Raw genomic sequence first — 72,089 nt, forward strand, 5'->3', positions numbered from 1 at the left:
CTTTTTTGCAAAACTGTCTTCTATGAAGATGCCATATCTTTACTAGAAATATTTATTGAAATTGAGAATCCTCACACAGGACACCAAAATATTCCAGTTTAAATATATTAATACAATACTCAGACTCACCTATTGTTATCTTATATACCAAAACAGGTAATTACTTCTCCCTTTTGTCCTTTGGCCAGTAGCAACCCCAGATTTAAGTAGTCTAATTCACTCACCTGATATCATCCATCTTATAATATCTGTCCTTTATATGAGTCTTAATCTATGCCTTCCTGAAGGTTGTCTTATAAAATTGTCATTGTGCCTGTCAATGTATTTGTCCTTATCAAGGTCTTAATTCTGTCATTTTATTGAAGAAAACAAGGAACATCAGAACAAGGAGCATCAAAAGGGAAAGGTTTGGGGGATACTGTCTTGAAGTCTTTAAATAATTTCACAAGGACTTGTCAATGAACCCCCTTGACACTAACAATAACAGACAGTACTACAAACACCATTGCATATCAGGTTTTATCTCTCTACTGTATTTAGCATTTATTATCAAGGAGGTTAATTTAAATCTCATGTATGCATTAGCTTAGGTTACAAAAATAATTTAATGATGTGGAAAATTCAAAGAAAGTAAAGTTGGTTTTTACAATGTTCTCATAAAAAGACAGAATAATCACAGAGTTCACAGTAGGCAAAGGAGAGGACTTTCTGGCAAAGATCCTTAGACCATAGCATTTAAGACCAAGTAGTGACAAATAAGACTTCATAAAATTAAATGCTATTCATAGATAGCAGATTACTAACTTTCAAAAAAAGAGACTGTGTTAATATTAGGAAAACAACATTACAAGCTAAACGTCTGATATTGATTGTAGAACATACCTAGAACTATATGGTTAGATTAGGAAAACAACATTACAAGCTAAACGTCTGATATTGATTGTAGAACATACCTAGAACTCTATGGTTTTACACCAAAAAAGAGAGAGAATCAAAGAAGCAAACAAAAACAAAAATGGCACCAGCATTAAAACTAGGCATAAACCTAAACAGAAATCTCAAAAAAATTATAAATCTGTTTGAGAGGTATTTTCTAAAGTTCAACATGTGTAGCAATCAGAGAAATGTAAATTAACTATCCTTTGAAATTTCTTCCACATATCAGAATGACTAAGAAAAATGACAATATTAATAAAGGATAACAAATATTGATGTATATCTCAAGAAAAGATAATGATTTATTCATATATTTAAGAGTTCATCTTTTGGTGACGCAGAATGAAATAAATGTGGAATTGCCTCAAAAAGCTAAAAGTGTTATATCAATCACTTTTTGCTAAATTTTATGTGGCTTAGGTATTAAGCTACATGTTCTCATGAAAAGAATGTCACATTGTTCCTTCTGCTTCTAGTTTGTACAATTTTTTGAGGAGAATTCATGTTTGTTCTAGAAGAATTACCAAAAGTTAGAAAGTGCCACTTGCTACTATTATTCTGCTACAAGCTTAAGGTTTAAAATTATTCCTCATTTCCTATCTTTTACCACCAACTACTGCATCGCTAAGCCTCCATCACAGAAATTACCTGCATGTTTACTGCTAAAAGAGAGACCCACCTGCAGTCATAGTTCAGACAATAAGAAGATGTTCAGCTTTAAGTGTCCTTTAATATCATCCCCTCCTGCAATTCCAAGGATAGTTCAGAACAGAATTATGAGAGATGTAAAGAGTCAAAGGTGATGTAAGACTATAAAGAAGCACTGTTTTCAGCACACACCGGGAAATGTGTACTTAGAAACTCAGTGATTCATGAGAACTGAGCAAGGGCAAGACAGATCAAAATTCCAGGCTTCTTTCCAACTAGCTCTCATAAGTTTAATTAATCCATGTATTTTTATGATATGTTCTAAAACCTACCACACATCCAGATTCCTATATCTCTGGTGGCAACATGCCTGCCTCAATTCCTCCTCCTGCTTCCACTATCTCCCTGCAAGTCCTGCTAATATCTCCTACTTAGCTTTTGTCCATTTACTTCCTATTATGTCAATCACAGTAATACATGTACACAGTATATACATATCGCAGGTAAAAATATACTTCTTTGTTATGACATATTTATATTGTTACTATTATCTACAGAACAGCTCACATTAATGGTATCGTGCCTTTAAGTATAAACTATCAAAACAAAGAGATGAAAAATGTCTAAAATATTTAACATTTTATTGCAAAGAAGGAAAATATGTGAAGTTCAGATGAGCAGTTATTTATATAAATAACAAATAGTACAGGAAAATAATGTTTATATAGAATATAATCACATTACCTAAACAACCATATTCCAAGATCTAAAATATGCATCAAAATCTGGAATAGTGTGATTTTGGCTGGTTCTTTAACACATTACCTTGATATACAGTCAAGGAATGTTATTGCTTAATTCATTCCTACTAGAGATATTTACTTATTGATAATATTTTATACTTGAATGGTTACATCTCCCAAAATAGTGCATAATTAATTAATTTTATTATGAATGTTTCATGATTACAATATTTAAACCTGGACACAATGTTTTTAAATTTATTAGAACTGTAGTGCCAGATAATTACTGACTAAGCTTGGAAAGTAATTTAAGGATTTGAGTCTGTGAAGTAATTTGTTCAGTATATAAAGACAGGTAAACCGTATTACTGTGAGTTAAACTAAGAAGTTTTAAGAAGTGTGCCCATTACATGAATTTTCTGATGCCTACTAAGACTTGAGAATGTAGTAAGGGACTTGCCACATTCCTGACATGTGTAAAGTTTCTCACTTATATGAATCCTGCGGTGAGCTTGAAGATTTGCATGACGAGTAAAGGACTTGCCACATTCTTGACATCTGTAAGGTTTCTCACCAGTATGAAGTCTGTGATGTCTGTGAAGTGTTGAGACTTGGGTAAAGGACTTGACACATTCTTGACATCTGTAAGGTTTCTCACCAGTATGGATTCTATGGTGAGTTTGAAGATTTGCATGACAAGTAAAGGACTTGCCACATTCTTGACATCTGTAAGGTTTCTCACCAGTATGGATTCTGTGGTGAGTTTGAAGATATGCATGACAAGTAAAGGACTTGCCACATTCTTGACATCTGTATGGTTTCTCACCGGTATGGATTCTGTGATGTCTGTAAAGATTTGACACATGGTTAAAGGACTTGCCACATTCTTGACATCTGTAAGGTTTCTCACCAGTATGAAGTCTGTGGTGTCTGTGAAGTGTTGAGACATGGGTAAAGGACTTGCCACATTCTTGACATATGTAAGGTTTCTCACCAGTATGTATTCTTTGGTGATATTGAAGATTTGCACGACAAGTAAAGGACTTGCCACATTCTTGACATCTGTAAGGTTTCTCACCAGTATGGATTCTGTGGTGAGTTTGAAGATTTGCATGACAAGTAAAGGACTTGCCACATTCTTGACATCTATAAGGTTTCTCACCAGTATGGATTCTGTGATGTTGTTTCAGTGTTGAGAAACAGGTAAAAGAATTCCCACATTCTTTACATCTGTAAGGTTTCTCACCAAGAGGGATTCTTTGGAGAGCTTGAGGACTTGCATAATAGGAAAATGATTTATCAGTGTTGTTAAATTTATATGACTTCTCTTTGGAATTAATTCTCTTCTGACTAGTGAGGCAGGAATATCTGTGGAAGCTTTTCCCACACTTTTTATAGTTGCATTGTCTCTCTTCATTTTGATTGTTTATATAAGGCTTCACTTGTTTCTGGTCATACTGGAACAAAAAATGGTGTGTGTTATAATAAAAAGTCTCTGTACACTTCTCAGGAATAATACCCTTCTACTATGTATTTAAATACTGAGAAAATATGTACTGTGAAATAGTGTTTTTGGCATTTTTTTTTTGGTCAACTGAGGGTTCTGGTACCTATTCTTCCTAAAACTCTTTGAAAACAGCTTAATAGCATCAGTACCTGTGTAAGTATTTTTCCAAATTAAAACAGCTATCTATGATATTAGAAAACAGTTTAATAGCATCAGTACCTGTGTAAGAATTTTCCCAACTAAAACAGCTATCTATGATGTATTTTCAGTCTGATTTGTTTGAGAAAAACCTTCTCATGTGGATCTAAATTGCTTACTATGTCACAACTGGAATTAATATTTGTGGGAAAGCTAGAGAATGCTTGATATAACACGTATAATTCAGTTTTCAGATTTTTAAACTTTCTTTGCAGATAAAAATATACATTAGGGCTTTAAGTGTATTTGTTTAGAAAAGAAACTTCTGTAAATGTATGAGATCTAATGTGACAACATCCACAATAAGGTAGAGATTCTTGACCTATTTTGGCAAATTTATCTAGGATGGCTGGTGAGTAAAAATTATTTCATGTATAACATAAACATTTCTTTTTACTCTCATCACCAAATTTTTAAAATATTCTTAAGTACAAGGTTTCTAGGTTAAAACTTACCGATATTCCAGATACCAGCTTCAGGACTGAATCCTGTGTATTCTCCTGTGCAAAAAGGTCTTGTGTTTGATGGGAATATAGAGCTGGAAAATTGGAAATATTTAATTATACTATGTGGCATAAAAATCTTATGATTATTATTTATTCTTATGAAACAATATTCTCAAGGCAAGTGATATAACATCTTTCATAACATACACTAAAGAATAAATAAAGTGGCAGGATATATTACCTTGAGCCTGTTTGGATGGTCACCTTCCTAGACCTGGATGGAAGGGGAAGGACCTTGGACTTCCCACAGGGCAGGGAACCCTGACTGCTCTTTGGACTGAAGAGGGAAGGGGAGAGGAGTGGGGGGAGGAGGAAGGAAATGGGAGGTAGGGAGGAGGCAGAAATTTTTAATAAAAAATAAAAAAATAATAAAATAATAAAGGACATATTAAATGGTTGGATTTAAATTATATTACGTCTAGTTTTTCAAACATAATTTTCAGAATAATAAATAAAACTATACTGGTTTGAGTAAAATGATCCCATATATTCAGACATCTGAATACATGGCCTGAAGATGGTATATATTTATGGGGAGGATTAAGAGGTATCAACTTAATAGAAAGTCTACATTCCTAGAGTCTTATTTTGAGATCTCTGAAGCCTTCGGCTGCCACTAATATGGTGTCTGATTCATTTGGTGCTTCTATATGGGACCTCACACTGCTGTTCCAGCTCCCTGTAAACTACTCCTTCTGGTTCATCATCATTGATCTTCCTTCTGTGCATTGTCTTTATTGTGGTGTTTATCACAGCAATTGGAAAGTAACTATTACAAAGCCCAAGTATAAAAAATAATATTTGTTATGAAATTGTATTTGTATAGAAAAATCTCATCTCTTCAAACACTTGACGTGAGCAAACAGAATAATATTTATAGAAGACAGATTATTAATAAATAAAGAAAGAAGACATGAACAGCAGGAAACAGTTATTACTAATTTGTTCCCAGACAACCATGTATACCATTTGAAGGGATTAATAACTTTTCAGACATCAGAAATTCTTAAAAATGATCATATCATTGTAATCATATTTTTCTCTTTTTCTTACACATATTAAAGTCTAGTTTCTTGAGTTCTTTATATATTTTGGAGATCATACCTATGTCTGTTGCAGGGTTGGTGAAGTTCTTCTCCCAATCAGTAGGTTGCCTTTTTGTCTTGATGACAGTGTCCTTTGCTTTACAGAAGCTTCTCAGTTTTAGGAGGTCCCATTTATTCAATGTTTCCATTATTGTCTGTCCTACTGGGGTTATACGTAGGAAGTGGTCTCCTGTACCCATGTGTTGTAGACTACTTCCTACTTTCTCTTCTATCAGGTTCAGTGTGTTCAAATTAATATTGAGGTCTTAAATCCATTTGGACTTGAATTTTCTGCATGGTGAATGATATGGATCTATTTTCATTCATCTACAGGTTGACATCCAGTTATGCCAGCACCATTCGTTGAAGATGCTTTCTTTCTTCCATTGTATACTTTTAGCTCCATTGTCAAAAATCAGGTGTTCATAAGTTGTAGGTTAATATCTGGGTTTTCTGTTCGATTCCATTGGTCAACTTCTCTGCTTTTATGCCCGTACCAAGCTGTTTTCATTACTGTAGCTCTATAATAGAGTTTGAAGTCAGGGACGGTAATGCCTCCAGAAGTTCCTTTATTGTATAAGATTGTTTTGGCTATCCTGGGTTTCTTGTTTTTCTATATAAAGTTGATTATTGTCCTCTCCAGATCTGTGAAGAATTTTGATGGGGTTTTGATGGGGATTGCATTGAATTTATAGATTGCCTTTGGCAGAATTGCCATTTTTACTAAGCTGATCCTACCCATCCAAGAGCATGGGAGATCCTTCCATTATCTGATTTCCTCTTCTATTTCTTTCTCAATGCCTTAAAGTTCTTGTCAAATAGATCGTTCACTTCCTTTGTTAGAGTTATCCCCAGACACTTTGTGCTGTTTGTGGCTATCGTAAAAGGTGATGTTTCTCTGATTTCCCTCTCTGCTTTCCTATCCTTTGTGTATAGGAGGGCTACTGGTTTTTTTTTGAGTTGATCTTGTAACCTGTCACATCACTGAAGGTGTTTATCAGCTGAAAGAGTTCTTTTGTAGAGTTTTTGGGGTCACTAATGTACACTATCATATCATCTGTAAATAATGAAAGTTTGACTGCTTCCTTTCTGATTCAAATCCCCTCGATCTCCTTATGTTGTCTTATATCTGTTATTTTATTTTAAACTGCCTTGTTACGGGAGGTCCTCCCACTCCTCCAGCCTATCGCTGCTGAGATACCAGCCCCTTGGGGCGTGGTCTCTCTCCCTTTAAAAAAGCGGCCACTTCCCTCTCCTCTCTCTCTTCACTTCCTGCTCCGCCGGTGACTTGACTTCCTTCCTGGTTACGCAGAGGGCTGACAGTGATCTGTAAGTTTTTTTCCCCTTTAAATAAATACCACCCTATTAATCATAATTTCAAACTGGTGTGGCATTGTTTATGACTTACGTCTTCAATTGGCACCCAACGTTTGGTTTTAGAACCTCTCCTTTCCCCGCTCGGCTGCCGGCCGCGGCTTGGCGGGAGCCCTCTCTTCCTCAGCCGCCACCTGTGCCTTGCGGCTGTGGCCTTGGCCTCCCCACGTGGGATTTAAACTCCACAGGCCCGCGTAGTCTCTGCCCGCCTGGTTTGCTCTTTTCTGAGTCGTTTTTAAATCTCCCTTGCAAGCACAGCTCTTAAGTGGCGCGAACCAGAGCACGCGGTTGCTGAAAGCTGCAACCCCTCAGGGTGACTCTGTCACGTGGAGGCATAAGCGGCTTCCAGGTTGCTCTTCCCTACCCCTGGATTCTGGTTTCTGGTTCCATCTCTGGAATTGATTTAATTACATTTACTTTGTTGAGCAACTTACATTTTCCAGTTTTTAACAAATACTAGGCAGACTCTGAAACAGGACCGTGTCTTCGTCGAGACTTGGCAACAGCGCCACCTGCTGGATAATAGGTAATATGGCAGTTCTCGTTTCCAACGCGAATTTTACTGTTCTGGTTACCAATACAATGGGTTATATCATGCAAGGTTTATATGACTATGGGGATAACTTAATTTACTGGTTACTAGGTTTCAGTATTCTTTTGCATATTCTATCATTTAGGAAGATCATGGCACTCCTAAGAACCATACAATCTTTACTAGAAACTCATGCAGGTCAGGAGATTAAGGATTCAAAAGAGACAATAATAAAAAGACTTGAAATGATTGAAGAAATGATTGGAGCTGGTGAACAGATTAATAAGGCACAAGGACAGGATACAATGCCAACACCAGCTATTAGAACTGGCTTACCAAAGGTTTTAGCAGCATACCCTATACTTAATTCTGACAAAGCGTCAACTTCTAAAGGCTCAAAGGGAGTCAGAGAAGCTAGATGGACGCCAATAGCAATGAATGATCTAAAAGAAATTAAGCAAGCTATTGTTAATTTTGGCTTGCACTCTGCATACGTAAAGGAAATGATAAGGACTTGGGCTTCTAATGCTAGAGCTACCCCCCATGATTTCCATCAGTTAGTGTCTGCAGTTTTAGATAATGGACCTTCCTTGATGTTTGGAATTTATTTCAGAAAAGAATCCAAGCATATGGAACAGCAAGGAAGAGCAAAAGGTATTGAGGTTTCCCAAGATCAAATTCTTGGTGCAGGAGAATATGCTGATCCACAGGTCCAAGCTCTTTATGATGATGAAGAACTGTGTCTATGTCACCAAGCAGCTTTAAATGCTTGGAATAGGATACAAGATCCAGTAAAAAGGGTTGAATCATATACCAGAATTAGGCAGGGACAGAGAGAACCCTTTATTGACTTTTTGCAAAGATTAATTAAGGCTCTGGACATAGGGGTAACAGACCCAGAAGCTAGACGAATACTTCTTGAATCTCTAGCTTTTGAGAATGCAAACATGGAATGCAAAAAGATAATTGGGCCTTTAAAGTCTAGATCAGCACCTATGGATGAATGGATTCAGCATAAGATGAATGTTGAGACATTTAGCTATAACGATGAATCTTGGGTAGGAGAAGTGATTTCCACAGCAATGAGAAGACATCAAACTGCCAGGTGTTTTAATTGTGGTAAATTAGGACATCTGAAAAGGGATTGCAGGCACAGAATTTCTAGGAATATTATCTCCTCGGGGAATGACAAAAATAGGAGACCTAGGCCTTCAGGTATATGTAGGAGATGCGGTAAAGGCCGACATTGGTCCAATGAATGCAGGTCAACAACAGACAAACAAGGCAACCCGATACCGTCGGGAAACTCCTTGAGGGGCCTCTCGCAGGCCCCCAAGCCAACAGTGGCCCAGTCATTCCCAGTCACAGTGGAGAACGTGCCTCACCAAGAAAATTAAAAGCTCCAATTTCTGCTGTAAAAAGTAATACTGGTCTAAATGATGAATTACGTGTGGAGGATGAGTCAAAAAACCCAGTTGGACAGAGTAAACGTATATTTTGGCAGACTTCTATTAATGATCAAAGACCAAAGCTAAGAGTCTGTATAAATGGCACTTTTATTGAAGGCTTATTAGACACAGGTGCGGATGTAAGTATCATTACCCCAGAATCTTGGCATCCGAATTGGCCTCTTCAAGAGGTAGATGTTCAGTTCCTGGGAATTGGAACCCTATCTCGTGTAAAACAAAGCACAAGATGGGTTGAATGCATAGGGCCCGAAGGGCAAATAGGAAGGCTAAGGCCATATATAGCCAATATTGCCATAAATTTATGGGGCCGTGACCTGCTACAGCAATGGAATACCCAGATTAACATTCCTGTAGTTCCAGGAACTCATAATTCTGGGAAGTATATGATGAGGTATTATGGAAAAAGGTCACCAGCCATTCAGGCTGTACAAGAACATACAGCAAATACCAAACCTTTAGAGGTACCAACAGCCCTACCTTTAAAATGGCTAACTGAGAAGCCAATATGGATCAAACAGTGGCCTCTAGCTGAAGATAAACTACAGGCATTGGAACAGCTGGTGCAGGAGCAACTAGATGCTCACCACATTGAAGAATCAACCAGCCCTTGGAATTCTCCTGTGTTTGTTGTAAAAAAGAAATCTGGTAAATGGAGAATGGTGACAGATCTAAGAGCTGTCAACAAAGTAATTCAACCTATGGGCTCACTACAATCTGGAATTCCTTTGCCTTCTCTGTTACCAAAAGGATGGCCTCTTATAGTTATTGATTTGAAAGATTGTTTTTTCACTATACCGTTACAAGAAAAGGATAGAGAAAAATTTGCCTTCACAGTGCCTACTTATAATAATTCTCAGCCCAATAGGAGATATCAATGGACTATCCTCCCACAGGGTATGCTCAATAGTCCTACACTGTGCCAATATTTTGTAAGTAAGCCATTGGAAATAATTCGTAAACAATTCCCCAAGTCCATTATTTATCATTACATGGATGACATCTTGTTATCTGATTCAAATAAAGATACTTTAGAAAGGATGTTTGAAGAAGTAAAGAAAGTCTTGCCTAGGTGGAGATTACAAATTGCCCCTGAAAAGATTCAAAGAGGAAATTCTATTAATTACCTAGGTTACAGAATAGGGTTAGAGAAAATTAAAACGCAAAAGGCACAAATTAGGAGAGACCGGTTAAAGACTCTTAATGACTTCCAAAGATTGTTAGGAGACATTTCCAGTCTACGACCAGCTGTTGGGATAACACCTGATCTAATAGTCCATTTAAACAAAACCTTAGATGGTGATAAAGATTTGAATAGTCCAAGAGAACTGACAGCTGAAGCAGAAAAGGAACTGACAATGATTGAGGAAAAATTACAGGAGGCACATGTGGATAGGGTGAACCCAAATCTTAGCTGCATCCTAGTCATATTGCCTTCCAGAATTTCTCCTACAGGGATTCTAATGCAGAGGGAAGATATTATTTTAGAGTGGATATTTATACCTAATAAACCAAGTAAAAAATTAAAAACTTATGTGGAAAAAGTCTCTGAATTAATTATAAAAGGTAAGCTGAGACTTCGTCAACTAGCAGGTATAGACCCAGCAGAAATTATAGTGCATTTTACTACTGAAGAAATAAAAAAGTTATGGGAAGACAATGAACCGTGGCAAAGAGCTTGTGCTAATTTTTTGGGAGAAATTAATAGCAACTATCCCAAAAGTGGTAGACTTAACCTCATAAAAAGAACTTCTTGGATTCTTCCTAGAATTGTACGTGATGCTCCAATAACTGGAGCCTGTACATTCTATACTGATGCAAATAAATCAGGGAAAGCAGGTTACAAGTCAGATGAATTGAGTAAGGTGGAACAAAGCCCTTATAATTCTGTCCAGAAGGCAGAATTATATGCCATTCTTATGGTGCTAAGGGATTTTAAAGAACCTCTTAATATAGTTACAGATTCACAATATGCAGAAAGAGTTATCTTGCATATTGAAACCGCTGAATTTATACCAGATGACACAGAGTTGACTTCATTGTTTATCCAAGTACAAGACATAATCAGGAACAGGCTTTGTCCGATGTACATAACACACATCCGTTCCCATACAGGTCTGCCTGGTCCTCTAGCCCAAGGCAATGCTGAGATTGATCAATTATTGATTGGAAGTGTGTTGCAGGCCTCAGAATTTCATAAGAAGCATCATGTCAATAGTAAAGGCCTAAAGAAAGAATTTTCCATTACTTGGCAACAAGCTAAGGACATTATAAAGAGATGTCCTACTTGTTCTTTCTATAATCAAACACCGTTGCCTGCAGGGAGTAACCCAAAGGGCACTAAGAGAAATGAAATCTGACAGATGGATGTGTTCCACTTTATAGAATTTGGTAAATTAAAATATGTACACCACACCATAGACACGTATTCAGGTTTTCAATGGGCTACTGCCCTGAGCTCAGAAAAGGCTGATTCAGTAATAGCACATTTATTGGAAGTTATGGCCATCATGGGTATACCTGCGCAAATAAAGACAGATAATGGTCCAGCATATGTATCTAAGAAAATGAAACGCTTTTTTGATTATTATAATATAAAACACATTACAGGTATACCAAATAATCCTACAGGTCAGGCAGTTATAGAAAGATCAAATCGTACTATAAAGGATATGCTGAACAAACAGAAAGGGACCGAAAATACCCCCAGAAATAGATTACATAATGCTTTATTAACCTTGAATTTTCTTAACGCTAATGAGAAAGGAACGACAGCAGCAGAAAGACATTGGATAATGGAAAAGTCTGCTGAACTAAATCAACCGATTTATTTCAAAGATGTGCTGACCTCTCAGTGGAAGCCAGGAGATGTGCTACGTTGGGGAAGGGGTTTTGCTCTTGTTTCCACAGGAGAAGAAAAATTGTGGATACCATCAAAATTAATAAAGTTTCGATTTGAAGAGGAGAAACCTCTTGGAAAGGAGAAATGACAACTCATCCACAATGATGATATTCATACAGGTGGTAAGAAAAACATATAGAATGGGGGCAGGGTTCTGTTCTTATCTCCACAGGAAAACACTCATCTTTGAGAAATTCAAGGGACCCTGGATGTTTGGATACTGACAGATGGAAAAATACCTGCCCGATAGGAAATATCAAGAAAACTGAATGGGTTGTGTAAGTAATATGAAACCATATTTCTAAATTTATAAAGCTGGTTTTGAAGTTGGACTCTGGCTCAGTCCCTCTCCAATTCCAAGCCTGTTAGTAAGAGAAAAACCCAGAGTTTCTGGAGTTTCTGTCTCATGTCAAGAGCCATGATGTGGGACAGAAAGAAATATGAGTTTAGAAAACATCTTTGCTTTTCTTCATATCTATCATACTTTTCATTGAATATATCTATCATGTCTTTCATTGAATATATATATATATATATATATATATATATATATATATATGTGATTAATGCTTAAGTTTTTCATAATGAACAATGAGTTTTTCCTGAAGTGACATTTGAAGTTTCCAGGAAGAAGATGGGGCCCCATAACAACAACTCCACCTGGTTGATATGACATCATGATACTGATAGCGCTACAACAAGACCTGCTTTGGGTACCAGCTGCACAAGACAGTTCCAACTTGGTTAGCTGAAATGGTGCACATCTTATACAACATTTTGGCCAGACCTGCACAAAATACTCAGAGACTATTGGCAATTTTAAAAGACATTGATCTTGAAATTTAACCATCATTTCACTTTCACAGGATCCCCCAGAAAAAACGTCGCCCCCATGACAGCTGGAAGTAATTCTAGAGGACGACGTCCCCTCTCCCAGTAAAGTTTGCCCTTGGGTTTAGGGACATCATTTAGGGGTTGATTATAATTAGTATACGATTGAGGGTTGGGGGAGGAATTTTATAAGCTCAGGGATCATTTTGAAAAAAAAAAGAGGGATGATGGGATAATAGATTTGTAATTGTGAGTTACTGTTTTTAGACAAATATATTGGTATAGATTCTTGTATATTGATACAAAGTTAAATTATATTGACTATTGTATGCATGCATGTTTCTACCTTGTTTAAAACATTTTTATGTATTGACATATATTGTATTGTATATATTTACCATATTGCTGTGTACATTTCTACCTCTGATTAAGATACTTATATAATGTTTGTGTATTGATATATATTTACCTACTGCAATGTATATTTGTACATTGTTTATATTTGGAGGTCATTGTCCTCATTTGTTTCACAGTTGTTTATTGTCTTAATCTTTAAGTTAGATAGATATTGAGAATTATATAGACTAATAGTCATCTAAGTTTGTCATTTATAATTAGACTAATCAGGTTCTTTAGATATATAGAGATTATACTCAGTATAGATAGATAATCTTCAACTTCTTCAAAGCGCTGTAGAAAATGGCCTTTAATCTAACTCAGAGTTTTGTGGTAGTGAGACACAATTGCTCCTGGCAACACCACTCTATTCCCGAGAGAATGTTGAGCACCAAAGACACTCCACCTGGAGCCTTTCTTTTTAGCAGAACTGGCCTTTGGGCAAAGAAATGCCCGTACCTCAACCACCGACAAAGATACAGAACATGCATCAATGGATAAAACAGGACTGTCTTATCCTGCCAAGACAGGGTAATATAGTTTTGAAAAGTTGCTTGCCTTTGAAAATGGTGTGTCAGTTATGTTAGGCCTTAGCCAAAGTTGGTTACTTCAACGCTGCTAATGTGACTTTGGGTGATTGCCTAGGTAGCTAGTTGTCTCTGTGATTTGTTGCATGTTTTGGAAGTTGTTTTATTGAACTTCCTAATTAACCAGGTAACCTTATTTCCCTTCTCAGATCTTTGATGGGGTTGAAGACTATATAGATGTAGTTACTTTTCTCTTATGACTTGGCCAAGTTATTTATTATACAAGACCTAAGCTAGTTAGAATAGGATATTTGTACTTATTGTATATAATTTCATAGTAGGTTTAGAACTCTCTTATTTAAACAAAAGGGGGAGGTGTTACGGGAGGTCCTCCCACTCCTCCAGCCTATCGCCGCTGAGATACCAGCCCCTTGGGGCGTGGTCTCTCTCGCTTTAAAAAAGCGGCCACTTCCCTCTCCTCTCTCTCTTCACTTCCTGCTCCACCGGTGACTTGACTTCCTTCCTGGTTACGCAGAGGGCTGACAGTGATCTGTAAGTTTTTTCCCCTTTAAATAAATACCACCCGGTCCCAGTCCTCGGGGCGCCCGGGCGGGCTGCAGTTCCTTTGTTTCTGTGGCCTGCCTGCACCAAGGAGGGTAGGCGCTTTGTTTGCGAGCTGCCCAACCAGCACGGAGGCCTGATCTCTCAGCCCCAGGAGAACCAGCATTGGGGTGAGTCTCTGGCCCACGGCGCCAGCCAGGGACAGGGATCTCGGGGGTCCCTTGGCCTCCTGTCTTTCTTGGGCTCTCTGCAGGACCTCTATTCCCTGGTTACTGCCTCTTTCTTCCTGGCCCACCCAGCTTCCGTCCAGAGCCCTCCCCACTTGGGCCCCACCGCCCTCTTTTGGCGCGTGGCATTGGGCGCTGGGTCCCAGTCCTCGGGGCGCCCAGGCGGGCTGCAGTTCCTTTGTTTCTGTGGCCTGCCTGCACCCAGCAGGGTAGGCGCTTTGTTTGCGAGCTGCCCAACCAGCACAGAGGCCTGATCTCTCGGCCCTAGGAGAACCAGCATTGGGGTGAGTCTCTGGCCCACGGCGCCAGCCAGGGACGGGGATCTCGGGGGTCCCTTGGCCTCCTGTCTTTCTTGGGCTCTCTGCAAGACCTCTATTCCCTGGGTACTGCCTCTTTCTTCCGGGCACACCCAGCTTACGTCCAGAGCCCCCCCCACTTCGCCCCCCCCCCGCCCTCTTTTGGCGCGTGGCATTGGGAGCTGGGTCCCAGTCCTCAGGGCGCCCGGGTGGGCTCCAGTGCCTTTGTTTCTGTGGCCTGCCTGCACCCAGCAGGGTAGGCGCTTTGTTTGCGAGCTGCCCAACCAGCACGGAGGCCTGATCTCTCGGCCCCAGGAGAACCAGCGTTGGGGTGAGTTTCTGGCCCGCGGCGCCAGCCAGGGACGGGGATCTCAGGGGTCCCTTGGCCTCCTGTCTTTCTTGGGCTCTCTGCAGGACCTCTATTCCCTGGTTACTGCCTCTTTCTTCCTGGCCCACCCAGCTTCCGTCCAGAGCCCTCCCCACTTGGGCCCCACCACCCTCTCTCGGCGCGTGGCATTGGGAGCTGGGTCCCTGTCCTCGGGGCGTCCAGGCGGGCTGCAGTTCCTTTGTTTCTGTGGCCTGCCTGCACCCAGCAGAGTAGGCGCTTTGTTTGCGAGCTGCCCAACCAGCACGGAGGCCTGATCTCTCGGCCCTAGTAGAACCAGCATTGGGGTGAGTATCTGGCCCACGGCGCCAGCCAGGGACGGGGATCTTGGGGGTCCCTTGGCCTTCTGTCTTTCTTGGGCTCTCTGCAGGACCTCTATTCCCTGGGTACTGCCTCTTTCTTCCTGGCCTACCCAGCTTCCGTCCAGAGCCCCCCCACTTCGCCCCCCCGCCCCCCCGCCCTCTTTTGGCGCGTGGCATTGGGAGCTGGGTCCCAGTCCTCGGGGCGCCCGGGCGGGCTGCAATTCCTTTGTTTCTGTGGCCTGCCTGCACCCAGCAGGGTAGGCGCTTTGTTTGCGGGCTGCCCAACCAGCACGGAGGCCTGATCTCTCGGCCCCAGGAGAACCAGCGTTGGGGTGAGTTTCTGGCCCGCGGCGCCAGCCAGGGACGGGGATCTCGGGGGTCCCTTGGCCTCCTGTCTTTCTTGGGCTCTCTGCAGGACCTCTATTCCCTGGTTACTGCCTCTTTCTTCCTGGCCCACCCAGCTTCCGTCCAGAGCCCTCCCCACTTGGGCCCCACCACCCTCTCTCGGAGCGTGGCATTGGGCGCTGGGTCCCAGTCCTCGGGGCGTCCAGGCGGGCTGCAGTTCCTTTGTTTCTGTGGCCTGCCTGCACCCAGCAGGGTAGGCGCTTTGTTTGCGAGCTGCCCAACCAGCACAGAGGCCTGATCTCTCGGCCCCAGGAGAACCAGCATTGGGGAGAACCAGCGTTGGGACGAGCCAGGGTTGGGCACGGAGACCTGATCCCTTGGTGCCAGGAGAGCCAACATTGGGGAGGCCGCGTTGGGTAGGCAAGGAGACCTGATCTGGTAAAAGAAGATCCATAAGGGAGTATTTGGAAGAAGAGATGGGCAGACGCCAAGGCAAGAATTCGCCCAACAAACTGAAAAGCAACATGAAGCCACCAGAAACCAGCGACCTCACAACGGAAGGACATGAACACCTTAATCAAGAAGGAGAAAAGATTGACTTCATGAAAGTGATTGACGCCCTTAAACAGCATGTAAAAAACGCCCTTATAGAAATGGATGAGAAATATAACAGAAAGTTTGAAGAATTGAATAAACCAGTGAATGATACCCTAGAAAACCAGGAAAAACAATCAAACAGATAATGGAAACAGTTCAAGACTTGAAAACTGAAATAGAGGCAAAGAAGAAAACACAAACAGAGGGCCGGCTGGACATGGAAAATCTAGGTAAACGAATAGAGACTACAGAAACAAGCATAACCAGCAGAATACAAGAGATAGAAGAAACACTCTCAGATTCTGAAGATACCATAGAGAAAATAAACACTATGATCAAAGAAAACAGCAAGTCCAACAAACTCTCATCACAAAACATTCAGGAAATATGGGACACAATAAAAAGACCAAACCTAAGAATAATAGGAGTAGAAGAAGGAGAAGTGCAGCTCAATGGTCCAGAAAATATATTTAATAAAATTATAGAAGAAAACTTTCCCAACCTAAAGAAAGATATACCTATGAAGGTGCAAGAAGCACACAGAACACCGAATAGGCTGGATCAAAAAAAAACATCCCCTCACCATATAATTATCAAAACACAAAGCATTCAGAATAAGGAAAAAATATTAAGAGCGGCAAAGGAAAAAGGCCAAATTACTTACAAAGGTAAACCTATCAGACTTACACCTGACTTCTCCATGGAAACCATGAAAGCCAGAAGGTCCTGGATAGATGTACTGCAGAAACTGAGAGACCATGGATGCAAGCCCAGATTACTATACCCAGCCAAGCTTTCATTCACTATAAATGGAGAAAATAAAATTTTCTAGGATAAAAACAAATTTAAACAATACGCAGCCACAAATCCAGCCTTACAGAAAGTAATAGAAGGAAAATCACTAACCAATGAGTCCAACAATGACCACAATAACTCAGACATCTAGAGACCCTTCACCAACACAAATCAAAGAAGGGAAACACACAAACTCTATGACTAAAAAAAAAATGACCGGAGTTAATAACCACTGGTCATTAATATCACTTAATGTCAATAGACTCAACTCACCTATAAAAAGGCACAGGCTAAGAGATTGGGTAAGAAAACAGGATCCAACATTCTGCTGTTTACAAGAAATACACCTCAACCACAAAGACAGGCACCTACTCAGAGTAAAGGGCTGGGAAAAGGCCTATCAAGCAAATGGACCTAAGAAACAAGCAGGTGTGGCCATACTAATCTCTAACAAAGTTGACTTCAAACTTAAAAAAATCAGAAGAGATGGAGAGGGGCATTTTATATTCATAACAGGAACAGTTCATCAGGATGAAGTCTCAATCCTGAACATCTATGCCCCTAATATAAAAGCACCCATGTACATAAAAGAAACATTGCTAAAATTCAAGGCAGCCATCAAACCGCACACAGTAATAGTAGGAGACTTCAACACTCCTCTCTCACCAATGGACAGGTCAATCAGACAGAAACCTAACAGAGAAATAAGACAATTAATGGAGGTCATGAAACAAATGGACTTAACAGACATCTATAGAACATTCCACCCAAATAGGAAAGAATACACCTTCTTCTCTGCAGCTCATGGAACCTTCTCGAAAATCGACCACATAGTCGGTAACAAAGCAAACATCCACAGTTACAAAAAAGTATTACTAACCACCTGTGTCTTATCAGATCACCATGGATTAAAGTTAGAATTCAACAACAAGGCTACCCCCGGAAAGCCCACAAAGTCATGGAAACTGAACAGCCAACTACTGAACCATACCTGGATTAAGGAAGAAATAAAGAAAGAAATTAAAGTCTTCCTGGAATTCAATGAAAATAAAGAAACAACATACTCAAACTTATGGGACACTATGAAATCAGTCCTAAGAGGAAAGTTCATAGCACTAAGTGCCCACTTAAAGAAAACAGAGAAAGCTCACATTGGAGACTTAACAGCCCACCTGAAAGCTCTAGAAAAAAAAAAAGCAGACTCACCTAGGAGGAGTAGGAGACTGGAAATAATCAAACTGAGGGCTGAAATCAATAAAATAGAAACACAGAGAACAATCCAAAGAATCAATGAAACAAAAAGCTGGTTCCTGGAGAAAATCAACAAGATTGACAAACCCCTATCCAAACTAATCAAACGGCAGAGAGAGAATTTGCAAATTAATAAGATCAGAAATGAAAAGGGGGACATAACCACAGACACAGAGGAAATTCAGAGAATCATTAGATCTTACTACAAAAGCCTATATGCCACAAAACTGGAAAATGTAAAGGAAATGGATACTTTCTTAGATAAATATCATTTACCAAAGTTAAATCAGGACCAGGTGAACAATCTAAATAGACCTGTTAGTCGCGAAGAATTAGAAGAGGTTATCAAAAACCTCCCTACCAAAAAAAGCCCAGGACCAGATGGTTTCAATGCGGAATTCTACCAGAACTTCCAAGAAGACCTAATACCTATACTCCTTAATGTATTTCACAATATAGAAACAGAAGGGTCATTACCAAATTCCTTTTATGAAGCTACAGTTACTCTGATACCAAAACCACACAAAGACTCAACCAGGAAAGAGAATTACAGGCCGATCTCACTCATGAATATCGATGCAAAAATCCTCAACAAAATACTGGCAAACCGAATCCAAGAACACATCCGAAAAATTATCCATTATGATCAAGTAGGCTTCATTCCTGAGATGCAGGGCTGGTTCAACATACGAAAATCTATCAATGTAATCCAACATATAAATAAACTGAAAGAAAAAAACCATATGATCATTTCATTAGATGCTGAAAAAGCATTCAACAAAATTCAACATCCATTTATGTTAAAAGTCTTGGAGAGATTAGGGATACAAGGGTCATACCTAAATATAATAAAAGCTATATACAGCAAGCCGACAGCTAACATCAAATTAAACGGAGAGAAACTCAAAGCCATCCCGCTTAACTCAGGAACACGACAAGGCTGTCCACTTTCACCATACCTCTTCAATATAGTGCTGGAAGTTCTAGCAATAGCAATAAGACAACATAATGGGATCAAGGGGATTCGAATTGGAAAGGAAGAAGTTAAACTTTCGTTATTCGCAGATGATATGATAGTGTACATAAGCGACCCCCAAAACTCCACCAAAGAACTTTTACAGCTGAAAAACAGCTTTAGTAATGTGGCAGGATACAAGATCAACTCCAAAAAATCAGTCGCCCTCTTATACACAAAGGATATGGAAGCAGAGAGGGAAATCAGAGAAGCTTCTCCATTCATGATATTCACAAACAGCATAAAATATCTTGGGGTAAATCTAACCAAGGAAGTGAAAGATCTATTTGACAAGAACTTTAAGGCATTGAAGAAAGAAATTGATGAGGATACCAAAAAATGGATGGACATCCATTGCTCTTGGATTGGGAAGATCAACATAGTAAAAATGGCAATTCTACCAAAGGCAATTTATAGATTCAATGCAATCCCCATCAAGATCCCATCAAAATTCTTCACAGATCTGGAGAGGACAATAATCAACTTTATATGGAAAAACAAAAAACCTAGGATAGCCAAAACAATCCTATACAATAAAGGATCTTCTGGAGGCATTACCATCCCTGACTTCAAACTCTATTACAGAGCTACAGTAATGAAAACAGGGTGGTACTGGCATAAAAACAGAGAAGTCGACCAATGGAATCGTATAGAAGACCCGGATTTTAACCCACAAACCTATGAACACCTCATTTTCGATAAAGGAGCTAAAAGTATACAATGGAAGAAAGAAAGCATCTTCAACGAATGGTGCTGGCACAACTGGATGTCAACCTGTAGAAGAATGAAAATAGACCCATATCTATCACCGTGCATAAAACTCAAGTCCAAATGGATTAAAGACCTCATTATCAGCCCGAAAACACTGAACCTGATAGAAGAGAAAGTGGGAAATACCCTACAACAGATGGGCACAGGTGATCGCTTCTTAGGTATAACCCCAGAAGCACAGGCATTAAGGGCCACATTGAATAAATGGGACCTTCTAAAACTGAGAAGCTTCTGTAAAGCATAGGACACTGTCACTAAGACACAAAGGCAACCTACTGACTGGGAGAAGATCTTCACCAACCCCGCAACAGACAAAGGTCTGATCTCCAAAATATATAGAGAACTCAAGAAACTAGACTTTAAAATGCTAATTAACCCAATTAAAAAATTGGGGCACTGAACTGAACAGAGAATTCTCAACAGAAGAAGTTCAAATGGCCAAAAGATACTTAAGGTTGTGCTCAATTTCCTTAGCAATCAGGGAAATGCAAATCAAAACAACTTTGAGATACCATCTTACACCTGTCAGAATGGCTAAAGTCAAAAACACCAAGGATAGCCTTTGCTGGAGAGGCTGTGGAGGAAGGGGTACACTCATCCATTGCTGGTGGGAATGCAATCTTGTGCAACCACTGTGGAAGTCAGTGTTTCGGTTTCTCAGGAAATTCGGGATCAACCTACCCCTGGACCCAGCAATACCACTCTTGGGAATTTACCCAAGAGATGCTCTATCACATGTCAAAAGCATTTGTTCAACTATGTTCATAGCAGTATTATTTGTAATAGCCAGAACCTGGAAACAACCTAGATGCCCTTCAATGGAAGAATGGATGAAGAAAGTATGGAATATATACACACTAGAGTACTACGCTGCGGTAAAAAACAATGACTTCTCGAATTTTGCATGCAAATGGATGGAAATAGAAAACACTATCCTGAGTGAGGTATCCCAGATCCAAAAAGAAGAACATGGGATGTACTCACTCCTAATTGGTTTCTAGCCATAAATAGGGGTCACAGAATCTACAATTGGCGAACCTAAAGAAGCTAAGTAAGAAGGTGAACACAAGGAAAAACATATCGTTATCCTCTTGGATAAGGGAAGTAGACAAAATTGCCGGGGTGAAAAGTGGGATCTTGGGGGTGGGGTGGGAAGGGAGTAAGGGGAGATGGGGAGAGAAAAGATAGAAGGGAAGGAGGGGGGACTTGGGGAAACAGGAGGATTGGGATAAAGGAAGGTTGGATAGGGGAGCACGGAACCACAATTCTAAGTTAAGGGACCCACTTTAGGGTGGGCAGGAGAATTGACCCTAGAGGGGCTCCCAGGTGCCCAAGCTGAGGTCCCCAGTTAGTTCCTTGGGCAGCTGAGGATAGGGAACCTGAAATGACCCCATCCTAGCGCAATACTGACGAATATCTTGCATATCATCTTAGAACTTTCATCTGGCGATGGATGGAGATAGAGACAGAGACCCACACTGGAGCACTGGACTGAGCTCCCAAGGTCCCAATGAGGAGCAGAAGGAGGGAGAACATGAGCAAAGAAGTCGGGACCACGAGGGGTGCACCCACCCACTGAGACAGTGGAGCTGATCTACTGGGAGCTCACCAAGGCCAGCTGGACTATTACCAAAAAAAGCATGGGATAAAACTGAACTCTCTGATCATGACGAACAATGAGGGCTGATGAGACGCCAAGGACAATGGCACGCAGTTTTGATCCTAAGCAATCTGCTGGCTTGGTGGGAGCCTAGCCAGTTTGGATGTTCACCTTCCTAGATATGGACGGAGGGGGGAGGACCTAGGACTTACCACAGGGCAGGGAACCCTGACTGCTCTTTGGACTACAGAGGGAGGGGGAGAGGCGTGGGAGGAGGGGGAGAAGGGTGGGAAGAGGGGAAGAAGTGTGGGAGGAGGGGAAGAAGAGTGGGAGGAGGGGGAGAAGAGTGGGAGGAGGGGGAGGGAAAGGGGAGGCTGGGAGGAGGTGGAAATTTGTTTTTTTTCTTTATTCTTCTTTTATCAATAAAAATAAATAAATAAATAAATAAGTAAATACCACCCTATTAATCATAATTTCAAACTGGTGTGGCATTGTTTATGACTTACGTCTTCACTGCCTCAAATTTATTGGAATCTTTCTCAGTTGTAGAATTTTTCTTGTGGGATTCTTTGTCTTTTATTTATAAAATCATATCATCTGCATATAAATTTTATTTGCTTTTATTCTTTCCTATTAATCACCTTTTGATCAACATAATTTTATTATGTTTCGTGAAAATTTCAAATACTCTATTAATACATATTAAGACTTCAAATATCCTTTATTGTTCCCTATTTTACTGGAAAGATTTAAATTTCCCACAAGTTAGTTTGATTTGGTTCATAGGATTGCTATAAATTGCATGTTTTATTTTGAAGTTTGTCCCATTTCACTTGTTTCTTCAGAACTTTTATCATGAAGGGTGGTTAATATTTCTCATGATGAACATCTAAAATTTGATTTTTAATTTCTTTATCTGGTAGATTACATTCATTGGCTCTCATTTGTTGATACATCCCTATATGTTTTATGTAACTCCTATGGTAAATGATAAATGATATTTTGACATGTTCTATTTTGACATGTTCTTAGATTCAGTTGTTTTTTTTTTGTTTTTTTTTTTAGGTTTTTGGAGACAGGGTTTCTCTGTAGCTTTGGAGCCTATCCTGGAACTAGCTCTCTTAGACCAGGCTGGTCTCAAACTCACAGAGATCCACCTGCCTCTGTCTCCCGAGTGCTGGAATTAAAGGCATGCGCCACCATCGCCTGGCTTTAGATTCAGTTTACAAATATTTTCTTGAGGATTTTTGTATATATGTTCAGGAGGAAATTGTCATATCATTCATGTATTTTTTGAGCATATAAGTGGTTGAGGTATCAGTGTCACTTTCCTTTTAAGAAGAATTTCACAGTGATCTGCTGCTTTTACTTTGTAGAATGGTATGAACAGTATTCATGCTAACTGAAGAAGAATTGTTGAAAGATACCATGTAACACCAACTTCCACAATTCTAGTGCTTGAATGTACTATCAAAATAATACTTGATGTCTAATTGCTTTTACACAAACGATTGCATCTCTACGCATTCATTTCTATAGCTTCTCATAGAACTTGACATCTGAAAGGTGACCCACAAGTTGTCATGCTGCAGAAAACAAGATAATATTCTAATCTACGTGGGAAGTAGAAAAAAACAAGATCACCTGAGAAAATTGGGAGTATGGGGACCTTGGGAGGCATTTGAATTGGAGGTGAGAGGAAAGGAGGGGAGCAGAGGAAAATGTAGAGCTCTGTAAAAAAAATTAAAAAATTAGATCTAAGTAGGATGTTTATATCAAATCTGTTCCATATAACGTGCAGAGCTTATTCAGGACAGAACAATTATAAATGTTAAAGGAAAAAATTGATAAATTACTACACGAAAACCATGCTTCCTTCTCACAACATGACAGCTCAAGGGATTAGGATAGCATGCATCAGACATGAAAAAGCTCAAACTAGATAAAACTCCAGTGAAGAAAGGGTGAAAGGACATGGAGACCCACTCCTTTGTGAGATGCTTATATCATCTGATAGATGCTTAGAGAAAAGGAATAAAATTTGTTTTAAGGATGTTCACCTCCTGAAAGTTTGATTATATTGTAGGCAAGGCTCAAAGCCCTTTGAGTATAAAAGAAAAAGAGAAAAACAGCAAAGATGTCTGGAAAAAAGGAGTGTAGGAGGTGTTTGAGAATTGAATATAATCAAATGACATTGTAGGGTATTTCAAAATAATTAATACAAATATTGAAAATAATAGATTATCTAGACACAAATTTTCTTCTCTAAAGAAAATGAATTGCAGAATACATCACAAATGAAAACAAGAGAATACACAAGTTTTATAGGGAAATTAACATTATAAATTTTAATATACAGAGATTGTAGATGATTTTAAAATAGATGAATAATATGTTTGTTTCTAAACAATTCATGATTCTAAATGAATACTTTTACAAAATAGATTGTTACTTTTAAATTCTGTAGAATTTAAAGAAAAGAAAGAATAATGTCAACTTCCAAAATGAGTACCATTATAAAAGTTATATTTTTTGATTTTGTGTTATATTATACAACAATGAAAACCATGTAATACTATCATGAGAGCATATAAGAAGATTTGAAACAATAATGAGAAATACTCTTTCATACACTGTGAAAGTTTTATTTTATTATAATGATTTTTTTCCTTTCAGTATTGTTCATTTATGGCCTGATGACAGTTAAGAATATGGCAACAAAGCATCTTTCTTTCTCTTTGGACCATAATTTGAGTTTATTTTTATATTTTTATGTGAAAAACACCTAGAAAATATTTTGTGATAATTATTCTATGTGAATTTTTATATCATTTTCATTAAAGAACTTTGCAAATGCCACTGCAGTGGTGAATTTCTCCAAGTCTTAGGATTCCCACAAATGCCAATGCTTCTTTTTAGCTTACCTTGTTCATTGCCTTCTTTTTCTCTAATGTTCACATTCCAGGGCTCTTTGCTTTGTTCAAGACAACTGATCAGATATGGTTTTGACACTGAAATACCTGCATGTTGTAACAGACATATGACCTTATCATGGGATAACAGTAAAACACATGGGTTTCTAGTACATCATCATAGTGATTATATAAGAAGACAAATAATGTAAAATTCAGGATATAATTTTCTAAATGTTCTCTTCTAAAATTTTAAAATATTCACACTCATTTTTATTAATATTCTATATCCTGTGTTCTTTTTGGATTTCTATTGAATCTAATGAGTCATAAATATGTTAATCTATATAATCTATAGTGAGTCTGAAAGAAAAATATATTTTAATAGTTTGAATGAACAGTGTCATCTCCAAGAATCAGACATATATTAACAAAGTAAAGTTTCAAAAAGCATTCTGTTCTATATGATGAACTTCAAATTCTATTAAATAAGCATGTCAAAGTCAGGGAGATAATTTGGCATAGTTGTAAAGCACACTTATATAAAACAATTACGAATAAAAAGGAATCATAAAATACAAGTCTCACCGACAGAGAGCATATTACTGTAGGTCTCCAACATGACATCCCTGTACAAAGCCCTCTGAGCAAAGTCCAGGCAATCCCACTCATCTTGAGAGAAGTCTATTGACACATCCTCAAATGTCAAGATATCCTATCATGTAAGAAAACAGTTTATCAAGTGCCAAGGTACAAAGATCTTTATGTAATCTAAGAATACATCAAATCATCATAAAACATGGTTTGTTCTTGAATAGCATTATACTAAAAGACATACTCTAAATTACAGTCTATACTAAAATCTGTGTGAGGAAGCATGACAGACAAAGTGAACTAGGACAAATTTAAGCTGTAAATTCACAGGCTGGAATAAGGTATGTGAGTGGGAGGCAGATATTTCATTGCAGTTCCAATTATAGTGTGAATCATCAGTCAGGAGCCTGTACCCTCATGGGAAATCATTGTTGTACAAGACAGTGGCTGGAGAAACATGAGTCATGACAATTGTTGTAATAAGGGCAGCGGGCCGCTTTCTGCCACCCGGCTAGCTTTACCAGAAATAATTACACAGAAACTGTATTCATTTAAACACTGCTTGGCCCATTAGTTCCAGTCTCTTATTGGCTAGCTCTTACATATTGATCTAACTCATTTCTAATATTTCGTGTAGCCCATGAAGTGGCTTACCAGGGAAGATCTTAACCTGTGTCTGTCCGGAGTGGGAGAATCATGGTGACTCCCTGACACAGCTTCTTTCTCCCAGGATTTTGTTCTGTTTACTGCGCCTATCTAGATTCTAATCTATCAGAGGGCCAAGCAGTTTCTTTATTAACTAACCAATGAAAGCAACAGATAAGATACAAGTCCCACCTCCATCAGACAATGACATTAGGCATGTCTACACTGTTGTCAACTGAATATTTGCCCCATGTCAGGTGTGTAGTAAGAGGTAGAACTGCTATAACCAAGAAGGATGCAGAGATTCTTATGGCAAATGCATCCAATTACATCTGTGGGAAAGACCATGGAACAGCTGACAACCGTGTGTAGTGACTGGATAGAGACTGACTTCTAAGACCTGTAAAGCTTCTGCAAACACTGTGGGCAAATTAATAAAGGACAAGTGAAGGCAGTAGAATGGGTTGCTCATCCACGGCTTAGATCAGTTTTTATCATAAACTTACTCACCCCTAAAAGTACAGGAATCCATCACTGCTTCGAGAACACAGGAAGAGTATGAGGACTATATCACAGTATGTTACTCAGATATAATATGGTCTCATAAAATGAATTTTCACTGTTCCTTCTATTTATCTTAATAGGAACAATTTGAAGAGTATATTGCCTTGTTTAAAAATGTCATAGAATTCTGTCATAGTCATTCTAATGGATGCAGAGTGATATTTATTTGTACTTTTGAGTTCATTTCTACAAGATATTGGGCAGCTTTATCCATATGTTATTAGTCATTGTTTATCTTTGGAAAAACATTTATATAAATCATTTGCTCATTTTTAATTGTCTTTTTGTTATTTTATTGGAAGTGTTTTTATTTGTGCTCTAGACATTAACTCTTGTGATATACACTTTGTAAATATTTTCTTTTAACCCAGAAACTGTCGCTTTTCTTTATCACATCCTTTGATGCATCACTGAAGAGAGTCATCTATTTTTCCTATTTTCATTTTATTTGTATTAGTGGTTTCCCTGCATTTTTGTCTTTGAACCATGTACTTTTGCTACCCAGCAAAACCAGAAGATGGTATTGGATCACATAGAAATACAGTCACAGATGGTAATGAGCAGCTATGTGGTTGCTGGGACTTGAACCTAGGTCTGTTTCAAGAGCAGTATCTCTTAATCACTGGACCATCTCCCATCACCTGTACATTATTCTTTCATTTTAACAGTAATTCCTTATAGTTAAAAAGAAAAAAAAAGAAACTAAAGCTGCTAGAAAAAAGCTAATTATTTTTTCCTCGAGGATGTGGATCTAGTAAGGTCTTTCAAATAGGGTCCTGCTTTTCCAAGAATTAAGTCAAAAACTGACAAGTGGGTCTTGGTAAAGCTGAAAAAATGTCTAAACAGCTGGCAAAATGTTAACCAAACAGGAATCCCACAGAAAGGAAGAAATCTTTATCTCTATATTCAAAATAGGACACTGATTTAGCACAGAATATTGAAAGGAAGAGAAAATTGATAATAAATAACTCAAACATGTTCATAGTCTCTTCCAATTAGGTTTTGCATATGTAATAACCTGGAAATTTCATTGTACCCCAGTCAGAAAGGTACAGGACTGTTAACAAATGTGGAGGGGATGTGAAGAAAATAGAACACTAATTGCGTGTTGCTTAGATTGAAAAACAGTGAACCCACTATGGTTAACAGTATGAAAAATTCTCAGAAAGCTTCGTTATAGAGAAGCATAATGAAACAAAATTTAGAGTTAGGAGTCCAAACTGAATATCTACTCTACAAATTAATTATTCCTCAAAGAAGTATCACAAAAGCTTTACATTGGAGCCTGAAAATTATAAAATAATGTATTTTATATAACTCATATATATAGCATTTTATATTACGTTTATAAAGCAATTCTATCATGACATAAAATGATCATTCAATATGATAACACCTCCAAAACCCAGCCAAACAGTGATATTCAAGGTTCGCAGTCCTCAAAACAATGTAGGTGATACTTCACATATATGGATATAAAGAGAGATTTCACAAAATCATTTAAGAGGTATAAGAACCATCTTCCTGCAACCTCGGTGGAACTCTGAACCCCTTGCTCCAATACTGAGGGTTCTTAAAAGGTGAGTGAACAGCCACATGGCAGGACACCCCATGCTGTAGGACCTCCACAGTGGGAAAATACCCCGGGTCCTTCCTCTTACTCCCTAGGCTTTTCAAGCCACACAACAGGGAGTTTCCCACAGGTAGGCTCAGCAAACACCCAGACCAACCCAGGAACACATGATAACTCTAGCCACACCCTGCCTAAGTGCTGAGAGCTTGCTAAAATACTGAGGGGACCAAGAGCTTGCTACAACACTGAGGGGATTAAGAGAGAGCACCCAGAGAGCAAACCAGGAGAGAAGACCAACAAAGCAGGCTTATAGAGACCTCAGAGGCTTTCTGAGACAGATATCGACAGTACAGATTAGACCAAGAAACATTTTCTAACACTCTGAAAGCCACTACAAGTACTGGACCAAGACACAAAGAAAGTGCTGGCCTCATTTGAAGGAAGAGTGGTGCCAATGAAAGAATTCCTCCAACAACATAAAAAGCAACATGGGAACACCAGAACCCACTGCACACAACAAAAAGACTTGATCATCCTAACCAAAAAGAAGTAGAAGAAACCAATTTTAATGTAATTTGTGAAAATAATGGAAACCTTTAAAGGGAAATGAAACAATCCCTTAATGAAATGGATGAAATGACAAGCAAAAAATTGGAGGAAATTAATAAATCCTTCAAATAAACCAAAGAACACCATAAAAAAACAATCAAAGAGTTAAAGCAAATATTTCATGACATGAAGACTGAATTAAGGGTAATAAAGGAAATACAAATTTAGGGATTTTGGCTGTGGAAAATTGGGGTAAATGAAAACAAACTACAGAGACAAGTATAACCAATAGAAAACAAAAGATAGTAAAAAGAGTATCATGTGCTGAAGAAACTATAAATGAAAAGTACTCATTTGTAGTAAAAAACATCAAATCCAACAAATTCCTTACAGAAAACATCCAGAAAATCTGGGACACCAAGAAAAGACCAAACCCAAGAACAACAGGGGTAGAAAAAAGATAACTCAAGATCAATGGCACAGAAAATACATTAAATAAAATCATAGAAGAAAATTTTTCCAATCTAAAGGATATCCCTATGAAGGTACAAAAAGCTTACAAAACAACATATAGACTAGATTAAAAAATTGTATAGCCATATAATAATTAGAGCACAAATATACAGAAAAAAAGAATATTAAGAGCTGCAGAGGAGAATGGGCAAGTAATATATAAAGGAAAAACCTACCAGAATTATACCTGACATATCAATAGAAACCATGAAAGCAAGAAGATCCTCAACAGATGTGCTGCAGTTACTAAGAGACCATGTATGCAAGCATAGACCACTAAACCCAGCAAAGATTTGTATCACCAATGATGGAGAAAGCAAGAAGCAAGATATTTCATGACAAAAACAGCTTTAAAAAATATGTATCTACAAACCAAGCCCTACAGGAAGACTAAAAGGAAAACTCCAACTAAAGGAAGTTAAATGTATCCACAAAAACACAGGCATCTGATGTCGCCCTACCAGCATAACCCAAAAAAAAGGAAACACAACACTAGTACTAAAAAATAACCAGAATTAACAAATACTGGTCATTAATATCACTTAATATCAATGGATTCAATTTGCCCATAAAAAGACACAGGCTAAGAGAATGGATACAAAAAAAAAGGTTCCAGCCTTCTCCTGTATACAAAAACACACCTCAAACTCAAAGACAGGCACAACCTCAGAGTAGAGGATTAGAATAAGGTTTTCCAATAAAAGAAACTAACAAACAAGTGGGTATAACTATCCTAATATCTAACAAATAAAATCCAGTCAGAAGAGATAGAGAAGGACACTCTATACCCATAAGAAGAACAATCCATCAAAATGAAGTCTCAATCCTGAACAACTATGCTCCTAATACAAAAGCACTTACTTATGTAAAAGAGACAGTATTAAAATTTAAATCACACACCAAACCCCACACACTAATAAAAGGGGACTTCAACACTCCACTTTCACCAATGGACAGGTTAACTAGACACAAAATTAACAGAGAAATAAGAGAAGTAAGAAATGTCATGTATCAAATGGACTTAACATCTATAGAACATTTTACCCAAACACAAAAGAATATACCTTCTTCAAAGCACGTCATGGAATTGTCTCTAAAAATTAACCATACACTGGGATAACAAAGAAGGCCTCCACAGATGCAAAAGATTTGTCGTAAACCACTATGTCTTATCAATTTAACAACAATACTATGCTCAGAAATCCTACAAAGTCATGGAAATTGAACAGTCAACTACTAACCCACCCTGGGGTCAAGGAAGAAATAAAGAAGGAAATTAAAGTCTTCCTTGAATTCAACAAAAATGAAGGCACAACATATCCAAACCTATGGGACACTATGAAAGCAGTGCTAAGAGGAAAGTTTATAGCACTAAGAGCTCACATTAAAAAAAGAGAGAGAGAGAGAGAGAAATCTCACATTAGTGACTTACTAGGAAACCTGAGAACTCTAAAATAAAAAGAAACAGACTCACCCAGGAGGATATAAGACAGGAAATAATCAAATTGAGGGGGAAATCAACAAAATAGAAACATCGACAACAATACAAAAAAATCGATGAATCAAAGAGCTGGTTTTTTGAGAAAAATCAACAAGATAGAAAAACCCCTATCATACCTAATCAAAAGACAAAGGGAGAATATCCAAATTAACAAAATCAGAAATGAAAAGGGGAAAACAACAACAGAAACTGAGGAAATTCAGAGAGTTATTGTGTCTTACTACAAAATCCTATACTCCACAAAATTGGAAAATGTAAAAGAAATGGACAATTTTTTAGATAGATACCATATACACAAATTAAAACAAGACCAGGTGAGCAATTTAAATAGATCTATAAACTGCAAAAAATAGAAGCTGTCATAAAATACCTCCCAACCCAAAAAAGCCCAGGGCAGGATGGTGTGAGTGAAGTATTCTACCAGAACTTCCAAGAAGAGCTAATACCTATACTTCTCAAAGTGTATCACATAATAGAAACAGAAGGGACATTGCCAAACTTTTTTTCTGAGGCAACAATTACATTGATACTGAAACCACACAAAAACTCAACCAAGAAAGAGAATTACACACCATTCTCACTCATGAACATGGATGCAAAAATACTGAATCATGATGTGGGAGTGTCTTTATCTATCTGTTGCTTTCATTGGTTAATTAATAAAGAAACTGCTTGACCTTTCATAGGACAAAATATTAGGTAGGTGGAGTAAACAGAACAGAATGTTGGGAGAAAGAAGCTGAGTCAGGCATTTGCCATGATTCTCCCACCTCAGACAGATGCACGTTAAGATCTTTCCTGGTAAGCCACCTTGTGGTATTATACAGATTATTAGAAATGGGTTAGATCAATAAGTAAGAGCTAGCCAATTAGAGGCTGGAACTAATGGGCCAGGCAGTGTTTAAAAGAATAAAGTGTCCGTGTAATTATTTCGGATATAAAGCTAGCCGTGCGGGTGGCCGGGTGCCAGGAACATAGCCCGCCGCACTTATTACAACAGAATCAAATACTGGCAAACCAAATGCAATTTTCAAGAAAATCATCCATCATATTTAAGTTGGCTCGATCCCAGAGATGCAGGGCTGGTTCAACATATGAAAATCAATCAAAATTATCCAACATATAAAGAGATAGGAACAATAAAACCAAATGATCATTTCATTAGATGCTGAAAAAAGCATTTGACAAAATCCATCACCCCTCCATGATAAAGATCTTGTAAAGATCAGGAAAAGAAGGAACATATCTAAATATAATCAAAGCAATGTACAGCAAGGAGATATTTAATATCAAATTAAATGAAGAGAAACTCAAATCAGTCCCGCTAAAATCAGGTCCAAATCAAGGCTGTCTACTGTCTCCATATCTCTTCAACATAGTTTTTGGAGTTGATCAAGGGGATTCAAATTGGAAAGGAAGAAGTCAAACTTTTGTTATTTGCAGATGATATGAGAGTATATATAAGTGACCCCAAAAACTCTACCAGAGGATCCCTATAGCTGATAAATACCTTCAGTGATGTAATGTGGCTGGATACAAGATTAACTCAAACAATCAGTAGCCCTCCTATACATAAATGTTAAAGAAGCTGAGAGGGAAATCAGAGAAACATCACTTTTCACAATAGCCACAAATAGAAAATATCTTGTGGTAACACTAACCAAAGAAGTGAAAGATCTTGCCAAGAACTTTAAGTGTCTGAAGAAAGAAATAGAAGAACACACCAAAAAATGGAAAGATCCCCCATGCTCTTGGATAGGTAGGATGAACAGAGTGAAAATGTCAGTCCTACAAAAAGCAATGTATACATTCAGTAAAATCCCCATCAAAATCCCAACACAATTCTTTGCAGACCCTGAAAGAAAAATAATCAACTTCATATGGAAAAACAAAAACCCAGGACAGCCAAAACAATCCTATACCATAATGGAACTTCCACAGGCATCTCTATCCCAGACATCAAGCTCTATTACAGAGCTACAGTAATGAAAACAGCTTGTTATTGGCATAAAATCCTAGAAGTTGACCAATAGAATTGAATAGAAAACCCAGATATTGATCCACACACACATGAATATTTGATTTTTGATAAAGATGCTAAAATTAAACAATGAAAAAAAGAAAGGATCTTCAACAAATTGTGCTGGCATAACAGATGTCATCCTGTAGAAGAATGAAAATAGATCCATTCTATCATCTCAATCATCATGCACAAAACTCAAGTCCAAATGGATTAAAGACCTCAATATAAATCCTACCACACTTAACCTGATGGAAGAGAAAGTGGGAAGGAGTTTTCAATTCAGGGGCATAGTAGAGCACTTTCTAAATATAACCCTAGTAGCACAAACACTCAGAGAAGCAATAAATAAATGGGACCTCCTGAAACTGAGAAGCTTCTGAAAAGGAAAAGACACAGTCAATAAGACAAAAGGACAGCCTACTGAATGGGAAAAGATCTTAACCAACCCCCACATCAGACAGAGGGCTGATCTTAAAAATACATAAATAATATATAAACAAATTTAAAAATGGGGTACTGAACTATATAGGGAATATTCAACAGAAGTATCTGAAATGGCCAAAAAATACTTAAGGAAATGTTCAACATCCTTAGTCATCAGGGAAATGCAAATCAAAACAACTCTGAAATACCATCTTACACATGTCAGAATGGCTAAGACCATTGGTGTCAAAAACACCAAGAGTTTATGCTGGAGAGGATGTGGAGTAAGATGGAAATGCAAATTTGTACAACCACATTGGAAATCGGTATGGCAGTTTCTCAGAAAGTTGGGATTCAACCTACCTTGAGATCCAACAAAACACTCTTGGGCATATACCGAAAAGATGCTCAATCATACTACAAAAGCATTCATTCAATTATATTCATAGCATCATTATTTTAATAGCCAGAACCTGGAAAAAAACAGATTCCCCCCAACTGAAAAACAGATTAAAAAATATTGCATATTTGTATGTTAGAGTACTACTCGGTCGTAAAAACAATGATATCTTGAATTTTGGATGCAAAATGGACAGAATTATAAAACACTATCCTGAGTGAAGTAACCCAGACCCAAAAAGATGAATATGGTATGTACCCAATAATAAGTGGATACTAGCTATAAACAAACGACACTGAGCCTGTAGTTTATGATCCTAAATAAGCTAAGTACTAAGGTAAACCCAAAGAAAAACATATATGAATCCACCTGAAAACTAGAAACAGACAAGATCACCTGATAAAATTGGGAGCATCTGGTGGGTGGAGAAGGGAGTAGAAGGGGAACAGGAGGGAAGAAGTGGAGGCTTGAGGAGAACTTGAGGGAAGGGAATAATCAAGATGGAGGGAGGACAGAGATGAAAGCAAGGAAAAAAATCTATCTTGATTGAGGGAGCCATTATAGGGTTGGCAGAAACCTGGATCTAGAGAAATTGGAGCACTGGATTGAGCTCCCAAAGTCCAGGTGAAGAGGGGAAGTAATGATAATATGAGCAAAGAGTTCAAGACCATGATGGTTTCACCCACTGAAATAGTACACCTGAGCTATTAGGAATTCACTAACTCCAGTCGGACTGAGAAGGAACAAGCATAGGACCAAATTAGTCCCTCTGAATGTGAATTGTTGGTCCAGACTGAGGGATCCTTGGCATTGCATCAGGATTTATCCCTACTGCATATACTGGCTTTTTGGAATCCTGTTCTCTTTGGATGGATACCTGTTCAACCTAGATATAATAGGGATATCCATGAACCTTCCAAAAAGCAATGTACCTTACCCTCTCTGAGGATTGGATGGGGACGTGGTGGGAGGGTACGTGGAGGGAATGAAATGAAAGGAGGGAGTGGGAACTTGGATGGAAATAATAATAATAGTAAATAAAAAAAATGATGTGTAAGAAACGCTTTTGACCAATTAAATATTCCTTGTTATTACAAATACTGAATAACAAGGTTCAACATACTTCATGCTGAGTATAATAAATAATTCAGGTTGTATGATGATCATCAGGATGGAGAATTTCAAAGAATTGCCAAAAAATAAGGAATAATACAAAGTTTTCACATCAATCTATAGAAATATCAAACATATTGCGGTAGAATTACCCAGGGCATAAAATTAAAAAGACATAAAGCAAAAGGTCATAAATTAGGAAATGAAGGAGTCAATCTGCCCTGTGTTGGAAAAAATGTGATCCACTCTAAGACCAGAGCTCTCCATCAAAAAAAAAAAAAACCCTAAAGCTCACAAAATGATCAAAGGGCTAGAGGTGATATGATAATAAAAACTCTGAAGCTTTAGAATACATCGAGTTTATAGACAAAGACACTATAGAAATAGTTTGCGTTTCTGTGGAGCTAGTTCTTCTCTACTGTCTGCATTATGGCGCCTCATTTCAAATTTGTTCATAGTGATTATTTGAATGCCGCTTTTTCTGCGTAGAGAATAACAGTGTGATGCTTTAGCAAAATCATTTTATATTTATCAAATTTGTAGTGGTTCTTAAGAAAATAAGTACTTCCATGAGAATTTTTATAGAAAATAAGTACTTATATGAGAATTTTATTCCAGTTCATAAACAATTTTAATACATTCTCCTAACAGAGTACATATTCTGGGAGGTGTTTAATAGAAAATACTCATTAAAGGCTTAACTAGTTTCATTACTTTTATTGGGGTTCCACATATATTTATACCAAGATTTCATTGATTTATAAAATATTTTTTATATTGATCTTAGTTGCAGAACTTTTCAGAAATTGGAATTGACTGATAAATTTTGTGCCAAGTATACATCACACTACTGACATGGAAAATGGTTTACTGTACTTTTTACTGTCTTTCTTCTGAAATGTTTGAAGGACTGTTTAAAGCTGCAATGCACACAAAATATGGGAAAGATTTGCATGACTTTCAGTGTATATCACTTTACAGGGTTTTATCCTTTCTGTAGATTAAACCTATGTTTCAAATTTGATGAGAATAATTTGTAACATATCTTTGGATTCTCAAATGGTAACTGGCATGAATTGAGGTTTATTGAGAGAAAGTGAAAATTTCATGATGAAGAAATATATAGTTCTTATCCCTTAATATGTATAACCAAATGTGTGGATATAGTTAAATGATACATTGTGACTCAGTTATAAATATCTGCTAAGCACTGTGGTTATGACAAGTCTTGTGTATAAATGTAATACCCTTGAAAGTAAACAAAAACATTACAGGAGGGAGCATTCTTGGATGAAATAAAGCTGAAAGCATTTTAGTTTTCTACGAATGACCAACAATAACAAATTCAATGTGTTTCATGTAAATAAGTATGCACTTCTGTAATTTTGCAAGCTTATTACATAACAAATCTATGACATAATCATTTCAGTCTATTCGGTTTACATACACAAGGTTTAAAAACATCCATTAAGATATTTGCATGACAAATAATTTACCTACACTACTGCAGAGGACAACATACAGAGATAATAAATGAAAGACAAATAAAGTTCAAACAGGTTTCCTTACTGTACTAGAATGAATAGAAGAGAATAGCACAAAAAGGGGAAAGAAGTTTTTATTTGCATATAAAATAATTTTTAATTAAATATACCATTGACCATGCTGTGTGTGTTGATTATAAATATAAACCTGCACAAAATATAAGACAACACCTGCACAACTCACTGAACACATGGAAACGAAGCTATTACCTATATAGCACCTTTAACACTGTCTGAATCTTTGGTGCAGGAAGGTCGTCTACATACTACCAAGGAGAAATATAAACATCAAGTCAGTTGCAAATCTACATTGTTTTCCTGTCCATAAGGTATGTGAGCATAATGATGTAACAAAGCTTGTGTGAGTAACAAGCCAAAATATGATTGAACTTTAGAATAACTCCTTGAGATGAAATCATATGCCACACTGCTTGAATGACAGAAACAGAACTAGTTATCCCAGTGATCTGGGATAATATCAAACACTATTGCTAAATAATAGAAATAGAATTGCTCCTAAATGATCTTCTAGTATATGTAGATACTCATGGATGAAAGCCTCATTCGGTCATCAAAAGATTATATTCCTCCTGCAAAAGTTGGAGAGAACAAACAGACAGCCTCACAGGCAGACAATATGCAGAGATTGAGAAACATTGGAACACCACTGAATGGGAGGTCTCCATCAATCCTCTTTTTCAGGCTCTGTGAGCCCTGAAAAAGAGGAGAAAGACAGTGTATAAGAGTTAAAGGGGTTGGAGAATACAAATACCCATAATGTCTGCCTGGCCACAAACAGACAGCCCTCTACCTCAATGGATTGAAGCACATATGAACTAGAAGAAACTGAGGCAGCATCACAGGTTGTGCAATTTCTGCACCAGATTTGGTCCTAGAACTTAAATAAGAAGTCTACAAATGCCCATATCTGTAACTCAGAAGAAATCACTGATTGATAACCACTAACAAATGAAATTTTTATTTCTTCAGGGAAGTGTCTGTCACTGGGATAAGAAATTACTCTCAAAGGTAGATAGGCAGAATGCCAAACCTCAGTAAATTCAACAGCATATTTGGAATGTTTTTGTCTCATAATAGCATCTCTGAACTTTCCTTTTTTCCTTATACTTGGTGTTTATATTTATTCTTATCTCCGTTTAAACTATGGTTCATTTTTACATATATATTAGAGTTCTCAGTTTAGAATTTTTAGAGATTAGTGACTGTGAATATTGGCAAATATCTGCATCTATATGTTTTATGTGATTTAACTTGGGTATTTCTTCTGATATTTGGTTTTGTTCTATTATTCTTTTTTAGTTTTCTTTTACCTAATTATATCTTAGTATATTTTGAGTTATTATTCTACCTTAGAAACCAGTCTGTTTTCTAATGAGAGAGAAATAAATGGGCTGGATCTGGATTAGAAAAAAGAGTGTGAGTTGGTGGGAGTAGTGGAAGGGGAGAAAACCATATTAAGGAAATATTTTGTGAGGAAAGACATGTATGTTCCATAACAGAAAAAATAAATAAATATAAAAATATAAATCCATGCCTATTTTTCTGAAAGCTTCCCAAGAAAACAATTGTGTTTGTGGGAGTAAATGTTGGGAGATATCATGCAAGGTAGTCTCCAATTCTAGGCTACACATTAAAATCATTAGGGAAAACTTTAGTTCCTAAATAATATATTATAGTTTATATACATCACTTGCCAATGCTTCAAAATAATTATTGCTGAATCCAACATATCTTGGCTACAGAATAAAACACTGCATATGAATTCAAGAATACAAAACCCAAAAAATTATCTCTGAAATAGTAAACATTGTCAAAGAGAACAAAACACAGGTGAATGAAGTCAACATCAATACATTAATATAAACTGATTACAGGTTTCAAAAACAGTCACAGCATTACTGTTGTGATAGTCACTGTCCAAGAAAGAAAGCAAGGAAACCACAATATGAATGATACAGCATCAGTTTTAAGCTGAGTACGAGCTGCAGGTATCTGCCACATTCTAGACTGTCAAGGAGAATTCCGTGTATGTACTTTTGCTTTCCATATTATGCCATTTCTAACACTTCTTTTTGTAAGTGAATGCATTATTCTCGGAAGAAGTATTTCATGTGATTGTATGATGGGGAATCTCTGTCAGCCAATGTTCTTTAAGAGGTGAGATGAGGCTACGGAGTAATCGTTTTACTATCCAGAAAAAAAGGCCTGCCTGTTCAGGGTTTGCTCTCTCTGTGGTTCCCGCGCTAAACAACTGAGGTTGGCATTCTAGTTCCTGTTTTAGGAATTTGCCCCATAAATAAAGAAGATATAATTAGAATATATTGTAGTTAGGATGGGATTTTTTGACACACATCAATCAATAATTGTAGATGCATTTACATAAGCCAGTAAACCAGCAAAACTGTCAGATGGAGATCATGCCATACATTTGCATTTCCTTTCTTTTCTCTTTTCTTCATACTTTCTTTTTTATATTTTTTGTCTTTCTATGGAGATATGAAATGATCTCCAGAGGAATTGGACATTGGCAAGTTACAATATTCATCTATCACAAGGAAATATCAATGATGAACAGCATCATTTCATTCAGGATATATGTCGAGATAAAAATGAGCAGGCAAGAACAAAATGGAGGGAAGTCCACGCTGTGTAAACAATATACGTTTAAAGACTCAATCATAACTCTCATAAGAACTACAGCCAAGTAAATTTCAGTCGAGGTAAACTTCTTAGTCAAGACTATGAGAACCAGAGAGGTAAAGATGTGAAATATATGTTTATAAATTGGGCATAACTGCTGAGCAGAGACATACTTACTGCAGAAGCAGCCATCTCTTCTGAGCTTCTGTCTGAAGGAAAAGTTTGTATCTCTTTAGCTCCAGAAATCTCTCTTCAGGATTTGCATTAAAAGTATCATCAAACACCATTCACCTGAGAAAACCACATTAACCATCTGCAGAGTCTCTCAGAAATCAAGGAAGTAGTTACTCCTGACTTGATACACAGATATTCATGGGTATGGGAGAGATGGAAATGCTGTTTCTCCTTTCTTGAGTTCAAGTGATCTGCTCAGCTGTCAAGTTATGCACTGAGAGCATGGACTATATTACCCTGCAATACTCACCCAAGGCAAATCAGAAATGGGGAAAAGAAAGCTGAAATCAGCTGTAGATTATAATCCTAATAAGCTGACCGTGGTATTCACCTGGTTTTTAGTGTCAAAGTTCACAAAGATGTTGGGCTTGCTGCTTAGATTAACAAGTCGATGTTGTAGAATGAAACAAAACTGAGAATAATTTCTTCAGTTGGCATTGGATCGTTATTGACAACCTGGGCTGAAAAGTGTTTGGAAAACATTAACTCTCACATTGCTAAAACTATGTATACCTTTTACTGTTCATATGAAAATGCAGTTATTTTGGACTTTGAGATTTAGAGAGAACTACAAATATATTTGACTTTTTTAATAGAAAACTAGAGTTACAATGTATCAACACTAGATTTTGTTCATTAAGCATGTAGTAAGCATTATCACAATATGTTATGATACACTTATATTGATATATATTCTGATTCATATTAAAAGAAGATCTTGTTCTTACCATAATTCCCATGAGGCTTCTAATGGTAGGAATTATCTTTTTCTTAGTCATAAGGTGTCAAAGAAGAGCTATATGTCAAATGTGGGGATAAGTAAAGAATAACACGAAATAATTCAGAATGAATTTTTGATGTGTTTTAAGGAGGTATACACAATATCTGATCAAGCTTGAAAAACAGAGGTGATTTGTGTTTAACAGTTAGCTAGTGATCAGTTCAGGGCAGTAGCATGCATGAGGATATCTGCTATCAGTAGTGTGTTATGTATTTTTATATTTCCACATATACATATATGCACATCTTTCTATCCATATATATGCATGTGTGTGTGCAATATCCATATCATGTTAAAGAAAAGTTCATGATGTTCACCCCCAACTTTAGGGGCATACTTTCTTGTCAAAATCTCTTCTATGAAGATATCATTACTTTATTACAAATATTTAATGAATTTGAGATTCCTCACATAGGACACTAAATGTGTCAGATTAAAAACATTAATACTGTAATCAGAGCCACCTGTAATGCATTGGTGCATGACAGACTGAAATCAGGAAATAACTTCTCCTTTTTGTCCTTTGGCCCGTAGCAACCCTAGATTTAAATAGTCTAATTCACTCACCTTGTACCATTCATTTTATGCTGTCTTTTATATGAGCCTGAATCTATGGCTTCCTGAAAACAGTTTTATGTAACTTTCATTGTGCCTCAGTATGTCTGTTCCTAACGAAAGCTTTATTTGGTTTCTCTTACTTAATAGCAGAGGGAGCATCAGAAGAGGAAGAATTGAAGGATACTGTCCAGAAATTTTTAAATAATTTCACAAGAGTTAGTCAGGGATCCCACTTGACCACACATGAAATCAAAACCAGACAGTACTACAAACATCATTGCACTTCATTGTACATTTCTATACTGTATTTACAATTTATTTTGGAAGAAGGTAATTTAAGTTTCAGCTATGCATTAGCTTAGGTTACAAAAGATAATTTCTACAAAGAAAGTAAGGTTGGTTTTTACAATGTTCTCTTATAAAGACAGAATAAACAAACAGTTTACAGTAAGGAAAGGAGAAGATCCATAGCATTTAAGACTAAGTAGTGATAAATGTAACATCATAAACCTATATCTTGTCCATACATAGGAGACTAATAACATTTAAAAATAGACAAAGTGTTAACATTAGAAAAATAACATTCCCAGCTAAACATCTGAAAGAGATTCTAGAACATACCTAGAACTAAAAGCTGTACATCTAAAAAGAGAAACAAAGAAGCAAACAAAAACAAAAATGCCCACTGTCACTAAAACTGTGTTGAACACCTAAACGAAATCTCAAGAGATGAAATAAATAAGTCTGAGTATTAATTTTTAATCTTCAACATGCATAACAATCAATAAATTGAAATTAGCAAAACTTTCTAATTTCTTTCCCATGTCAGAATTACTAAGAAAATAAAAACAAAAATAATAAACGGATAACAAAAAAATGTTGATTGAGTGGTAAAAGGGACTTAATCTATACACGTTTGTTGAGAGTGCCCACAGGTGAAGGAGATGAAAACAATGTGGAATTTCTTCAAAAACCTAAAATTGTTATATCATTCACTTTCCTTTGTTGCACTTATATGGCATAGAGATCAAGGTATCTGTCCTCATTAAAAGAATTGGACACTGTTTCTTATGCTCCCGATTTGTACAATTACTTCAAGAGAAATCCTCTTAATTCTAGAATAATAATAATTTGGAAAGTATCGCCTACTACTATTATTCTGTTACAGGGTTAAAGTTTTAAAATTATTCCTGGTGTTTTATTGTTTTACCCACCTACTATTGCATCTTGAAGCCCCTAAAACAAAAATGTCCTGTGTAACTTTATAGCCAAAGAAAGACACACCCGTGCTCACAGTGCAGATACTAAGAAAGTGCTCAGCTGTAAGTGTCGTGTCAATATCAACCCCTCTGGGCAATGCTCAGGGATGGTTCAGGCCAGAATGATGAAAGATGCTAAAGTTCAAAAATGCTAGACGACTATAAGGAAGCAGTGTTTTCAACACAGTGGGAGGTTTGCACGTGTGAACTCACATGATAGTGATATAACACATGAGCAAGTGCAAGTCAGATCGAAATCTCACGATGAAAGTGGGGAACATGGAGTCACACCACTTGCTGAGGTGCTCTTAACATCTGAAAGCTGCTTGGAAAAGGAGAACGGGCTCAGTTTTAAGAGAGCTTGGGGAGAGCTTGGGGGAATGGGACAGTTGGAATGAATGATGGGTGTATATGGGAGCAAGGAAGTATATATCTTAATTAATGGAGCCAATTTAGGGTTGGCAAGAGACTTGAATCTAGAGGTGTCCCCTGGTGTCCATGGAGATGTCCCCAGCTAGATCCTTGGACAGCTGAGGATAGGGAACCTGAAATGGCCCTATCTTAAAGCCATACTGTTGAATATCTTGCATATCGCCATAGAACCTTCATCTGGTGATGGATGGAGATAGAGACAGAGACCCACACTGGAGCACCAAAATGAGCTCCCAAGGTCCAATTGAGGATCAGAAAGAGGGAGAACATGAACAAGGAAGTCGGGACCGCGAGGGGTGCACCCACCCACTGAGACAGTGGGGCTGATCTATTGGGAGCTCACCAAGGCCAGTTGGACTGTGACTGATGGATCATGTAATCAAAACGGACTCTCTGAACGTGTAGGACAAGAAGGGCTGACTGAGAAGCAAGGACAATAGCACTGGGTTTTGATCCTACTGCATGTACTGTATTTGTGGGAGCCTAGTCCGTTTGGATGCTCACCTTCCCAGACCTAAATGGATTGGGGAGGACCTTGTACTTCCCACAGGGCAGGGAACCCTGACTGCTCTTTGGACTGGAGAGGGAGGGGGTGGGGGCAGGAGAGGGAGGGAAATGAGAGGAGGGGAGGAGGTGGAAATTTTTATTTAAAAATAAATAAATAAATAAATAAATAATGGGGGAAAAAAGAATGAGGCCTTTATAATTTGACCATACTTCAGGACAAGTCTAACAACAAAGAGTACTTGGGCAGTTGAAATTGAATACAATGGGTGTAAAGAGAGAAAATATACAAAGTTGTCTGGTGAGGAATATTAGAAATATGGGAGGACCTGGAGAGTTGAACTGAATCAAATCACCTTGAATAAATTTCTAAAAGAATTAATAAAAAATATGATAGATAAAATACCCTATTCAAACTAAGTTTTGTAAATGAACACAAACATAGACAAATAATACAAAGAAAAACTGGAGAATTCAGAACTCATGGAAATTAGCATATACTTAAAACTTGCTGTTCCAAAATGGATTCATTATTAAAAAAGGCAAATTATATCTGTCACTTTAAAAATTTCTATCAAATTTATATTGAAATTTTTCCAAAACATAGTTTCTTAATTTGTGGAATATAAAATAAAGAAAGAACTTTGCAGTCTTTAAAAATGAATAAACCTATAAAATTTGTATTTCTGGATTACTATGGGACAATGGTTTGTACCCTGTCAATTGTATTTTAATAAACGCTGATTGGCCAGAAGCCAGACAGGAAGTATAGGCAGGACGGCCAAACAGGAAGTAGATGCAGGGCAACATGAAAATGTTAAGAGGTGTCCATGGAAGGTCTGAGGCCAGTAGTGACCCCCAGGGCACCTCACCCAGTTGGGTTACTTGGGAATGCAGCCCAAAGTGGGTGGTGAAGTCCATCTACTGCTAAATATCAGCACATTACTGATAGTCAACAGGTACCATAACAGAAAGTTGAAAAGAACTTTGAAGAAAAAGTTCAAGAGGGCAAAAAAATAGGTCTTTTCTGAGCTTCAAGCAGTCGCCCACTGAAACCTGAATAAGTGTCAATTATTTGGTGTACATATTTTAATTTTCCAAATTCTGCAAAGTGGAACACATCCATCTGCCCGATTTCATTGCTCTGAGTACCCTTTGGGTTGCTCCCTTCAGGTAATGGTGTTAGGTTCTAGAATGAGCAAGTAGGACATCTTTTTGTAATCTCTTTGGCTTGTTGCCATGTAATAGAAAATTCTATCTTTAAACCTTTGCTATTAACATGATGTTTCTTATGGAATTCTGAGTACTTCAACACACTTATAATCGATAATAGATCAATTTCTGTATTACATTGTGCTAGAGGACCTGGCAGACACATATGAATTCAGATGTGTGTTATGTATATGGGACAAATCTAGTCTTGGTTATATCTTGAAACTCTATGAATAATGAAGTCAATTCTGTATCATAAACTATAAATTCAGTGGTTGCAATATGCAAAACAACTCTTGGTGCATATTGTGAATCAGTAACTATATTAAGAGGTTCTTTAAAATCCCTCAGCACCATGAAAATTGCATATATCTCTGCTTTTTGAACAGAATTATAAGGGGTTTGTTCCAACTTTTACTTAATTTTTGTGATTTGTAACCTGCCTTCCCTGATTTGTTTGCATCAGTATAAAATATATAGGCTCCAGCTACTGGAGCATCACTTACAATTCAAGGATGAATCCAAGAAGCTGTCTTTATAAGGTTAAGTCTATAGCATTTGAGATACTTGCTATTAATTTCTTCCAAAAATTAGCACAATCTCTTTACCATGGTTCATTGTCCTTTAATACCTTTTTTATTTCATCAGAAGGAAAAGGCACTAAAATCTCTGTTGGGTCAATACCTGCTAATTGACAAAGTCTCAATTTACATCTTATAATTAATACAGAGACTTTTTCCACATAAGTTTTTACGTTTTTACTTGGTTTATGTGGTAAAAGATCTATTCTAAAATAATACCATCCCTCTGCATTGAAATTCCTGTAACAGAAATTCTAGAAGGCAATATGATTAGAACACAATTAAATTTGGATTCACCCTATCCACATATCCCTCCTGTAATTTTTTCTCATCAATTGTCAAGCCATTTTCTGCTTCAGCTGTTAAATATCTGGGACTATTCAAATCGTTATCATGAATTATTAGATCAGGTGTTATCCCTGCAACCGGTTGTAGATTGGAAATATCTAGAAACAGTCTTTGAAAGTCATTTATAGGCCACAACCAGTCTCTCCTAACTTGCACCCTTTGTGTCTCATTTTCTGTAAAACTATTCTATAACCGAGGTAATTGACAGAATCTCCTCTCTGTAAATTTTATTTTTTTATCAAAAATTTCAACCTCCTTCCCACCTCCCATTTACTTCCAAATCCCCCCACACTGCCTCCCCTTCCCTCTCCAGTCCAAACAGCAGTCAGGGTTCCCTGACCCGTGGGAAGTTCAAGGTCCTCTCCCCTCCATCCAGGTCTAGAAATGTGAGCATCCAATAACCAGGCTTCCACAAAGCCAGTCAACGCAGTAGAATCAAAACCCTCTGCCATTGTCCATGGCTTCTCAGTCAGTCCTCACTGACAGCCACATTCAAGAGTCAGGTTTGATGACATGCTCCATCAGTCCCAGTCCAACTGGCCTTGGTGAGCTCCCATTAGATCAGTCCCACCATCTCAGTGGTTGGAGGTACCCCTCACGGTCCTGACTTCATTGCTCATGTTCTCCCTCCTTCTGTTCCTCATTTGGACGTTGGCAGCTCAGTTCAGTGCTCCAATGTGGGTCTCTGTATCTACATCTATTGCCAGATGAAGGTTCTATGGTGATATGCTAGATATTCATCAGTGTGGCTATGGGACAAGGTCAGTTCAGGCACCCTCTCCTCTGCTGTCCAAGGAACAAGCTGGGGACATCTCCTTGGACCTTGGAAGCCCTCTAGAGTCAAGTCTCTTGCCATCCCTTAGTTGGCTCCCTTAATTAAGATATCTACTTCCCTGCTCCCATATCCACCCTCCCTCCATCCCATTCCCCCAAGCTCTCCCCAATCCTCCACTTCTCACTTTTCTATCCCCATTTCCCTTTACTCCTACCCCACCCCTACCCCTGTGCACCCAATTTTTGCCTGGTAATCTTTTCCACTTACAATATCAGGGTTTTTTATGCCAATACAAAGCTGTTTTCAATACTGTAGCTCTGTAATAGAGTTTGAAGTCAGGGATGGTAATGTCTCCAGAAGTTCCTTTATTGTATAAGATTGTTTTGACTATCCTGGGGTTTTTTCCATATAAATTTGATTATTGTTCTCTCAAGGTCTGTGAAAAATTTTGATGGGATTTTGATGGGGATTGCATTGACTCTATAGATTGCTTTGGGTAGAATTGCCATTTTTACTATGTTGATCCTCCCAATTTAAGAGCAAGGGAGATCGTTCCATTTTCTGGTATCTTCTTCAATTTCTTTCTTCAAAGACTTAAAGTTCTTGTCAAAAAGATCTTTCACTTATTTGTTTAGAGTTACCCCAAGATATTTTATGCTATTTGTGGCTATCATGAAAGGTGATGCTTCTCTGATTTCCCTCTCTGCTTCTTTATCCTTTGTGTATAGAAGGGCGACTGATTTTTTGGAGTTGATCTTGTATCCTGCCACATTACTAAAGCTGTTTATCAGCTGTAGCAGTTCTTTGTTACCGTTTTTCGGGTCGCTTGTGTAAACTATCATATCATCTGCAAATAATGAAAGTTTAACTTCTTCCTTTCCAATTTGAATCCCCTTGATCCTCTTATGCAGTCTTATTGCTATCGCTAGAACTTCAAGCACTATATTGAAGAGGTATGGAGAGAGTGGACAGCCTTGTTGTGTTCCTGATTTTAGTGGGATGGCTCTGATTTTCTCTCCATTTAATTTGATGTTAGCTGCTGGCTTGCTGCATATATCTTTTATTATGTTGAGGTATGACCCATATATCCCTAATCTCTCCAAGACCTTTATATAAAGTGGTGTTGAATTTTGTCAAATGCATTTTCAGCATCTAATGAAATGATCATATGGTTTTTTTTTCAGTTTATTTATATGACAGATTACATTGATAGATTTGTATATGTTAAACCAGCCCTGCATCTCTGGGATGAAGCCTACTTGAGCATAAATGAAGATTTTTCTAATGTGTTCTTGGATTCGGTTTCCCAGTATTTTATTGAGAATTTTTGCATCGATGTTCATAAGCTTGCAGAAAATTAGGACGCAAAGAAACACATTAGGAGAGACTAGTTGTGGAACCTTAATGAATTTCAAAGATATCTAGGAGACATTTCCAGTCTACAACAGGCTGTTTTAATAAGACATTATCTAGAATTCATTTAAACAAAACTTTAGATGGTGATAGACATGAATTAAGAGCTAAAGCAGAAAAAGAACTCACAATTGTTGAGGAGAAATTACAGAAGTCACGTGTGGATAGGGTGAATCCAAATCTTAATTGTATTCTACTCATATGGCCTTCCAGAATTTCTCCTACAGGAATTTAATGCAGAGGGCAATGTTATCTTAGAATGGAGTTTTTTACCACAAAAATCAAGGAAAAATTTAAAAGATATATGGAAAAATTCTCAGAATTAATTATAAAAGGTAAATTGAGACTTCATCAATAAGCAGGTATAGATCCAGCAGAGATTATTATGTCTTTTAACACTAAAGAAAAAATAAAGTTGTGGCAAATAATGATTGTGGCAAAGGACTTGTGCAAATTTGGAAGAAATTAATAGCAATCATTCCAAAATCGGTAGACTTAACCTTATAAAGAGAACTACTTGGATCCTATAAAAGGATTTCCTATAAAAGTTTTCATAAACTTGCCGGTATAAACCCAAAGGAGATTATAGCACCTTTCACTTCTGATGAAATAAGAAAAAAAGTAATGGGAAGACAATGAACCATCGAAAGTAGTGTTTGCTAATTTACTGGGAGAAATTAGTAGCAATTATCCAAAAGTGATAGAATTAACCTTAGAAAGAGAACTTCTTGGATTCATCCTTGAATTGTACATGATATTCCAATAAATAGAGCCTGTACATTTAATACTGATGCAAATAAATCAGGGATGTCAGGTTACAAATTAGAAGAATTAAGTAAGGTGGAACAAAGCTCTTATAATTCTTCCCAGAACTCAGAATTATATGCTATTCTCATGGGGCTAAGAATTTTAAAGAACCACTTAATATAGTTACTAATTCACAATATGCAGAAAAAGTTAACTTGCATATTGAAACTGCTGGATTTATACCAGATGATACAGAATTGACTTCATTATTTATCCAGGTGCAAGACATAATCAGGAATAGGCTTTGTCCTACATACATAACACACATCTGATCCCATATGTGTCTGCCAGGTCCTCTAGCTCAAAGTAATGCAGAAATTGATCAATTTTGATTGGAAGAATGTTGCAGGTCTCAGAATTTCATAAAGAAATATCATGTCAATAGTAAAGGGTTAAAGTAAGAGTTTTCTCTTACATGGAAACAAGTTAAGGAGATTTTAAAGAGATGCTCTACTTGCTCTTTCGATAAACAAACACTGCTACCTTCATGGAATAACCCAAAGGCCATGCAAAGGAATGAAATTTGGCAGATGGTTATGTTTCACTTTGCAGAATTTGGACAATTAAAATATGTACACCATACCATTGACACTTATTCAGGTTTTCATTCGGCAACTGCTTTAAGCTCAGAAAAGGCTGATTCAGTAATCACACAATTATTAAAATTATGGCCTTCACAAATAAACACAGATAATGATCCAGCTTATTCATTTCTAGGAAAATGAACCTATTTCTCTTCTTATAATATTAAGCATATTACAGGTATACCACACAATCCTACAGGTCAGGCAGGTGTAAAAGGATAAAAACCAAACGATAAAGGATATGTTAAACAAACAGAAAGGGGTGGAAATGCCCAAGAAATAAATATTATAATGTTTTATTAACCTTAAATTTTCTTAACACTAATGAGAAAGGGACAACAGCAGCAGAGAGACATTGGATAATACAAAAGTCTTCTGAATTAAATCAACTGGTTTATTTCAAGGATCTGTTGACCTCACAATGGAAGCCCGGAGATGTGCTAGGATGGGGAAAGTTTTTTGCTTATGTGTCCACAAGAGAAGAGAAACTATGGATACCATGAAAATTAATAAAGATCTGGTTTGAAAAGGAGAAACATCTTGAAAAAGAAAAATGACAGCTCATTCACAGTGGTGACAACCATACTTATTGTAAGGAAACCTCATAAGTGTTGGGGCAGGGTTTTGTTCTAATCTTTGCAAGAAAACACTAATATAAAAAATTCAAGAGACACTGGATGTTTGAATGCTGACAGATGGAAAAATATTTATCCACTAGGTATCATCAAGAAAAGGGATCACAATTTTTGGTGTGAGATAAATGATATGCATATATTTAAACGTACATATATATTTATATTTATGAATATACAGAGCTGGTTTTGGAGTTGGACAATGGCTTTGTCCTTCTCTAAATACAAAGATGTTGTTAAAAGAAAAATTCAGAGTTTCTGTCTCATGTCAAGGGCCATTTGGTCTGGGACAGAAAAAAAAATTAATTTGGAAAAAAATTTACTCTTCTCCATATTTTTTATGACTCTTTCATTGTAAATATATGTCTGTATATGTCTATATAAATTATGTTTAAGTTTTACACAATGAACTAGGAATATTCCTGCAATAATCTTTGAAGTTTCCAGGAAGAAGATGAGGCCCCACAAAAATGACTCCATCTGGTTGATATGACAGCATGATGCTGATAGAACTACTACAAGACCTGTTTTAGGTACCAACCTCTCAAGATGGTTCTAAATTGGTTAGCTGAGATGGTGCCAATTTTTACAATATTGTGGCCAGACCTCCAAATAGGAACCTCAGAAAAACCCTAACAAATATTCATAGACTATTTGCAATTATACCTGACAGTAATCTTGGAATTTAACCATCATTGTACTTTCACAGGATCCCATAGAAAAAAACATTGCCCCCATGACAGCCAGAAGTAATTCTAGAAGACGACGTCCCCTTGCCCAACAAACTTTGTTCTCAGGGTTAGAGACATCATTTAGGGAGATGATTACAATTGGTATGGTTTTGGGGATCAGAGGAATTTTATTGGCTCAGGGATCTCTTTGAAATACAGGAAAAATTGAATAGGATAATAGATTAACTTGAGCTTACGCAAAATAATAATAGTGAGTAATAGAGTGAATACTTGTTAGTTATTATTTATATGCAATTACATTGGTATAAATCCTTTCGTATTGATACAAATTTAAAAGATATTGAATGTTGTATGCATGCTTGCTTCTACCTCTGCTTAAAGGTATTTTATTTGTCATATTGCAATGTACATTTCTACCTCTGATCAAGAATCTTATACATTTTTCGTATTTTGAGGTCATTGTCCTCACTTGTTGTACATTTGTTTATTGTATAATATTCTAATATGGTCTTAGTCTTTAAGTTATATAGGTATTAAGAATTATAGATCAATAGTCAACTATGTTTGTCATCTTTATAGTTAGACTAATCAGGTTCTTTAGAAAAATAGAAATTATATTCTGCATAGATAGGTATTATTCAACCACTTCAAAGGCCTGTAGAATATGGCATTTCAATAACTTAAGATTCTATTGAAGTGATACACGACTGCTCCTGGCAGCACCATTCTATTCCCAAGAGAATGTTGAACGCTGAAGACACTCCGTTTGGAGTTTGTTTTCTTCTTGACAAAACTGGCATTTGGGCAAAGAAATGTCCATGCCTCAACCACTGACAAGACACATGGTATCCGGGAATAGATAAGCAGGTCTGTCAAATCTTACCAAGACAGGGTAAGAGGTTTGAAAATTTTCCTGCCTCTGAAAATGGTATGTCAGTTATTCTAAGCCTTAGCCAAAGTTGGTTGCTCCAACATTTAAAATGAGACTTTGGGTGATCACCAAGGTATCCAGTTGCCTTTGTAATTTGTTGCACATTAGCCTTTGTGGAGGAAGGGGTACCCTCATCCATTGCTGGTGAAAATGCAATCTTGTGCAACTACTTTGGAAATCCGTGTTTCGGTTTCTCAGGAAATTCGGGATCAACCTACCCCTGGACCCAGCAATACCACTCCTGGGAATATACCCAAGAGATGCCCTATCATATGACAAGAGCATTTGTTCAACCATGTTCATAGCAGTATTATTTGTAATAGCCAGAACCTGGAAACAACCTAGATGCCCCTCAATGGAAGAATGGATGAAGAAAGTGTGGAATATCTACACATTAGAGTACTACGCTGCGGTAAAAAAACAATGACTTCTCGAATTTTGCATACAAAAGGATGGAAATAGAAAACACTATTCTGAGTGAGGTAACCCAGACCCAAAAAGATGAATATGGGATGTACTCACTCATAATTGGTTTCTAGCCATAAATAAGGGTCACGGAGTCTACAATTGGTGATCCTAAAGAAGCTAAGTAAGACGGTGAACCAAAGGAAAAACATATAGTTACCCTCTTGGCTATGGGAAGTAGACAAAATTGCTGGGGAGAAAATTGGGATCTTGGGGGTGGGGTGCGATGGGGGTAAGGGGAAACGGGGAGAGAAAAGGGAGAATGGGAGGATGGGGGGAACTAGGGGAAAAAGGAGGATTGGGATAAAGGACGGTTGGATAGGGGAGCACGCAAGCACAATTCTTAGTTAAGGGAGCCACCTTAGGGTTGGCAAGAGACTTGAACGTAGAGTGGCTCCCAGGAGCCCAAGCCGAGGTCCCCAGTTAGCTCCTTGGGCAGCTGAGGATAGGGAACCTGAAATGACCCTAGCCTATAGCAATACTGATGAATATCTTGCATATCATCATAGAACCTTCATCTGGTGATGGATGGAGATAGAGACAGAGACCCACACTGGAGCACTGGACTGAGCTCCCAAGGTCCCAATGAGGAGCAGAAGGAGGGAGAACATGAGCAAAGAAGTCGGGACCACGAGGGGTGCACCCACCCACTGAGACAGTGGAGCTGATCTACTGGGAGCTCACCAAGGCCAGCTGGACTGTGACTGAAAAAGCATGGGTTAAAACTGGACTCTCTGAACATGGCGAACAATGAGGGCTGATGAGAAGCCAAGGACAATGGCACTGGGTTTTGATCCTACGCAATGTGCTGGCTTTGTGGGAGCCTAGCCAGTTTGGATGTTCACCTTCCTAGATATGGACGGAGGGGGGAGGACCTAGGACTTACCACAGGGCAGGGAACCCTGACTGCTCTTTGGACTACAGAGGGAGGGGGAGAGGCGTGGGAGGAGGGGGAGAAGGGTGGGAGGAGGGGGAGGGAAATGGGAGGCTGGGAGGAGGTGGAAACTTGGGTTTTTTTTCTTCCTTTTCTCAATAAAAAAAATAAATGAAAAAATAAATAAATTAAAAAAAAAGAAGTTACTTGGTTCCTGCTTACTCATGGAATGTTATTTTCATTCTTAGATCTGTGATGGGGTTAAAGACTAGATAGTTTTAGTTACTTTCCTCTCATGACTTGGCCTAGATATATATTATATAAGACTAAACTAATTAGGATAATTATTTAATATATTTGTTCTTATTGTATATACCTTTGTATTAGACTTAGAACTCTCTTATTTAAACAAAAGGGAGAGTTGCTAGAGGAACTCGTACAGCCAATGGTTACCCACCCACTGGGGTGTGGCCTCTTAAACTATATATGCCAATGAAGAGCATGCATCCAGCCTCTTTTTCAGCCTCTTTTTCTGGTTACAGGATTCAGTTTCTGATCTCTGTTCAAGCAAAGAATTCTGATTTGTGAGTCTACCCCTAAATAAATAACCATCTATTTGTAAATTCTATGCTAGTGTGGAATTTCTTTTAAGCACCTTTCCACATGGTATATTTACACAGATGTTTTTAAGAAGCCATCATGATATGTGTAGAATAATGGGTGGAACAAAAAACATTATCCTGTGTAATGCTCCTCAGGCCTAGAAAGACATATGATATTTATTCACTTATGAGTAGATATTACCTATTTAGTAAAGGATAACCCAACTCTAATACACAGACCCAGAGAGGTTAAATGAAGTGCAGAATTCTAGCACTGACGGGCACATCTTCTGAGAATGGAAAATGAGTATAATTTATGGGTGGATAAGAATAGAAGGGATCATGTAAAGGAGGAAGGGAAGGAGACAGAGAGTTATGTGGAGGGAAGACTTAAATAAGTGGGCATTTAGGAGGAAATATAAAATTCTACTGCAGAACAGATGAAACTGACAGATCATGTGGGGGAGGAAGGGAAGGAGACAGAGAGTTATGTGGAGGGAAGCCTGAAATAAGTGGGCATTTAGTAGGATATATAGAATTCCATGGTAGAACAGATGAAACTGGTAGTCATTGTCCATGAAAAAGAAGTAAGGAACCTATAATCGGAATGAAACAGCATCAGTTTTATGATAAGTATAAGCCACGTGTATAGGCTGCATTCTAGATCATGAAGTAGCATTCTACATATGTAGTTTCTGTTTACATGGTATGTCATTTTTAATTCTATTTTTAACAAGTGAATGTGTTATGAAAAGACAAAGTATTCCATGGGATTGAATATGTATTTTCATAAGCCAGGAAAGCAATATAACTGTCAGGTTGAGGTCAGCCATACATTGTCATTTCCTCTCTTTTTTCATTTCATTTATTTATTTTTATTTTTTTCTTATTGAGAAAGAAAACAAACTATCTTTCTTCATTTTTTTCTCAATTCCTACTCTCCTCCCATTTTTTCCACTTGCTCCCCTTATCCACTCCCATCCATTCCTTTGAAAGGTTGAGGCACATATCTTTGGGGAAAGTACAAGGCCCTCCCTACTATGTCCAGGCTGAGCAGGGATCCATCCAAAGACAATAAAATCCCAAAATGCCAGTAAAAGATGTAGGTATAATTGGGTTGATTAGCCTTTTATGGTCTAGTTTCTTGATTTCTTTATATATTTTGGAGATCAGACCTTTGTCAGTTGCGGGGTTGGTGAAAATTTTCTCCCAGTAAGTGGGTTGCCTTTTTGTCTTAGTGACAGTGTCTTTTGCTTTACCTGGAAACAACCTAGATGCCCTTCAATGGAAGAATGGATGAAGAAAGTACGGAATATATACATATTAGAGTATTACTCAGCAGTAAAAAACAAGGACTTCTTGAATTTTGCATACAAATGGATGGAAATAGAAAACACTATCCTGAGTGAGGTAAGCCAGACCCAAAAAGAGGAACATGGGATGTACTCACTCATATTTGGTTTCTAGCCATAAATAAAGGACATTAAGCTTATAATTCATGTTCCCAGATAAGCTAAATAAGAAGGTGAATCCAAAGACACATAGGCATCCTCATGAATATTTACCTTCATCAGGCGATGAAAGGAGACAGAGACAGAGACCCACATTGGAGCACCGGACAGAAATCTCAAGGTCCAAATCAGGAGCAGAAGGAGACAGAGCACGAGCAAGGAACTCAGGACCACGAGGGGTGCACCCACACACTGAGACAATGGGGATGTCCTATCGGGAACTCACCAAGGCCAGATGGCCTGGGTCTGAAAAAGCATGGGATAAATCCGGACTAGCTGAACATAGCAGACAATGAGGAATACTGAGAACTCAAGAACAATCGCAGTGGGTTTTATGATCCTACTGCACGTACTAGCTTTGGGGGAGCCTAGGCAGTTTGGATATTCACCTTATGAGACCTGGATAGAGGTGGGCGGTCCTTGGACTTCCCACAGGTCAGGGAACCCTGATTGCTCTTCAAGCAGATGAGGGAGAGGGACTTGATCGAGGGAGGGGGAGGGAAATGGGAGGCGGTTGCGGGGAGGAGGCAGAAATCCTTAATAAATAAATAAATTAATAAAAAAAAGCTGTAGGTATAATTCCTGATGTCACTGTCAGTGGCCACTCAGTCTGCCTTAGCCATGCCACTGTCAACCAGATTCGGAGGTCTAGTTTGGTCCTATACTTGTCCTTCACAGTCTGGCTGTGTTGGTGAGCTTCCATTAGCTCAGGCAGATTATTTCAGTGGGTGAACCCATCATGGTCTTGACCTCTTTGCTCAAATTCTCATTCCTCCCACTCTTCAACTGGACTTTGGCAGATCATTCCCATGCTCTGGTACTGGTCTCAGCCTCTGTTGGCATCAGTTGCTGGATGAAGGATCTATGTTGATATTTAAAGTATTCATTAGTCTAAGTACACAGCAAGGTCAGTTTGGGTACCCTCTTTTCTATTGCTTAGGGTCTTAGCTGGATTAATCCTTGTGGATTCCTGGGAATTTCTCTAGAGCCAAGTGTTTTGCTAACACCATAATGACTCCCTCAATCAAGATATTTCTTTCCTTGCTCTCATCTCCATCCTTTCTCCATCTCCCATATCTCATTCCCTAAAGTGCACCTCATCCCTCACCTTCTCCTTTTTCTTCCCTTTCCACTATTTCTATTCTCACCACCCCTATTTTACCAATTTTGTCAGGCAATATTGTCTATTTTGACTTTCCAGGGGGATCTATATGTTTTTCTCAGGATTCACCTTGTTACTCCTTTATCATTTGTATATCGGGGGCTACTGAATTTTATTGAGTTGATCTTGTATACCACCACATTACTAAAGGTGTTTATCAGCTGTATTAGTTCTCTGGTAGAGTTTTTGGAGTCACTTATATATACTATCATAATCTACAAATAACGAAACTTTGACTTCTCCCTTTACAATTTGAATTCCTTTGATCTCCTTTTGTTGTTTTATTGCTATAGTTAGAATGTCAAGAACTATGTTGAATTGATATAGAGGAAGTGGTCAAATCATATGCCCTTGTAGTTCCAGCATATCTCTGTCCAATTTATATTAAAAGTATCATCAAACATCATTAACATGCTAAAAGCAAATGCACCATCTGCAGAATCTCAAAAATGAGTAGAATATCCTCTCCTGTCTTAGTTATAAAAATACTCATGAAATCTCCCTTGCTGAGATGAAACAGTCTGCTCAGCAGACATGATATTCAATGAGATTTTGGACTATACTAGCCTGTTCTACTCAACAATGGCAAAGCAGAAATTGGCAATGAAAGCTGAACTCAACTGTAGATCAAAATCCTATAAAGCTGATCACAAAATGCACATGGTTTTTAGGGCCAAAGTTTACAAAGATGTGACGGTTCCTTCTTAGAATAATAAATAGAAGCTGAGGAATGAAGCACAAGTAAAGGTAATTTCAACAGTTGGCGTTTGGTTCCTAATTAACAGTCTACACTTAGAAGGATTTGGGAAACATTAACTTTCACATTGGAAAATGTATCTAAACCACTTATTGTCCATGTTATAATGCAGTTTTTGGGACTTTGAGATTTAGAATGAACTATAGAATTTTTTGGCTTTTTTAATGGAAGCAGTAGAATACAAAACACATCACCACTAGATTTCATTCATTATGTTTGTAGAATATTATCACTGTATGTTTTGATGCATTCATATGAATCCATATATTCTGATATGTATCAAGAGTATGTATTGTGCATGTCATAATTCCCATGAGGATTCTATTTTTAGGAACCATCTTTTTACTTAAACATAAGTGACAAAAAAAAGCTATATGTGAAAGATGTTGGGACAGGTAACAAAAGACACCAAATAGCTAAAAATAATTTTTTAATGTGTTTTCAGTAGGCTTGCAAAATATCTGCACAAGCTTGAAAGATGCAGGTGATTTTTAAGATTAACTGTTAGCTTGATCAGTTCAGGGCAATAGCCTATAAGATACTAATCGTTGTAGTTTTTATGTATTTTTCATAATCCCATCTGTATATATACATAATTACATATATATACATATTTACAGCAACATGTGGAAGTGGATGTATGTATGCATGTCATATCTTAAAGAAGATTTCGATATATTAGTCCTCAAATTCTCGCTCATACCCTTTTGCCAAACTCTTCCATGAAGATGCCATATTTTTACTAGAAATATTTATTGAAATTGAGAATCCTCACATAGGACACCAAAATATTCCAGTTTAAATATATTAATACTATACTCAGACTCACCTATTGGTATCTTATAGACCAAAACAGGTAATCACTTCTCCCTTTTGTCCTTTGGCCAGTAGCAACCCCAGATTTAAATAGTCTAATTCACTCACCTGATGTCATCCATTTTATAATATCTGTCCTTTATATGAGTCTTAATCTATGCCTTCCTGAAGGTTGTCTTATAAAATTGTCGTTGTGCCTGTCAATGTATTTGTCCTTATCAGGGTCTTTATTCTGTCATTTTATTAAAGAAAACAAGGAACATCAGAACAAGAAACATCAGAAGGGAAAGGTTTGGGGGATACTGTCTTGAAGTCTTTAAATAATTTCACAAGGACTTGTCAATGAACCCCCTTGACACTACCAATAACAGACAGTACTACAAACACCATTGCATATCAGGTTTTATCTCTCTACTGTATTTAGCATTTATTGTCGAGGAGGTTAATTTAAATCTCATGTATGCATTAGCTTAGGTTACAAAAATAATTTAATGATGTGGAAAATTCAAAGAAAGTAAAGTTGGTTTTTACAATGTTCTCTTATAAAGACAGAATATTTACGGAGTTCACAGTAGGCAAAGGAGAGGACTTTCTGGCAAAGATCCTTAGATCATAGCGTTTAAGACCAAGTAGTGACAAATAAGACTTCATAAAATTAACTGCCATTCATAGATAACAGATTACTAACTTTCAAAAAAAGAGACTGTGTTAATATTAGGAAAACAACATTACAAGCTAAACGTCTGATATTGATTGTAGAACATACCTAGAACTATATGGTTAGATTAGGAAAACAACATTACAAGCTAAACGTCTGATATTGATTGTAGAACATATCTAGAACTCTATGGTTTTACACCAAAAAAGAGAGAGAATCAAAGAAGCAAACAAAAACAAAAATGCCACTAGCATTAAAACTAGACATAAACCTACACAGAAATCTCAAAAAATTATAAATCTGTTTGAGAGGTATTTTCTAAAGTTCAACATGTGTAGCAATCAGAGAAATGTAAATTAACTATCCTTTGAAATCTCTTCCCCATATCAGAATGACTAAGAAAAATAACAATATCCAATATTAATAAAGGATAACAAATATTGATGTATATCTGAGGAAAAGATAATAACTTATTCATATATTTGAGCATTCACATTTTGATGATGCAAAATGAAATCAATGTGGAATTGCCTCAAAAAGCTAAAAGTGTTATATCAATCACTTTTTGCTAAATTTTATGTGGCTTAGGTATTAAGGTAAGTGTTCTCATGAAAAGAATGTCACACTGATCCTTCTGCTTCTAGTTTGTACAATTAATTGAGGAGAATTCGTGTTTGTTCTAGAAGAATTACCAAAAGTTAGAAAGTGCCACCTGCTAATATTATTCTGCTACAAGCTTAAGGTTTAAAATTATTCCTCATTTCCTATCTTTTACCAGCAACTACTGCATCGCTAAGCCTCCATCACAGAAATTACCTGCATATGCTTACTGCTAAAAGAGAGACAACCTGCAGTCACAGTGCAGACAATAAGAAGATATTCAGCTTTAAGTGTCCTTTCAATATCATCCCCTCCTGCAATTCCAAGGATAGTTCAGAACAGAATTATGAGAGATGTAAAGAGTCAAAGGTGATGTAGGACTATAAAGAAGCACTGTTTTCAGCACACACCGGGAAATGTGTAATTAGGAACTCAGTGATTCATGAGAGCTGAGCAAGGGCAAGACAGATCAAAATTCCAGGTTCCTTTCCAACTAGCTCTTATAAGTTTAATTAATCCATGTATTTTTATGATATGTTCTAAAACCTACCACACATCCAGCTTCCTCCATCTCTGATGGCAACTTGCCTGCCTCAATTCCTCCTCCTGCTTCCACTTTCTCCCAGCAAGTCCTGCTAATATCTCCTACTTAGCTTTTGTCCATTTACTTTCTATTATGTCAATCACAGTAATACATGTTCACATTATATACATATCGCAGGTAAAAATATACTTCTTTGTTATGACATATTTATATTGTTACTATTATCTACAGAACAGCTCACATTAATGTTATCATGCAATTAGAGTAAAAACTATCAAACAAAAAGATGAAAAATGTCTAAGATATTTAACATTTTTATTGCAAAGAAGGAAAAGATATGAAGTTAAAAATGAGCAGTTATTTATATAAATAACAAATAGTACAGGAAAATAATATTTATGTAGAATATAATCACATTACCTAAAAAACCATATTCCAAGATCTAAAATATGCATCAAAATCTGGAGCAGTGTGATTTTGGCTGGTTCTTTAACACATTACCTTGATATACAGTCAAGAAATGTTATTGCTTAATTCATTCCTACTAGAGATATTTACTTATTGATAATATTTTATATTTGAATGGTTACATCTCCCAAAATAGTGCATAATTAATTAATTTTACTATGAATATTTCATGATTATAATATTTAAACCTGGACGAAATGTATTTGAATTTATTGGAACTGTAGTGCCAGATAATTACTGACTAAGCTTGGAAAGTAATTTAAGGATTTGAGTCTGTGAAGTAATTTGTTCAGTATATAAAGATAGGTAAACCGTATTACTGTGAGTTAAACTAAGAAGTTTGAAGAAGTGTGCCCATTACATGAATTTTCTGATGCCATCTAAGACTTGAGCATGTAGTAAAGGACTTGCCACATTCCTGACATGTGTAAAGTTTCTCACCAATATGAATCCTGCGGTGAGCTTGAAGATTTGCATGACGAGTAAAGGACTTGCCACATTCTTGACATCTGTAAGGTTTCTCACCACTATGAAGTCTGTAATGTCTATGAAGTGTTGAGACATGGGTAAAGGACTTGCCACATTCTTGACATCTGTAAGGTTTCTCACCAGTATGGATTCTGTGGTGAGTTTGAAGATTTGCACGACAAGTAAAGGACTTGCCACATTCATGACATCTGTAAGGTTTCTCACCAGTATGAATTATGTGATGGGTGTGTAGGGTTGAGGCAGTGGTAAAACACTTACCACATTCTTGACATCTGTAAGGTTTCTCACCAGTATGAAGTCTGTGATGTCTATGAAGTGTTGAGACATGGGTAAAGGACTTGCCACATTCTTGACATCTGTAAGGTTTCTCACCAGTATGGATTCTGTGGTGAGTTTGAAGATTTGCACGACAAGTAAAGGACTTGCCACATTCATGACATCTGTAAGGTTTCTCACCAGTATGAATTATGTGATGGGTGTGTAGGGTTGAGGCAGTGGTAAAACACTTACCACATTCTTGACATCTGTAAGGTTTCTCACCAGTGTGGATCCTGTGATGATCTTGAAGATGTGCATGACGGGTAAATGATTTGCCACATTCTTGACATCTATAAGGTTTCTCACCAGTATGGATTCTGTGATGTTGTTTCAGTGTTGAGACACGGGTAAAGGAATTCCCACATTCTTTACATCTGTAAGGTTTCTCACCAAGAGGGATTCTTTGGAGATCTTGAGTACTTGCATGATAGGAAAATGATTTATCACAGTTTTTAAATTTATATGCCTTCTCTTTGGAATCAATTCTCTTATGACTAGTGAGGCAGGAATATCTGTTGAAGCTCTTCCCACACTCCTTATAGTTCCGTTGTCTCTCTTCATTTTGATTGTTTATATAATGCTTCTCTTGTTTCTGGTCATACTGGAACAAAAAATGGTGTGTGTTATAATAAAAAGTCTCTGTACACTTCTCGGGAATAAAACCCTTCTACTATGTATTTAAATACTGAGAAAATATGTACTGTGATGTAGTGTTTTGGGCATTTTTTTTTCTGGTCAACTGAGGGTTCTGGTACTATTCTTCCTAAAACTCTTAGAAAACAGCTTAATAGCATCAGTACCTGTGTAAGAATTTTCCCAACTAAAACAGCTATCTATGATGTATTTTCAGTCTGATTTTATTGAGAAAAACCTTCTCATGTGGATCTAAATTGCTTATTATGTCACAACTGTAATTAATATTTGTGCGAAATCTAGAGAATGCTTGATATAACATGTATCATTCAGTTTTCAGATTTTTCAACTTTCTTTGCAGATAAAAATATATTTTAGGACTTTAAGTGTATTTGTTTAGAAAAGAAACTTCTGTAAATGTATGAGATCTAATGTGACACCATCCACAATAAGGTAGAGATTCCTGACCTATTTTGGCAAATTCATCCAGGATGGCTGGTGAGTAAAAATTATTTCAAGTATAACATAAACCCTTCTTTTTACTCTCATCACCAAATTTTTAAAATATTCTTAAGTACAAGGTTTCTAGGTTAAAACTTACCGATATTCCAGATACCAGCTTCAGGACAGAATCCTGTGTATTCTCCTGTGCAAATAGGTCTTGTGTTTGATGGGAATATAGAGCTGGAAAATAGGAAATATTTAATTATACTATGTGGCATAAAAATCTCATGATTATTATTTATTCTTATGAAACAATATTCTCAAGGCAAATGATATAACATCTTTCATAACATACATTGGCCCTAGCATACAACAAAAGTATATGCTCAACTATGTTCATGGCAGCATTGTTTGTAATAGCCAGAACCTGGAAACAACCTAGATGCCCTTCAACGGAAGAATGGATGAAGAAAGTATGGAATATATACATATTAGAGTATTACTCAGCAGCAAAAAACAAGGACTTCTTGAATTTTGCATACAAATGGATGGAAATAGAAAACACTATCCTGAGTGAGGTAAGCCAGACCCAAAAAGAGGAACATGGGATGTACTCACTCATATTTGGTTTCTAGCCATAAATAAAGGACATTGGGCTTATAATGCATGTTCCTAGAGAAGCTAAGTAAGAAGGTGAACCCAAAGACAAACACATAGGCATCCTCATGAATATTTACCTTCATCAGGCGATGAAAGGAGACAAAAAATAAATAAAGTGGCAGGATTGAAAATATATTACCTTGAGCCTGTTTGGATGCTCACCTTCCTAGACCTGGATGGAAGAGGAAGGATCTTGGACGGCCCACAGGGCAGGGAACCCTGACTGCTCTTTGGACTGGAGAGGGAAGGGGAAAGGAGTGGGGGGAGGGGGGAGGAAATGGGAGGTGGGGAGGAGGCAGAAATTTTTAATAAGAAAGAAAGAAAGAAAGAAAGAAAGAAAGAAAGAAAGAAAGAAAGAATAAAGAATATATAAAATGGCAGGGTTGAAATTATATTACCTCAAGCTTTTCAAACATAATTTTCAGAATAATAAATAAGACTATACTGGTTTGAGTAAAATGACCCCATATATTCAGACATCTGAATACATGGCCTGAAGATGGTATATATTTATGGGTAGGATTAAGAGATATCAACTTAATGGAAAGTCTACATTCCTAGAGTCTTGATTTGAGATCTCTAAAGCCTTCTGCTGCCACTAATAAGGTCTCTGCTTCATATGGTGCTTCTATATGGGACCTCTCACTGCTGTTCCAGCTCCCTGTAAACTACTCCTTCTGATTCATCATCATTGATCTTTTTTCTGTGCATTGTCTTTATCATGATATTTTATCACAGCAATTGAAAAGTAACTATTACAAAGCCTATAACCCAAGTATAAAAAATAATATTTCTTATTTAATTGTATTTCTATAAAAAATCCCACCTCTTCAAACACTTGAAGTGAACAAACTGAATAATATTTAAAACAGACAGATTATTAATTAATAAAAACAGAAGACATGAACAGCAGGAAACAATTATTACTAACTGGTTCTCAGACAACCATTTATACCACTTTTCAGACATCAGAAATTCTAAAATATTGATCATATCATTGTAATCATATTTTTCTCTTTTTCTTACATATAAAATAGATGGTTTCATAAAATACATTCTAATTATGACTTTTCTTCCCTCAGATTACCTATGGATCTCCCAATATTCAATCAGGTCTGAATTTAACCACTCTGTCATTTCTTTAGAAACAAATAGGCATGTAAAGAATAACAATAAAATAATATAATGAATATCAAAAAATCAGACAGGACATCAGAAGAAAGAAGATGAAACAAAAGCACAGCAAGTATATGTAGCTAGAAAGAGAAAATTTTGCACACAGAAAAATTCGTGAAACAGAAGAGAACAAAACAAAGCTCTGGGGATTACATTTACCTTGGTCTGTTGAAACAAGACATTTACTGCTGGTATTTTACCCTGAAGACAACAGAGAATGTTATCCAGAGCCAAAATGGCTTCTTTCAGGGAGTTAACATCTGGAGAAAGTCCGAACAAGAACCAAATACCACACACTTTCTTTGTATATTTATCTAAATTCCCTAGTTACCAGATACTTCCTCCAGTCCCTGGAGAAAAGTTGCACTCAGAGAAAAAGATGATTCTTGCCTAGTCCCTGATTTTTCCTGATTGTAATTTTAGCTTATTTATCTAGTGACATTTAAGAAAAGAGCAAAGCATGCATGTTCACTACTTAAGTTTCCCAATTTTCTTATTCTCTCTTTCTCCTTTAATTAACTTCCTTTCCCTTAGAGAAGTTCCTAGAGGTTTCAACAAGCCAATACTTGAGCCATTAGAGTAAACTGAGAGTTATTTCTTCACGTAAAACGTTTATCTCTTTCTATGGCCCTGAAATACTCTGACCTGGTGAGAGTTGGAAATTGCTGATTATAAGTATTTATAGTTGGAAATGTTTGCAGCACAGAAGAACAATAAAGAACACATAAAAGGTGGGACATTAACCCGTTTATGGGTTCATAGTAATCCTTTTATTCTTTTCACTCCAGAGTAGCATCGCATCTTTGGGAATGTGGATAGGGGCTGGAGCTAGTCGCATAGCTCTTTCATTGATTATTATTTAAATGTAGTATAATTTAATATTGTGGGTGGTAATACACCGTACATTGTATAGTTTTATTTTTCATGGTTATCTAAGCCACTGTGAGATTTTTGTTTGTTTACATTCATATAATTCTGAGGACAGTCTTTTCATGATCTTTGAAGAATTGTACTTGAATTTTATTGGGTTTGCACAGAATCAGAACTTTAGTTTAGGTATGATGGTGACTTTTATTATATCAATTGACCAAACATTAATTATTGAACATTCTCTAGCCTCTGATATCTTTTCCAATTAATGTTCTATGCCTTATACATTTGACAAGGCTCTTTCTATTGTTTAGTTTTAATTACCCAAAACTAATTTCTGAATGTATTGTGAGAAACATTGTTTCACAGATTTCAATGTATCGTTTTTTCATTTGTATAAAGAAAGGCTACTGACAATTGTTATTTATTTTACAACACGCCCATTTTATTGGAAGTGTTTCTCAGTTGTAGAATTTTTCTGGTGGTATTCTTTGTCTATTATTCATAAAATCATACCTTCTGCATATACAATTTATTTGATTTCAAATAAGGAGCAATTTTGATCATCTTAATTTGTATTTTGTTCCCATGAAAATTTCAAATACACTATTAAAAATACACATATGAAAAAGGGGACTATCCTTTATTGTTTCCTATTTTACTGGAAAGGTTTTGAATTTCTCACAATTTAGTCTGATTTGGTTCATAGGATTGCTATAAATTGCATCTTTTATTTTGAAGTTCATCCCATTTCACTAGTTTTTCAGGGACTTTTATCAAGAAGGGTGGTTGATATTTCTCAAAGGCTTTTCTACATCTAAGGTGATGAACATCTAAAATGTGATTTTTAGTTAGTTTATCTGGTAGATTACATTCATTGGTTCTCATATGTTGATCCACCCTTGTATGTTTTGTTTAAATCCTATGGTAAATGATATTTTGATGTGTTCATAGATTCAGTTTTCTAATATTTTATTGAGGATTTATATATATATGTTCATGAGGAAATTGTCATATCATTCATGTACTTTTGAGCGTATAAGTGGTTCAGGTATCAGTGTCACTCTCCTTATGAAAAGAATTTCACAGTGATCTGCTGCTTTTACTTTGTAGAATGGTATGAACAGTTTTCATGCTAACTGAAGAAGAATTGTTGAAAGATAGCAAGTAATACCAACTACCACAATTCTAATGCTTGAAAGTAGTATCAAAATTATGCATGATGTCTAATTGTTTTTACACAAAATCTTGCATCTCTAAGACTTCATTTCTATAGTTTCTCATAGAACTTTACATATAAAAGGTGACCCACAAGTTGTCATGGTACAGAAAATAAGAAAACATTCTAATCTACATGGGAAGTAGAAAAAGACAAAAACTCCTGAGTAAATTGGGAGTATGGGGACCTTGAGAGGGGTTGGGATTGGAGAGGAGAGGAAAGAAGGAGAGCAGAAAAAAATGTAGAGCTCAATAAAAATCAATTAAAACATCAGATCTAAATAGAATATTTATATCAAACCTGTTCCCTAGAACGTGCAAAGCTCATTCAGGACAGAACAATAATAAATGTTATGTAGGAGGTGTTTCAGGATTGAATGTGATCAAATGACATTGTAGGATATTGTAAAATAATTAATACAAGTATTGCAAATAATAGATTATCTATACACAAATTTTCTTCTCCAAGGAAAATGAACTGCAGAATAAATCACAAAGGAAAACAAGAGAATACACAAGTTTTATATGCAAATTAACATATTATAAATTTTAATATTAAGAGATTGTGGATAATTTTAAAATAGATTAATAATATGTATCTCTCTAAACAATTAATGACTCAAAATGTATTCTTTTACAGATATAGATAATGTTACACTTAAATTCTGTGGAATTTAAAACAAAGAAAGAATATTGCCATCTTCCAAAATGAGTACCACTAAAAAAGTTATATTTTCTGATTTCGTGTGATTTTACACAACAAAAAAACCATGTAATACTATCATTAGAGCATTCAAGAAGGTTTGAACTGGTACAGAGAAATACTCTTTCATATACTGTGAGGTTTTATTTTAATGTGATTTTTATCCTTTCAGTTTCGTTCATTTCAAAGCCTGATGACAGTCAACAATATGGCAACAAAGCATCTTTCTTTCTCTTTGGACCATAATTTGAGTTAACTATTCAAAGTTAAATTTTACATTTTTATGTGAAGAAGACTTAGAAAATATTTTGTGATAATTTTCTATGTGAATTTTTATATCATTTTCATTAAAGATCTTTGCAAACCCCACTGCATTGATGAATTTCTCCAAGTCTTGGGATTCCCACAAGTGCCAATGCTTCTTTCTAGCTTACCTTGTTCATTGCCTTCTTGTTCGCTAATGTTCATATTCCAGGGCTCTTTGCTCTGTTCAAGACAACTAATCAGGTTTGGTTTTGACACTGAAATACCTGCATGTTAAAACATACATATGACCTTATCATGGGATAATAGTAAAACGCACGAGTTTCTAATACACCGTCATAGTGATTATATAAGAAGACAAATAGTATAAAATTCAGTAAATAATTTCCTAAATGTTCTCTTCTAATATTTTAAAATATTCAAAATCATTTTATTAATATTCTATACCCAGAGTTCTTTTTGAGATTTCTATTGAATCTAGTGAGTCATAAATTAAAAATCTATATAATATTTGATGTGTCTGAAAGTAAAACATATCATAAAAGTTTGAATGATCAGTGTCAACCCCAGTAATCAGAAAAATATTGACAAAATAAAGTTACAGATACCATTGAGTTTGACACGATGAACTGCAAGATTTTTATTAAATCAGCATGTCAAATTGAGGGAAACAATTCAGGCATAGTTTTAAAATATACTTGTATGAAACAATTATGATTAAAAAGGAATCATAAAAGAAAAGTCTCACCCACAGAGACCATATTACTGTAGGTCTCCAACATGACATCTCTGTATAGAGCCCTCTGAGCAAAGTCCAGGCAATCCCACTCATCTTGAGAGAAGTCTATGGACACATGCTCAAATGTCAAGATTTCCTGTCATGAAAGAAGATGTTTTATCAAGTGCCCAGGTACAAAGTTCCTTATGTATTTTAAGAATACATAAGATCATCATAAAACTTGGTTTATTCTTGATTAGCATTATTCTGAAAGACATACTCTAAATTACAGTCTATACTAAAAATCTGTGTGAGGAAGCATGACAGACCAAGTGAACTAGGACAAATTTCAGCTGTAAATTCACAGGCTGAAGTAAGGTATGTGAGTGGGAAGAAGATATTTCATTGCAGTTCCAGACAATGATACTGTGAATCATCCGTCAAGAGCCTCTACCCTCATGGCAAATCATTGCTGTACAAGACAGTGGCTGGAGAAACATGAGTTATAACGATGACACAAGGCATGACTACACTGTTGTCAACTGAATATTTGCCCCATGTCAGGTGTATAGTAAGAGGTAGAACTGCTATACCCAAGAAGGATGAAGAGATTCTTATGGCAATTGGGTCCAATTATATCAGTGGGAAAGACCATAGAAGATCTGACAACCGTGTGTGGTAACTGGATAGAGATTGACTTTTAAGACCTGAAAAGTGCTAAAAACACTGTAGGCAAATTAATAAAGGACAAGTGAAGGCAGTAGATTGGGTTACTCATCCATGGTTTAGATCAGTTTTCATCCAAATCTTACTCACCCCTAAAAGTACAGGGTTCCATCACTGTTTCAAGAACAGAAAAGTATGAGGACTACATCACAGTAAGTTACTCAGGGTTAATATGGTCTTATAAAATGAATTTTCAATGTTCCTTCTATTTCTCTTAATAGGAACAATTTGAAGATTGTATTGTCTTGTTTAAAAATCTCATAGAATTCTGTCATAGTCATTCTAATGGATGCAGAGTCATATTTTGTTGCACTTTTGAGTTCATTTCTCCAAGATAGGTAACATTGGGCAGCTTTTTCCATATATTTATTAGCCATTTGCTTACCTTTGGATAAACATTTATACAAGTATTTGCTCATTTTTACTTGTCTTTTTGTTATTTCATTGGAAGTGTTTTTATTTGTGCTCTAGACATTAACTCTTGTGATATACAGTTTGTAAATATTTTCTGTTAACCCTGAAACTGTCTCTTCACTCTATCACATCCTTTTATGCACGATTGAAAAGAGTCATCTATTTTTACTATTTTCATTTTATTTGCATTAGTGGTTTGCCTGAATTTGTGTCTATGAACCATGTGCTTGTTGTACCCTTTTGATTATCATATCACCTCTAGCCCTTTGATTATTTTGTGAGCTTTAGGGTTGTTTTTTTCTGGTGGAGAGCTCTGGTCTTAATGTGAATGACATTTTCTCCAACACAGGGCAGATTGACTTCTTCATTTCCAAATTTACTACCTTTTGCTTTATGTCTTTTTAATTTTATGCTCTGGTTAATTCTACAGCATTATATTTGATATTTCTATAGCTTGCTGTGAAAACTTTGTAGTGGAGTGGGAGAAAACAATATTAAGGAACTATTATGTGAGAAAGACATCTATTTTCCATAAAAGGAAAAATAAATAAATAGAAAGGTATAAATGCATGCCTATATTTCTGAAAGCTTCCCAAGGAAACAATTGTGTTTATGGGAGAAAATGTTGGGAGATACCATGCAAGGTAGTCTCCAATTCTAGGCTACACATTAAAATCATTAGGGAAAAATTTAGTTCCTGAATAATATATTGTACTTTATACACATCACTTGCCAATGCTTCAAAATACTTATTGCTGAATCCAAAATATTTTGGCTACAGAATAAAACACTGTATATGAATGCAAGAATACAAAAACCAAAAAAATATGTCTGAAATGGTAAACATTGTCACAGAGAACCAAACACAGGTGAATGAAGTCAACATCAATATATTAAGATTAATTGATTACAGGTTTTCAAAAACAGTCACAGCATTACTGTTGTGATAGTCACTGTCCAAGAAAGAAAGCAAGGAAACTATAAACTGAATGATACAGCATCAGTTTGATATAAGTAGAAGCTAGATATATCTGCCACATTCTAGATTGTCAAGTAGAATTCTGTTTGTGTACTTTTGCTCTCTATAATATGCCATTTTTAATACTTCTTTTTGTAAGTGAATGGGTTATTCTTGGTAAAGTCTTCCATGTGATTGTATGATGGGGAATCTCTGTCAGCCAATGATGTTTAAGAGGTGAGAAGAGGCTAGGGAATGATATTTTGGGTACCCAGAGAAAAAAGATCTGCCTGTGCAAGGTTTGCTCTCTCTCTCTGTGGTTCCCGCACTACAAAACTGAGGTTGGAATTCTAGTTTCTGTTTCACGAATTTGCCCCATAAATAAAGAAGACATAACTGGACTATATTGTAGTTAGCATGGGATTTTTTGACCCACATCATTCAACAATTGTATATGCATTTTAATAAGCCAGTAAACCAGCTAAACTATCAGATGGAGGTCATGCCTTACATTTGCATTTCCTTTCTTTTCATTTTTAATTTTTTTATTTTCTGTCTTTCTATGAAAATATGAAATGATCTCTGGAGGAAGTGAACATTAACAAGTTACAACATTCATCTATTACAAGGAAATCCTCAATGATGAACATCATCATTTCATTCAGAATACAAGTCAAGATAATAATTAGCAGGCAAGAAAAAAAATGGAGGGAAGTCCACGCTGTGTAAACAATATACATTTAAAGACTCAATCATAACTCTCACAAGAAGTACAGCCAAGTAAATTTCACCAGAGATAAAGTTCTTAGGCAGGATTATGAGAACCAAGAGGTAGAGATGCGCAATATAAGTTTATAAATTGGATAATAGAAATTGGGCATAACTGCTGAGCAGAGACGTACTTACTGCAGAAGCAGCCATCTCTTCTGAGCTTCTACTGACGGAAAAGCTTGTATCCCTTGATCGCCTGGAATCTCTCTTCAAGATTTGCATTAAAAGTATCATCAAACACAATTCACCTGAGAAAAATCACACTAACCATCTGCAGAGTCTCAGGAATCAAGAATGTATTTACTCCTGGCTAGATTACATAGATGTTCATGGATATGGGAGAGATGAAAATGCTGTTTCTCCCGTGTTTAGTTCAAGTGATCTACTCAGCTGTCAAGTTATGCACTGAGAGCTTGGGCTATATTACCCTATAATACTCAACCAAGGCAAAGCAGAAATGGGGAAAAAAAGCTGAATTCAACTGTAGATGAAAATCCTAATAAGCGGATCATGGTATTCACCTTGTTTTTAGTGTCAAAGTTCACAAGTGGATGTTGTGGAATGAAACAAACTGAAAGTAATTTCTTTACTTAGCATCAGATCCTTCTTGACAACCTGGGCTGAGAAGTGTTCGGAAAACTTTAAGTCTCACATTGCTAAAACTATGTTTACCTGTTATTGTTCATATGAAAATGCATTTATTTAGGACTTTGAGATTTAGAGAGAACTACAGAAATTTGTGGTTTCCTTTAATAAAAAGAGTAGAGTTAAAAATACATTAACACTAGATTTTTTTTCACTAAGCATGTTGTATTATCACAGTATGTTATGATATAGTTATATTGACTTATATATGCTGACTCATATCAAAAGAAGATATTGTGCTTACCATAATTCCAATGAGGTTTCTAATGTGAGGAACAATCTTTTTCTTAGACAAAAGGTGTCAACAAAAACTATATATAAAATGTGGGGATAGGTAAAGAAGAACACCCAGTAATTAAGAATGCATTTTTGATGTGTTTTCAGGTAGTTTACACAAGGCACCTTCTTTATTTAACAAATGAAAGTAACACATAAACAGAAGACCCTCCTACACCAACCTCTATTTCCGTTATTTTTAATTTTTGGCTTTTTGAGACAGGGTTTCTGTGTATCTCTGTCGTGGACCTCACTCTGGAGACCAGGCTGTCTTTGAACTCACAGAGATCCACCTGCCTCTGCCTCAAGTGCTGGGATTAAAGGTGTGTGCTACCACACCTTGAACTCACAGAGATCTGTCTACCTCTGCCTCCCAAGCATTGGGATTAAAGCTGTGTACCACCACACCCAACTCCTCTCTCTTTCTATCTTTTTTATTTTAAGGACTTCAACCTTTAGCCTGCACATATTTTTAACACACATATATTCTAAAACATATATTTTTACATTTAGAGGTTTACTTCATCTTTGAATTTCTCTTTACTGTATATCTCTCTCTCTTTTTCTGACCACACGAGTCTTGAATTTGCTAAGCACTATGGCTAGGATTAAAGTTGTGGCCTTGATGCTTGGATCCAGCCCATTCCATAGCTTTCTGAAATTCCAGGCTCTTGGTGGAGGTACCAGCCACAGCCACATTCACTGCCCCCACTCTACAGTGTTTCAATGACCCTGCCAGCAAGCACTGGAGAAGTGCACTCAGAAACCATAATCAATGCTCCATAGTAGGACCGCCTGCCTGAAAAAGTCATTTGCCCTGGCCGGACGGCCTAGAAAGCCAGCACTTAAAAACGGAGCAGCTTTGTTCCTGCTATCGCTGAAAACCACAAGGCACGCAGTCAGTTTTATCGACAACTTTTCAGTGTTTCTTGGCAAGACCTCTTAAAGACCTGAGGGTTTTGCAGCTAAAGCTGAGTCAGGAAGCCTCTCTTAAATTAAAGCACTTGCTTGCCTGTAGCAAGCAGAGCAGATCCGAGAAACTGCTGCTACCAAGAAGCCATGCTTAATCTATTCTTTTCTGCCCAGAATTACTTACCAAGCTCTCTGAGGTTTTATGTGGATGCAGTTGTCTGCATGGTGGCACCATTCTGTAACATGAGGGCCTGCTTGTGGGACTTTCTCTCCTGCCAAGTTCCCACAGCTAGCAAGACCCAAAGAAAACCATCCAGAGATCTCCATAAGCTGTAAACCGATTGACCCATTAGCTCAGTCTTCGTATTACTTCTTAGAACATATATTAACACATTATTTTGATCTATGTTAGCCACATGTCTCAGTACCCTTTTCAGCGGGGCAGGTCACATCTTGCTTCTCCCATGGTCTGGACAGGACAGGGGAAAGAGCTTCCTTCTTTCCAGAATACTTCTGTGTTCATTGCACCACCTCTACTTCCTGTCTGGTTTTCCTGCCTATACTTCCTGCCTGGCTACCGGCCAACCAGCATTTATTTAAAACCTAATTGACAGAATATAGAATTGTTCCTCACCAAGATACAATAGGAATTATCAAGCTGATAACAGCTATGGCTAAGAATGTACAAATCCCAGGCAGGTTACACATGTCCCCATCTACATTAAAAATGAAAAGGTCATTGAATTCTTGCATGGGGATATCATCTGTGAGTATCTCAGACGTGATTTACAAATTGCAAAAAAAAATAGTTAGCAGATGACTTACTTCTGTTAATGTTCTAGTTTACGTGAGACTTTTAAGTTGCAATAATGATGTGGTCCAA

General features: G+C 36.9%; 1 protein-coding gene across 1 annotated transcript; it reads right to left on the reverse strand.

Annotated features, from left to right (window-relative positions):
* Positions 1–2,707: 2,707 nt before the first annotated feature.
* On the reverse strand, positions 2,708–60,305 carry LOC142860224 (uncharacterized; the record flags this gene model as incomplete). The annotated part of the gene is made up of 3 exons (XM_075991214.1): positions 2,708–3,568; positions 28,611–28,619; positions 59,373–60,305. Coding segments are annotated over 3 exons (1,803 nt in total), but the record flags the coding sequence as incomplete, so codon positions are not given.
* Positions 60,306–72,089: the final 11,784 nt, after the last annotated feature.

This window comes from Microtus pennsylvanicus, chromosome 1 (assembly GCF_037038515.1).
Source record: "Microtus pennsylvanicus isolate mMicPen1 chromosome 1, mMicPen1.hap1, whole genome shotgun sequence".
NCBI classification, from domain to species: Eukaryota; Metazoa; Chordata; class Mammalia; order Rodentia; family Cricetidae; genus Microtus; species Microtus pennsylvanicus.